The sequence below is a fragment of the Taudactylus pleione genome, unplaced genomic scaffold (assembly GCF_031769625.1).
Source record: "Taudactylus pleione unplaced genomic scaffold, aTauple2 ptg000399l, whole genome shotgun sequence".
Lineage (NCBI taxonomy): Eukaryota > Metazoa > Chordata > Amphibia > Anura > Myobatrachidae > Taudactylus > Taudactylus pleione.
In genome coordinates, this window is record NW_028284801.1 from 4,104,199 (window position 1) to 4,176,287 (window position 72,089).

Below are 72,089 nucleotides of genomic sequence, written 5' to 3' on the forward strand. Positions count from 1 at the left end.
TTGAATAAAAAAAACATGAAATTAGTGGTTAATAAATGACCACATAATTAAAACAAAATCGTCAATCTATCCCTACAAATTCTTACATCAACCAACTGAAAATATGTGGAGTCATATAAGTCACAGTAATTCAAAGGCAGTAGTCACATGAGCGGCCTGGCAGTGGTCTGGATAATCAGAAGATTTAGCGGCTGGGCGTCGGTGCCGAATGAAGAAAGCTGGGGATCCCACTGACGCATTTCACCCCTATATGCAAGGGGGGCTTTTCAATGAGTACTGATCCCCTCCTCCAGCTATCTTTTAAAGCCATAAAATTGAATTGATTGGTCATTTAATTGAATGATTGATTTAACTCAGGTGTGCTTTGCTTTTCCATTTAACATTGAAATCTACACAAACATGATATCTAAATAATGTTAAAGGATTAATAACATCTAAATATACATATACTTAAATAGAATGTAGTAACAAATTATACAATTTTATTAAATTACAAATCTTAAAAACATTTGATAGAGTTCTTAGCAGTATTAACTTGGTCATAACTTTAATAAAAATTATTATGAATAACACTAGGATCGAACTCCTGACCATTCGCTCTCTAGGTATTCACTCTAACCTCTACTCTATACCAATTCGACTACGGAAACCCTAATAACTAGATAGTTCATTTATATATATATATATATATATATACACACACATATATATGAACTAATTGTATCTACTTTAAAAAGCATTTGTCCATATAAGAAAAGAAGAGAAAAAGAGATCATTTTCAGAATGATGTAAATTAGTGAAGACAAGCCAATAACACTGAACAACAAATTAATGCGTTTGATTTGTTTCCTTTCTAAAAATAGTCATAGTCATTACTAATTTGAGGTCAAGAAAAACTAAAATGATTTCAGAATATTTTTACTAGCTCTATTTTTTGAGCTACACTACTTGCACTATACTGTATGTACATTAGTAATATAGTCATAGTGAAAAGCTATTTTTAAATAATCTGATATTTTCTTGATAGAAAATAAATAACAGTTGTTTTAATTCAATCAATCACAAATAAGAACACAAAACGAAACAAACACACAGCATACGAAAGTACTATCTAATATAGTGGCCTATTCATGGGGGTGCCTTCTCTTTGCTTGTCAATTGTGCTCCTCTTCTGGGGCATCTCTTGTCACTGTCCAACAGCAGTGATTCACCTACCCTGATATCTTTGTTCCATTGCTGAAATGTCTTGGTGGAATCGCTCACTATGCTTGTCACTCAATGCACCACAGTTATCTTGTGTGGGTAATCCCGTGAATCGCATATATTTGAATAGGGGAGGGGACAAATAACTGATTCATTTAATTGGGTCATTAGGCCCCATCCCCTCTGCTCAGAACGCAGATTGCTGGTAAGATTCTCTCCATTCTGCCCACTTCACTAGGAATACCCCTACATCGTCATAAATAGGCTATATCTCGGAACTCAAAGCTAATAGAGTTTTAAATGTCATATTCATTCTTTCCATGCTGAAATCAATTAGAAGTAACTATTTTCACATCAGAACATTTTCATTGTTGTGCAGTGTAATAGAACGTTCACCTGATTCTAGTTGTAAAAACTGGTCATACATAGATAAAAAAAACATATTTAATTGGGTGACTCTAGAATCGAACCCTTGACCCTATATTCCCTAGGTTCCCACTCTTACGTATACTATATAGCAGTTCACCTTAGGGAAGCCTAGACAATAGGGTGATATACAAGTCTAATAACTAATTACAATTAACCATGAACTAATCCATTATGAAGGAAACAAAAATAAAATAATAATTTAGGTAGGACAATAAATATTTAATAAGATCTCTAATATTGAATTAATCACTTAAAACTCTGGGCATATATCATACTACATAATCTTGTCCATTTGTATAAATTGACGATATCTCCCTAAAATACAGACACTCACTCTTCTTTGTAAATCTTGACTGCAATCACTGTTCTATAGAAGCTTATCCAATACATCATTGAACATCAGATGATGGCAACCTTCTGAACTAAATAATTGACAATACTGGTGTATTCATTTTATAATAAACACATCCCAGCATTGTCAATATTTTTTGGATCTCACTATTTTGGTGGAAGCACACAATATCACTACTGTTAATTATAAGAAAAAAGTTGACACCAATAACTTTTAACATTACTCTAGCGGACATTTTAGGCCATGGCTTGACAACATTCCTCAGAGTCAATTCAACAAAATTAGATGTAACTGCACGACATTAAAGAGCTATGAGAGACTAGCACAAATCATGTCACAGGATTTTTTAAATAGAGGATACCCAGCGTCACTTTTAGATAAAGCTTACACTAAGACCGTGAATATGAATAGAGCTCAAATGCTTATACCGAAAAAACAACAGGAGAGAGATAAAGGGAAAGAAATACATTCTACAAAAACTGGGATATGTTTTGTGTCTAAATTTAATAATAAATCCAATCAGATCAGGAAGATTTTGAATACAAATTTCGACATTCTTAAACAAGATCCGATCCTCAATGAGGTATTTGTTCCCAAACCCAGGTTAGTTTTCAGAAAAAAATAAAAATCTTAAAACACACACTTGGCCCCAAGTGGTTTGAAACAAATTTCAACGAAGATTAAATTGGGTTACCCTGAGAGTTGGTTACAAAGTCCAGTACAAAGATGTTTTAAATGTGGCCGTAATAGATGTCTGACATTTAGTTTTATTAGATATGAAATTACATCAGTTGTGAGTGAAATAAGTCAGGGAAAGTTTTTCATTATTGAATTTATTAATTGCAAGTCCACGTACTGTATTTATTGGACTCCAGTATGTGGGCCGTACAACTTGGTCTTTAAAAATGAGGTGTAGAGAACATTGTTTAAATATTAAAAAATATCAACTACATAGTGTCTCCAGACACTTTAGTATACATCATGATGGGACACCAAAACACATGTCTTTATTGGGGGTTCAGCATATTAAAAAAAACGTGTAGAGGTGACAGATTCAAAAGACTGTGTTCTCAAGAGGCCTTCTGGATCTTTAGGTTATGGACAATGTTTCCTAATGGGTTAAACGAAAGTATCGATTTCGAATCATTCGTTTAAGGATATTGGGTGGATCTCCATTGGGGGATTTAGATGCGGTTCTCTTTAGATTAATGTTGTATTACATTTGGATATCATTGTGAAGAAATTATTTTTCCAAATCATTGTCAACAATCTTCACACTGTTATCCATTAGATATTATTGGGAATCTTGTTTATTTTGAGAGTCACTACACAGTATTTTCCCCCATATGTGGACACTGATTTCCCCCCTCCCGTTTTCTGTTCCTCACTGGGGGCCTAACTGGTATGTACTCCACCCAAGATGTGGAACGCACCAGTCACTCTCCTATTGAATATATGACCACCAACTGTGTATTCTGAGGAAAGTATGTATATTTGCTATTGATGTGAATCGATCTGTGTCAATTTAATAGATTTAGGCAATCAGTGTAAGATAGGTTTGTCAGTTCTAACATTTATTGTCCGTTAAAGCAATATAAAATATTGACAATTCTGGGATGTGTTATTATAAAGTGAATATACCAGTATTGTCAATTATTTAGTTCAGAAGGTTGCTATCATCTGATGTTCAATGATATATTGGATAAGCTTCTATAGAACAGTGATTGCAGTTAAGATTTACAAAGAAGAGTGAGTGTCTGTATTTATACAAATGGACAAGATTATGTAGTATGATATATGCCCAAAGTTTTAAGTGATTAATTCAATATTAGAGATCTTATTAAATATTTATTGTCCTACCTAAATTATTTTCTTTTTGTTTCCTTCATAATTGATTAGTTCATGGTTAATTGTAATTAGTTATTAGACTTGTATATCACCCTATTGTCTAGGCTTCCCTAAGGTGAACTGCTATAAAGTAGAGGTAAGAGTGGGAACCTAGGGAATATAGAGTCTAGGGTTCAATTCTAGAGTCATCCAATTAAATATATATATTTTTTTATCTATGTATGACCAGTTTTTACAACTAGAATCAGGTGAACGTTCTATTATTGGATTGTCTTGACTAATTTACATCATTATAAAAATTCTCTTTTTCTCTTCTTTTCTTATATGGACAAATGCATATTAAAGTGTGTGTATATATATATATATATATTTTGTATGAACTAATTGTTAGGGTTTCCTTAGTCGAATTGGTACAGAGTAGAGGTTACAGTGAATACCTAGGGAGCAAAGGGTCAGGAGTTCGATCCTAGTATTATTCATAATAATTTTTATTAAAGTTATGACCAAGTTAATACTGCTAAGAACTCGATCAAATGTTTTTAAGATTTGTAATTTAATTAAATTTTATTATTTGTTGATACATTCTATTTAAAGTATATGTATATTTAGATGTTATTAATCCTTTAACACTATTTAGATATCATGTTTGTGTAGATTTCAATGTTAAATGTAAAAGCAATAAATCATTAAGTATCATGTGGAATGAAAGAAACAAAGCACAAAAGCACACCTGAGTTAAATCAATCATTCAATTAAATGACCAATCAATTCAATTTTATGGCTTTAAAAGGTAGCTGGAGGAGGGGGATCAGTACTCTTTGAAAAATCCCCCCTTGCATATAGGGGTAAAACGTCCCCAGCTTTCTTCATTTGGCACAGACGCCCAGCCGCTAAGTCTTCTGATTATCCAGAGCACTGCCAAGCCGCTCATGTGACTACTGCCTTTGAATTACTGCGGCATATACATTGTAGCTGTGCCGCACTGTCAGACATTGATCCAGCGGAACATAGGCTGGCGCCGCTTTACACTCCGTAGGCTGTTGCAGGCCTAGTACAGCAGGACATCTTTAGGATTCGGAGTTCACCGGTGGCAAAGTCTAGGCAGTCACTGCTCCATACTTCCAAGGCTCTTGCAGCCAGATTATGGGAAGACGCCGTCAGGAGATATATAAGTGCTCACCCGCTGATTTGGTCTAAGACTTTGCCTTATTTCAAGTTGTCAGCAACTATTGTTTCTACATTCTATTTAAGTATATGTATATTTAGATGTTATTAATCCTTTAACATTATTTAGATATCATGTTTGTGTAGATTTCAATGTTAAATGGAAAAGCAAAGCACACCTGAGTTAAATCAATCATTCAATTAAATGACCAATCAATTCAAATTTTATGGCTTTAAAAGATAGCTGGAGGAGGTGATCGGTACTCTTTGAAAAAGCCCCCCTTGCATATAGGGGCGAAACGCGTCAGTAGGATCCCCAGCTTACTTCATTCGGCACAGACGCCAAGCCGCTAAATCTTCTGATTATCCAGACCACTGCCAGGCCGCTCGTGTGACTACTGCCTTTGAATTACTGCGGCTGATACATTGTAGCTGTGCCGCACTGTCAGACATTGATCCAGCGGAAAATAGGCTGGCGCCGCTTTACACTCCGTAGGCTGTTGCAGCCCTTGTACAGAAAGACATATTTAGAATTGGGAGTTCACCAGCGGCGAAGTCTAGGCAGTCACTGCTTCATACTTCCAAGGCTCTTGCAGCCAGATTACGGCAAGACGCCGTCAGGAGATAGAACAAATCAGCAGGTGAGCACTTATATAAGACTTTGCCTTATTTCATTGCCCTCTAGGGACTTCAACTACTGTATACATTATTCTGAGGAGGACAAAAAAGTTAGACTGATCTACAGGATTATTACGAATTACCTGCAGTATATACTACATATTTGATTGATATTTTCAAAAGATCTGTGGAATACATCAAGATACCTAAACTGGATATGATGATCATTACTAAGGAACTAAGAGACATTCAATTCAATTGATTTATTTGCTATTGTGACTTATATGACTCCACATATTTTCAGTTGGTTGATGCAAGTCCCGTCACCAGGAGACATGCGGCACACTGCTTTAGCGAGCAGTGCTGCTGTGACATCTCCACTTTAGACAGCAGCGTTCGCTCCAGTGCACGCTGCCGGTGGCTGCTTGTTCACTCAGGCAGCTTCCGACACCCGCGCCGGACAGTGACACACGCTCTGTCAGGAGACAGCCTCTCCCCAGCAGATCACACCGTACTCCTAAGCCCCGAGAAGACCATCCCGGGCATCCCATCCAAGAGCTTACAATCACCCCGGCTAGTACCTAATATTTCAGACTACACGCATTTATTTATATCATACATTATCCTGATCCTGGACATTATTACTCCAGCCCACCATTCCATCGGTACTTGATTCCGGTTTTCCCACCAACCAGCCCCCTTTATTCTCATGATGGTGCAACAGACACTAATTACAAATTGCATGTGCAGTTTTTCTGGTTCTTTCTGGCTTAGCACACCTCCAAATAAATACTATTTCTTTTTACCATTATACTATTTGATTTGGAGGAATTTCTGCATGACTGCATAATACATTTACTATTTGACATAGGTTTTTGTATCAATGGTCCGGTATATTCAATTATCAGTATTATACGTTCCATCTTCAGATTTATGTACTGTATCACATATGTGCCTTTCCACTATAGATTATTGCTACCACTGTAATACCTGTTCACAACAGAACATACAATAGCACCAACTGAGTGCAGTATCTTATTTTCTTCTGTTTATGATCTAAGGATATAATCAACTACCCCATGCTGCAGCTATTTTACCACATATGTGCAGTTAAACTATATAACATTGCTACCACTTTATCATCTGTTCACAACTAGAACATATAGTGCGCTCAGCTGAGGGTATTATATCTATTTCTTCTGTTTATGACCTAGGGATAGAGTCAGTAATCCCATACGGCAGCTCGCTTTTTCTCACCACTCCCTTCTGTCTTAGTGCGCTAGTACACATCTGTCCTGCCCTGCAGTATGCAATGGTCTGACATTCCCATGAGCAGTTTTCAAACAGCAACTCTTGCGTTACAGTATGTTACAACAACAAAAATCAAAACCACTCCCATACACAGAAAGTTAAATTGTACAGCCTTTTTGTGGCAACTTGGCCAAATTTATGGTAAAGTACACATAACTGATATCCCTATAAACAATGAAGGTTGCAGAGAAAAATAAACACGGGGGTAGAATATTTGGACTGATTTACTTTAATTGAAAGCTGATAAGGGAAGAACACGCGTGTGGAGGAGGAGGAGGGGGGTAATTTTAACGAATTTCCAAAATTAAGAAAAAGAATCCTTGCATGTTAAAAAAAAAAAAAAAAACTAAATACATTTTGTTACAGTGGATTATAAAATGAAATTTTTATGGTAAAACAGACAAAGCATGACATGGTGTATTTCTACCTGAGGTACAAAACCTGTACACATGTCAGTGAAAAGATTAAATTCAAGTAATTTTTATTATTGATAATGTTTATTAGAAGGGAGTCACAATACTCCTCAGCACCTAGTTGCCTTGCCAAATATACTAAACACAAAGTACTTTCTTGCACTTACCGGTAATATCAACATGACGAATCCTAAAACACCTTCACAGAAACAGAATACCCAACAAGAGAGAAAATGGAGTGCATTAAATCTCAATTTGCTAAAATAAATCCTGTTTTGGTATAGAAACTATCATATTGGGCATTATTCTGTGTAACCACTGTCCTTTGTCAACCTTTTTAGATTTTGAATGTTCTTTAAACAGTTTTCGTATTGAAAAAGGGTTACTCCCCTAAGGACTCACTAATCTCAATTGCATTCTAGTACTGACACCTTTACATATACACAGTGAATATCTGTTTTTCCATACATTGTAACTTGTAGGATTAAGTGGTCCTTTTAAAATGGAATGTCATCTCACAATAGAGCCAAAATCCACACAGCAGTGAGTTCCAAACGTTAAACAAGGCAATCCCTGTGATCACTCAACTTTGTTGCAGTTTACAAACACTCTGCCCACAGTTCACACACCTGGGGTGTGCATTAGTTTTTTTTCTTTAAAAATCCAGCAGGAGTGCAAATGAAGATACACATTCATGCAACAGTGGTTTCGACTTTTGTACGCTTTGGCAGATGGGGCTTCTCCTCAGTGCAACACTCCCTCTTCTCGTTTTGATACTGTGAAGAATCCAGACCTCTGCTGTAGTAGGGAGTAGTCTCAGATTTAATGACCGGCTTACTTGGCTCTATGTTAATTGGAAGGCCAGTCCACACAGGAATCTTTAGATCCAGAAGCTGCATGAGTTTTGTCATAACATCATCTACATATCCGTGAATACGCAAGTCAGCATAACGATCCTAAAAAAGAAACAGAACTTTTTTGTGAAGTAAATATACAAGTAGCAACCTGCTCCCTATCTGAATTGGAAAACTGTATGAATTAAAAGAGTCAAAATTGTACCTACAAGTCTAGAAGCAACCGCTAGAAATCTAGATGCTTAATAAAAAAAAACTAAACACTTAACATCTAAAAAAAACAACAATAGTAAATATTGCAGAACATCAGAGTTGGAAAATTGGTTTGTACGTAAAATGATGACCTACAGAAATCTTATCATTGTATAAGTATAGCTAGTCACATTTTAGTTTATTAGAAATTCATTATAAAGACTTTTAATAAAGGGAATCTTCTACCACTGCGAAAGAAGCTTCAAATGTCAGTATTTAAAATGCAAGCTGTGAATGCAACAGTGCAGAGAGAAACCAGTCCAGCCAGCTAATGCCAGCAGTGTAACACTGTAGCAGATTGCCACCCACCACACCAAGTCACTGCAAGAAATGGCCGACACAATTGTTGCTACTTGAAATCTGCGTAAAACACATGCAAAAGATAAAAATAAAAGTTGTTCCTGAACTTGAATATTCAGTACATGCTAAACTTATTCACCATTTGGGAGCGCCACGAAAAATGCGTCTGGGGGTTCAAATCCCGACGCTGGAGGTCCGGCAATGAAAATCCTGACAGGTAAGTATTTAAATTATTACTACCCTAACCAAATAACCCTAACCCCCCCCCTGCCCAAGTGCCTAACCCCCCCCGTAAGTGCCTAAACCTAACTCCCCTTCCCCGCAACCTAAACCTAAGTCTCCCGGGGGGTGCCTAACCATAACCTCCCCCCAGGGGTTCCTAACCCTAACCCTTCCAGGGGGGTGCCTAGCCCCATGTCCCCCCTGGGAGCCCCTAACATAACCTCCCCGCCCCCCTGCGGCTGTCTGCGCCCGGATTATCTTCGATCGGTATGCCGGGCGTCGGGCTCCCGGCGTAGGTAAAATGACAGGCGTCGCGATTTCGACACCTGTCATTAGACCCCTGCCGGGATTATACAGTCAGGAAGCCGGCGGTCGACATTGACTGCATCCCCACCAGTTCTACTGTCAGCTAGTAGGACCCATCTTTCATTTTAGTCTAGTCTAGAACAAGAACAGGTAATGACAGCCATATTATTTCCCATTTAAATGTGCAGCAGAAGTAGTAGGATACAAGAAAAGTGATTTGAAGCATGTTCATCTACCTAGATAAATGAAGCCTGAGAACGAGAGGGAGACAATGCAGCTCATTTGTCTAAGACAGCCATAGATAAACCATTCTTTAATGTGGGCAAGGAATACCAACTAAATAAATGTATACCATAAATGGCTAGACTAATGCTTGCCCTCAAAATCTAGACACTAGCAATGTTGCAATAGCAGCACAGATTTTATTGCCACTGCCTAGAGAAGAAAATGCCATACAGAAATTTACCACTAGAAAAATAAGGGAATAAATTAAAGACCCCGGTAAATACCTATCTGCACATTTTCCCATTGTAAAAGGGATCTAGATGTGCACAAGCAGGGACTTCTAAACCTGAATGCTTAGAAACTCACATGTTTGGTTGCCTGCAGGTTTATTATGACCAGTTTTCCTCCTTTGCGTTTTGTCAGAAGAGGAAGATTCCCGCTGGGTTTAATCTGAAGGGACGTTCCAAGCGTGATGGACAGATCTGCTTTTCTACAAAGAGAGTAAACTAAAAACCTGAAGTAATGTACATATGGGATGCTGAAAACAAGATCACCAGGTACCTGCTGGCTTCATCAGCTAGATTCAAGTCTCTATCAGGTAGAGAGTCCTCCCAATCCAGTATGGTGTCTTTCAGTTTCCCCCTGAAACATTTATTAAGTCTTACTTTTACCATCTCAGAAGCACAAAGGTAGGTGTTTGTAAGCTATAAATATATTAGTACAAGGTTTTCTTAATGATTTTCATTTCTCTTCTAAGTGTTTGAAATAACTCCAGACTAGATTTGTGGCATTTACAGCAGAGGAATAAATAGTTTGCATTCAGATCACAAAAGCACAGATTCTCTTTTTACCTGCATGCTCGTAAGCCCCTTAGTTTGGGAACATCACAGAGTCTGCCAGTAGGTTTCAGTCCCATTGTTCCCACAACGAAATCTCTAACATATTGTCTGTGAGACCACAACAAAATTTAAAATGAACATAACTGTCAAACAAAGTCTGGTAATAAAACAGAAAGTGTGTCCTATTCCACCAGATAGAAACACATTATGGGATACTCACTTGCCACATTTGCTACATTCTTCAACAAACATGTTTCCATGTAGCTCTGAAAGATGTTCCCTGCAAAAGAAAATAAAAATGTAAATCAGTAGGGTCTGAGAAGTGGGTGACCCATCAGCTCTGGTCACAAACAACCACAATCAATGGGGTCAATAGAATCTATCCCACCAGTAAAAGCATGAATGTTAAGGCTAGTGGGTAACCACCCTATAGAAGAGAGATTAAGTAAAAAGTATTAGTAACATACCTGGGAAATCCAGATCTTACATGTAACCCATCCACATTTTGACTTATCAAAAACTTCAAAATGCCCACATTCTGCAGCTGTAGGAGTGCCATGTGGGTTGCGGAAGGACAAGCAGTTTCAAACGTAGTATCAAATTTGGGATTTAGACCCCTTTCCTCCAATGTCCATACACCATTAGGACCCCTGAATCAAAACAAATACAATTAGCATGCAACGTGTGTGTGTGTGTGTGTGTGTGTGTGTGGAGGGGGGGGGGGGGGGTGTTGCTCCTACCTCAACAAAGCAAATGATGTATGACCTTTGGCTGCACGTTTTAGTTTTGCTAGACCCCTCAACAATGAAATTTCAGACTCGGTATTTCAATATGAGATGTGGGTATGGGTTGTGGGCACTAAGTGGGATTTTGGGACTGAATGAGATATGTGAGATGTGGTCATTTAATTAGATGGCTGTAGACATGAAGTGCAATGGTTTGGAGAAATGGGGACTGAATAAAATACATGTTAGAAGTGGACACTGGAAGTGATCAACATGGGTTAAGTTTCTGCAGTGGACATGGGAATCTGTATGTATATATCATATGATGATTAAGGACAAAGGCTTAAGGCGCTTTATTGGACAATACGTTTTGAGGCAAATTGGAATGATAAGTCTTTCACATTGCATAATGTATACTCTTAATTGCGCGTTTACGCATCTTCATGTCCGGCACACTGTACGTCAGATGGGAAGAGGTCATGAATTATGTGGTGCACATCGTGCAGTGCGTATGCGCAACCAGAAGCCAGGAAGATGTACTGGTCCAAGCCTTTCTCTGACGGCATCACCTGAACTGCCAGTGATCTACACAGTGATTGCATAGTGTCTACAGAAGAAAAGATTACTTGGACACAATGCTCCAACATGATATATCATGCTGCCGATCAGAAGATTGCATAGTGTGTACGCTCTATATCGTGTGTTCTGGGATGAAGTGAAATTGGAACAACCATCGCATCTTTTGTATGTTGTTCTGATGTGTACCTACCCTTAGGCACTAGTGGCTTTTCCAGCTGTTATGGAAAATCAAGTATATCAGCATCAACACTTTCACATATGTCACAGATGGGTCAGTACCTTGTTGACTGTATAATGTACAATTGCAAAAGGTAAGCACAAACCTAAAATCAGGGATCCCGCAGGAAGTGCTGATTCCAGCTCCCGTATGAAACACAACATATGAGGCTTTCCGGACCATGTCAGCAAGTTCCTCCACCTTCCGATGTAACTCATCTGGTGAATCATAGACCTAGAAAATAGGAAAGTTTTAAAAACACATAAGAAAGGAATGAATAAAGTGAAGATGCCACTTTCTGACAAGCCTGTCATTATGCAACTGGCCCCTACGTAAGAGAACAGGGGGTGTGAAGGTCTCACAAGGCCTGTACCATTACCTGCAGCTGTATGCAGAGTTCTTGTTTGCTGCTCTTCTGATTAGGACTAGACCAATTGAGCCCTCCTAAGTGGCGAGTTGCTTGCCTCTGTGCAATCTAGGAGGCTTATAAACTTTGTCCCTCCATTTCTAACACTGAGAGACAAGTACATTAAGAGAGGGAGGGCTGACCAAATATGGATAATCCCTTTACCAGCAACATTATCAATTAATTTGGATTTACAGGTACTGTAACCCATAGCAACCCACCAGGTTTGAATATATTCTAAAAAACAATCATTAACAAATTGAATTGTCTACTGTAACATGACATGAGGAACAGTTTATATAAGTGTCCCCACTGTATGTAGGTTTTTGTTTTAATAACTTAATATGTAGTAAATGAAATGTGTATGTAGTGTCTCGGGTTTGGGAATGAACAGTGCTATGGGGCTGATGAAGAGGTAGGAGCAAAGCAAAAAAAAGTATCTTTGCACCTGGACAAACCATTTGGCAAAGCAGTAAGGGGCACAAACCATTTATTGTCTTTGCATACAGGGCAAATAGTGGCTGCATTTGCATATAGCCCACAAATACTAGGCAGCTTTATTTTTACGCTGTGATTTAGATTTGTGTTCGGACATGCCCCTCTCTGATCTAAATCTCTCACATTCTAGATCTAATTTTTAAAGAGTGTGCGATGTTAACTTGCTTTTTTTTGTTTTGCTCCCAAACTCAGAATTCCCCCTTATGTATGTTCCCATGTATGTTATGCCCTACACCTGCAGCAAGCTTGGCCATGTATATTGTAATGTTGTCTATATTATTGGGTGGTGGCGATGGAGGAATCACCCAATAATATAGACATTACAATATATATGACCAAACTGGCTGCAGGTGTGGGGCTCCAACAACTACCAAAAATGGCTAATACATTTTCATATTCTTCACATTACAAAAGGTTTCTGGGTGAAATGTGTATGGTCAGTTAGGGATATTTTGGAATTTTTCTTATTACGGTTTGGTCGGTTATTAAGAGTAACCCCAGTTTTCTTCTTTTAGAACTAGGTCATAAATGTCCAGATTGCTCTCCCACCACTTAAAAGAGAAGTTTCATAAACCCAAGTTCTACACTCTCATCATCATATTAAAACCAGCTGCTGGGTACACCTCCAGGGACCACCAACCAATAACCCAAATATAAAGAATGAATCCATTAAAGGGAAAATAGGGCACTCACTGAAATTAATTAAAATTCAAATGCTTTAATATTCAAGGTTCATACAAGAAACCAATAGTCAAAAGTCGCAGAATCTTTGTCAAGGCCACAAAAAAGCAGCATAACAGCAAAATGACAGTACACGCAGAGATTACAGCAATGTATCACAGGCCTTTCTATTTATAGTACCAAACAATCTGTGTTTCAGCCTGGAACGCATTGATCAAGCAGGATAGTGTTCATTCTAGCACCCTGCCCCTGTCAAAAACTATGCAGCTCCTCTTTCCTGTCTAGGATGTGTCTCTCTGCTGTGATGCTTCTAAGCACTCAGCTGATGCAACAAACTGCTGAGATACAGACCAGAGGGGGAGATGTATAGCGGCACTTATCGTCCCAGCATCACAAAGTAATAAAATAACCTCATATATAGGAATATTTAAATATGATGTGGACACAGGCAGAGGTATAACACTCCATTCATAAACTACAAACAGCACATATATAGTAGGCTTGAATGGTGCGCTCGGGCGATGCGTCAAACCGCAAATCAGGAACTGTGCGCTCACACTGTGATGTCCACGCTGGTACACAAACCAGAAATCTGGAACTGGTTCCAGCTATGAAATGCAAAAAAAAGCACTGTTCACACAGCTACAAATATGCCCTGGCGCATAGCTTGAGGATCTACAGTAGTCACATAATAAATGGTGCAGAATAATACACCGTATCCACAGGATTGTAAATCAGACCTGGTACCACAGAAAAGTCACCAATCTCATAGTACAGTCAATGCACACACCAGCGGCGGGAACCCTATCAGGCAGCCAATAACTTAACTTGTAGTAAACTCTGCAACGCTCAAGCCAGTGCATGTACCCAGAAACAGATATTAATAACTTTAGTGTCACAACAATAATTATACTGCAGAATACCTGTTAGGGAGTAGGGTGAATCAGCCAGTGAATGAACATTTTCAGATTTAATATAGTAATCTTACATTTTAGTACACAATTTTAAGTTAGTGTAAAGGGGCCTATCCATTTAACGACATGAAAGTCTAAACGTCCAGCGTTCAGACTTTCATTTCGCTGAGGTGCGGGCACTGCACTGAAAGACATTCACTAAACGTCTTCAGTGCAGGAGCCCAACCTCCCTATCTATTAACATGTGGAACATGACGAGCATGTTCGATAGATAGTCGGGGTCGGCAAGGACCCAGCGTGCACCCGCATTGCTGGTCCTTGCCGGCTATCCACTTGCAGACTTTCTGCATGATCCGACCAAAACCTCCTGGTTTTGGTCGCATCATGCAGAAAGTAGGCAAATGAATAGGCCCCTTAAGTCATTAATTTACTGGACTTGTCTGTTCATTTGCTAGCATTGTGTCTCACTGGTAATTTCTACACTGCTCCTGTTTTTTAGATTTAAAATACGAAATACTCATTCAATCGTTAAACCAAAAATTTATTTAAAAAAGTATACATCGTAATAAATGATGGCAGGTCTCAAAATAGCTGTAATGTTGTATATTCTACATACATCATCCCTTTTAAATATGAGAATTTCCCCAATTGTTCATTCACTGGACGATTCACCCTAAATAGAAATACCTGGAACATTACAAACCTAACACTATTATAACAATACTTATCACCACCTAAAAAGAACAAAGAATATATAAACAAACTATTCTGTAATTCATCATTATTTACTCTGTGTTTTTATGTCTCAATATTCACTACTAAGGTGACCTAGAGCCAGTTTCTTAAGTGAAATTAAGAAACACAGGACATGATGTACGTTTGTACAAAAATGCAATCGCAATCTCTCATGGATCGCAACTGCGAAAATATGCTGATGACTACCCGTCATCCAGTGCATAGAGACGCCGACTGAAAGCATCTCATATCCGCCGCACATGCACATAAACGGAAACATTGAATGCAGATCAGGCTGCCATCAGCCTTGCTGAGTAGGTCAGACCTGTCGCAGATACAGTGGGTCTTCAAACACGCATTGGTCTCTCCTGCTGAGAACAAGAACGCAGTATCTAATTTATGCACACCCAGAAAACAGTGTTTAAACGGTCCAGATACGCCTGCGTTTCTCTAGCCATTCCCCATTACCTCCCCCAAATGCTGACTACCTATATATCCACCTGTTCTCACACATTTTAACAAAGCATGATCACCACTTTGCATCAGATGGTGGCACCCAGTCAATTAAACATTTCAGAGAGAGTATGGAATGACCACCTGCATATGCCTAGGCTAACCAAAGCAAAAGAAAAAAAAAGAAAAAAAAAAAAAAAAAGGTTTTTCGCCATTGCATCAGCAAAATCAAAAAACAAGACAAAAAAAAAAAAAAAGAAATCAAAAACAAGCTAAGAAGTAGCGTAATGAGGCAGCTAAAAAGAGGAAACTAGAAAAAATAGAGAAGGTAAAACTATGGTCAGAGATAAACTCAAGCAGCCATGTGAACACATCTATTAGTGTTCCCGTTAGACTGTTTAACCGGGTCGCCGCGCACTGCCCGATTTTTAAGCGGCAAAATGTGTCCTGCCCTTTTAGTGGCACCCCACTAAAACAGCCTGCCCTGTGCCTTCCCCACCTGCATGTCGCAGTGTCCTGCAGGTGAGAAAAGTTGTGGTGACAAAATCTCCGCCGGGAGAATAGACGCAGCATGCATACGCACGGCATCTATTCATCCCGAGGGGAGAGCTTGGAGGAAGCACAGCACCTCCGTAAGTGCTGGACACACCCCCAAGTGTGACAAATTGGGGGAGTGTCACAAGAACATGCCCCCTCACTGGGCGGCCACACCCCCTTTTCAGGACTCCATACCCATGGTCTAGTGGGAACACTATCTAAAGCTGTGTACACGCGATTATTTGGACAATTTCTAATTTAATTGGAGTGCCAATACTAAAAAGCTAAATACAACTCATAGTTTTTGTACAAATAAATTTAATATCCATTAATAATTATATAACATGTAGAATATAAAGGTTAAAAAAGCCTTCAATCAAAAGGACAAATATGGACATTATATTTTTCAGCAATAACTGTGCAAAATCAACTCACACGGATGAATATCCAATTTAATATGGTTAATTAGAGCAGCTGACTTGATGTAAATGTATCACTAGAAAAAATATTCCAGCAAACCTACAAATGTCACTGGTACTTGCGTTGGCCCAGAACGTGTAAATGGGAGCTTGGGAAGATGTATAATGACTTGCTGATGTGCTCCTGGTCACATAGGACAGAAGAAATGACCTGACTGCAGCTCCACTTCGTAATGTCCGTCCGTAATGCCCTCAGCTCTGTGTAAACTTACATTCCCCGCACTCGTCAGTGCTAAAGGGTACTCACATAAGTCCAGAGACGTGCCACTTGCGGCTGGCCGCCGTAAGATACAATTAGGGCAGCTGTTCCGTCACTGCTGTATCTTGGTTGTGAGCAAAATAAGATGCAGTAGCCAGCAAAGTTCTTTTTCACCTGCTCCAAAGCAGATGCACAATTTGGCCACCTCAGCCTTGATGTGGAGTGCAAAGGCCGGCAAAATAATATATCAGCTGCTCCAAATGCAAATGCACAGTATAGCCACCTCAGCCTTGCATTGGTGCTCCAATTAAATTAGATGTTGTGTTTGTAGCTGTAAATTTCTCTTGGGAGCAGCCTCAACCATAATTGGCGTACTACATTATTTATTACTCTGTATTTTAACAATTTGCCCGATTCCGATGGATCTGAACAACAAATCGTTCAAATTGTCAAGTGTGTACGCGACGTCGTCCCTCGCACCTTCATGTCGTCCCTACATGCAGCTCAACCTGACAATCTCGTCAACAACTTACAGCAAATCGTGTAGTGTTTATGCTTTACCAAACGACAAGTAATATGTTGTTCCAACCTAGCCAATGTGGACGTCACCTAAGAGGCAATCCCTGGACACGCCCCTCCTCCATTTTCTGCCAGGATCGTCGGAGCGATATGAATCAGCATCAGCTGAGTGATCTGAATCAGCATCATGGGATATTCTATCAGGATCCAATCTATGCACCGGTATGTAATGTCCATGCCAGCACCCCTCTATTCTTTGTGTACTGCTGCTGACCACCAATGTAGTGATGTGCATATGTTTATTGCTACCCCTATTCTACCATACACTGCTGACCACCAATGTTATGCTGCAGTCAACCAATGACGCTGCTGACCACCAACGTTGCGCTACGCCAGGGGTGGCCAACCAGTCAGAGGCAAAAAATATCTGTAGTTAAGGGCAAGAGCCTATAACATGCACGCGCCGTAGGAGCGCATGCAAAAATGGGTAGTGGCCTAGCTGTCACAAGACCACATCCCATTTTTGTGCGCACGCCTTTGGTATGACATTCGCAAGAGCATGACCTTGTGTCACATCCCCGTTTTTAGTCACGCTGGGGGAGAGCCCAGCACATTGAAAAAACAATTTACATAAACTTCCCAATATAATTTGCATGCACCCCTAATCAACCTTACAGACATTCAGTACATACGGACGAGGTTATCCATCAAGCAAGTATTCATCTATATTTCCAAACATACATACAATAGGAGTAAGAACAGCTTGTGGGACTCCTGTAGAGGAGATAACTCTTTTGTCCCAGAATTACATAATCCAAGGGCATTCCCAAAGCAAATGCCAAAAGGTGGCAAAGGGGGCATTGCAAATAGGGCAATATGAATCTGAATGCCCCCCAAACTTGAACAGGTGGTCAGGGGTTAGATAAATATGGTATAACAGAAATAACTGAATTTGTTGGAAGCGAATTCAAGTGGTAGCTAATCGTAGATATCCCAATGCATCCTGCCATGATTCATCCTGTAGTACGCCTAAATTGACCTCCCATTTAGCTCTGAGAGCAGGCAGATCATCATGATGGTGGGCCTGCATTATAAAGGAGTAGGCATAAAAACCAAAACGACAAGATCCGCCTATAGACATACATTTTTTGACAGGGGAATCCTGATTTAAGCACACCTTAATGGTACATGCAGATCCCAATATCGTTTCTTTTCTGCAGATCTGCAAAGACAAATGTCTCCGCTGCTCTATATAGAGCTCAGTTTAGGGAAGACAAAAAAAAAAAAAAAAAAAATAGTGTGATACATTTAATACATCATAGGAATAGATTTAATACATCAGCACACTTACAATAGACAAAAAATATATCAGCATATAGAACTACTCCAATTAGGTGATGCGAGTTCAGAAGGAATAATCACCGCGGTCCCAAATTTAAATGTGGGCAGGCTGGGTCTGGTCTCCAGATACAAGATCCACCACATAGGTCCTTCTGTTAGCAATTCCCCTGGAATGTCAAATGAACGTGAGCTACGCTTAAGGAGTTTCCGACCTTAATGGGTACTTCATCAGAAGCGGGTTGTGCTCACATAATTCTCCCTTTATTAACCCCTCACATTCAGATGCCGACATTTGCTGCTAATCAGCATCTTCCAATCAATGCGGCATGTACAGGGGAGTCTAGAGCAGGAAGTGACACGGCCACCTGTACTTAACAAAAAACGGAAGTGGCCGTGTTTCCTCCAAATCCGCTCCCACACAACAACTATACATTTAAAATATGAACAACCAAAGTGACGCAACCATTTGCGTTCCACTCAAACCTGGAAGTAGCTGCATGGGGATGTAGTCAGGAAGCCGACAGTCTAAATGCAGACCGCCGGCTTCCCGACTATCTAATCCCGGCAAGGTACTAATGACAGGCGTCGAAATCCTACGCTGGGAGCCCGACATACCGAACAAAGGGGGGGGGGGGGATTAGGTTTTAGGGCTCCCGGGGGGACTTAGGGTTAGGCACCCCCCCCGGGAGACTTAGGTTTAGGCTGCGGGGATGGGGGTTTAGGTACTAGGGGGGAAGGTTAGGGTTAGGCACCCCTAAGGGAGGGTTAGGGTAGGGAATTAGGTAAGCGGTACTTACCTTAATTAGCGATCTGGATCTTCACCCCTGCTGGGCTTCCGCTGTCGGGGTTTGAACCGCCGGCCTGGTGTCCTGGTAGCGTTTTACTGATGATGTGCTTTTTATTTGGAGAGGAAGCGAAGAGTCTCCTAGTATTTTGTGAGAGCCTCAATTTTAATGTCTTTTCAATGAAATTTATTTTTTTCTTTCAGTAGAAATGAGGTATCATTTTTAGATTTAAATATTTATATAAACAAAGGAGAGGTTCATACCAAAACTTTTAGAAAACCTACGGACTCAAATAATTTTATTGATTTTTCTAGTGAACACCATGCCAATTGGCTTGAGGGAATTCCTTTTGGCCAATTTTCTAGGATTAAGAGAAATTGTGCAGAAAACGATATTTGCGAGAAACAATTGGAAGAAGTCTCAAATCGTTTTCTTGTGAAAGGTTATAAAAAGGAGACTTTAAAAAGAGCAAAAATATGAGATATGGTAAGAACTTACCTTTGTTATCTCTATTTCTACGAAGTCCATAGGGTTCCACAGGATACCTTGGGGTATAGGCGATGGCGGCAGACATCCAGGCACCACAAAGTTAAAAACTTCTCCACCCTCCCAGGATGCACTGGGGTCCCTCTCCTATACCCCGCCCCCGAGGATCAGGCACTCAGTTTCGTCACAAGCCATAGGCCGGAGGATAAAGAGAGAGAAGTCTGGAACACACAAGAATCACATTCTCACCAGAGGGAGACGGAAAAACCGGTGACCAGAACCACGGCCCATCTGCAGTACAGGTGCGACAGGGTGGGAGTCCTGTGGAACCCTATGGACTTCGTAGAAATAGAGATAACAAAAGGTAAGTTCTTACCATATCTCATTTTCTACATCAGGGTCCATAGGGTATCCACAGGATACCTTGGGGATGTCCCAAAGCAGTATCCTTCAAGGGTGGGGACACTCCTGTGCTGAGAGGAGAATCCGTCGCCCGAAGGAAGCATCCTGAGAGTCGTAGGTATCAAAAGCATAATACCGTACGAAAGTATGGACAGATGACCACGTGGCTGCCTTGCAAAGCTGAACAGCTGAGGCGCCACATCGAGGTGCCCTCAAAGGACCCACAGACCTAGTGGAATGAGCCTTAACAGAAGATGGAACAGGAAGGCCCTCGTGAGCAAAAGCTTCAGAGATAGCCAGTCGAATCCATCCTGCCAATGTTTGTTTAGTGGCAGGCCAACCTCTTTTATGGAAGCCATAAAGGACAAACAAAGAGTCTTACTTCCTATAGACAGAAGTGCGGTCCACATAGATTTTCAAAGCCCGCACCACAGCCAAGGTGGCTTCACCAACCGAAAGGTCCAGTGAAGTAAACTATGGTACAATAATTTCCTCGTTGATATGGAAACTAGATACCACCTTTGGAAGAAACCCAGGACGAGTACGCAGCACAGCCCTGTGTCTATGAAAAATTAGAAATGGAGGTCTGCATGAGAGAGCTCCCAATTCTGAAACCCTTCTGGCCGAAGCAATAGGCAGAAGGAATACAGTCTGAATGGGTAGCCATTTCAAATCCACTGAGCCCAGTGGTTCAAATGACGGTCCTTGTAGAGTCTTCAAGACCACAGCCAGATGCCATGGTGCCACAGGTGGAACAAAGGGAGGCTGAATAAGAAGCACCCCTTGCATAAAGGTGCGGACATCAGGAAGCATAACAATCCTACGATGAAACCACTCTAAAACTGCAGACTCCTGTACCTTCAGGGAAGCTAGGCGAAGACCCTGGTCTAAACTAGGGATGTGCAGTCTCAGATAGGTTCGAGTTTGCACGTTGAGTTCGGATTTTTCCCTCCAAAAAAACGGAACTCAGAAAGAGGCAAAACGTCATCTTACATGGACGAACATCATCATTCCTGGACTTTTGTTGGCAGATGAAGGCTTCCAAGCTCTCAGCATGGTGTTGACCACAGAGCTGGAGAAGCTTCTGGACCTCAAGAGGGCAGTCTCAATAGCCCCGCTGTCAAAGACAGCCGACTCAGGTCCGGATGAAGGCAACGACCCTGAGACAGCAGGTCCTGACGTTGAGGCAACAACAGCGGAGTGTCCACTGAGAGACCCTGAAGATCCGTGTACCAGTGCCGCCTGGGCCACGCTGGATCAATCAGCAGTAGCATGCCGCCTTCTTGCATGAATTTGGGTATCACTCGAGGAAGAAGGGAGAACGGAGGGAAGAGGTATGCATACTGGAAGGTCCACTTGACCACCAGAGCAGCCACTAGACAAGCCTTTGCATCTCTTGTTCTTGACCCGAACATCGTCAGTTTGTTGTCGTGTTGTGAGGCCATGGAGATCTATCTCTGGAAGGCCTCACCAGTAGTTGACACACTTCCTGGTGAATAGACCAATCTCCTGGATGCACGTCTTGACTAGCGTTCCCGCTAGGTTGTTTTAGCGGGGCGCGGCGCCCTACCCTCCTTCTGGAGGGCAAAAAACACCCTGCCCTCCAGGAGGAGGGCAAAAAGTGCCCTGCACTAACAGCCTGCGGGAGCCGTTCTCACCCGCGGGACGCAGTGTCCCGCGGGTGGACAAACATGCGGTGACCTGGTCACCGCCAGAGAATAGACGCCGGGCGCATGCGCCCGGCATCTATTCTCCCTTTCTGCAGCGCTTGGGGGCTGCCCGGCATGTCCGTAAGCGCCGGGCACGCCCCCTAGTATGACGAAAAGGGGACGCATCTTATAGACACGCCCCTTTTCATAACCACGCCCCCTTTTCGGGCGCGTGCGCACAAGATTGCCCTCTCTAGCTCCGGCGCCCTGCCTGAAGCCGGAGCTAGAGGGAACACTACTTGACTGCTGAGAAAGTCTGCTTCCCAGTGGAGAACTCCTGGTAAGAACACTGCTGATATTGCGGTGAGATGCTTTTCCGCCCATACTAGAATGCGGGACACCTCTGTCAGAGCCGCCTGAATGAGAGTCCCTCCTTGGCGGTTTATGTATGCCACCGTGGTGGCGTTGTCCGACTGTACCTATTAAAATGGCCACCGAGGAGCAGAGGGAGGGCTGGTCCGGGGGCGGAGCGCATGCAGATGCCTAACCACCTTGTGGAGAGGCCGTGTGCAGCGGGGGAGGCGCAGGCTGCTTAGCAGGGAAAGCGCGCTCCCCTGGAATGCATTTAACCCCTGGGATGCTGGACATTTACTGTTTCTGTCCAGTCCTCAGTCCCAGGGGGTAGCGGAAAGTGCAGGGATCAGTAGCCTGGTTCCACACTGCAGCCAGTCCCCAGGGAGCCCCCTGCCTGGGGACTAAGGACTGTGCTATTCGGCTGGGACCCACCACGGGACCTTGCCACTTACCTGAAACCCCGTAAATCATGCCACAGTCTGGGCAACCGGGGCCACCGCTAGCTGTGACCCCAGTCACCCACCAGCATCCCCGGATCAGTACCGGCGTTCTGGTACCAGCGGGGTGTAGAAGCGACGACATGGACGTCAGTACAGACTGTCCATGTTGTCTGCTCGTTAGATGTGCAGCCACAGCTGCATTGAAGAACTTCAGGGGCCTGCAGACCCCCACTCTGTACGGTGCATCCGACTTCGGCCAGGCACAGAAAAAAATGAGTGCCTGAGGCTCGGGGGCAGGGTATAGGAGAGGGACCTCAGTGCATCCTGGGAGGATGGAGAAGTTTTTAACTCTGTGGCGCCTGGATGTCTGCCGCCATCGCCTATACCCCAAGGTATCCTGTGGATACCCTATGGACCCTGATGTAGAAAGTGAAAATTCACTCAATTGAAAGAAGTGAGTTATTGAAAACTAAAAGTAATTAAAAGTAATAAAAAAAAAAAATATCGGACAAAAAATTTAGAATGGGCTTTTAGAAGCCAATATAAGTAAATGTTTTAAAGGTATAGAAAAGGTATTCAGAAAGAATTGGAACCTATTGAAACAAGACCCCATAATAGGGGAGTCCATACATGAAAAACCAGTCTTTATATATAGAAGTATATGACTAATGATTCTCGAGTAATATGTACAACACAGTGGGCGTAATACCATGTGACGTAGTGATGTGTCATACACACTATGGACTAGAGATAGTGAAAGTACACAGCATTTAATGTAGTAAAAACCACAACAAAATACAATAGGTTATACTGTTGCTAGTCAAAGTCACAATGGAGGTAACTAAAATATGGGTACAGTAATATGGAAGGTGAATCCCAATGCACGTGATAAGTAAAACTGGTAACGTGGTTAAGCTGATGTAGTAGAGGAAGTCAACAGGTGGCGTCCCAACCTGAGTTGATCCTTTTCAGTCACCTCTTCAACAAGTGAAGCGATGTGTATGTAGAGGATGATCGCACTGTGTGGGGTAACACAAGTGCGGGGGTACCTGTATGTTGGAGTCTCTGTTTCAGGCTGTCTGGATTTCGCCGAGTTTCTCTCCAGGGACGCAACAAGCGGCACACCTGGAGTGTAGCTCCATGGTTGGTAGAGCAGGTTTTGCGGTGTTTCCGGTGGGGGGTGAGCCACGTTACTGCTGTGCCTTCCTCTCCATCTCTCGTCCTGAGTGGAACAGTCTCCTCTGCGCTGCAGCGCTGATCGTCCGGCTCCTATGTTCTTCCGGGTAGAGCGCGCTCTAGGGGCAGGTAGCGGTCACGTGATTTGGAATTCAGGGAAATTTCAGTATCATGCAGGAGATTGAGTATGGGTCCCAACGCGTTTCGGCCCTTTAGGCCTTCCTCTGGGGGGGTGTTAGCTAACTACCTGTGTAGAACACTGAAGTCTGCCACTCGCAAAAGGGTAGACTTCACTGTTGATAAATTCACAAATGGGCTAAGTGCAATTATTAACTGCCACTCTAAAAATGTTATATACTTGGAGTGTGCATGTGGATTATTCTTTGTGGGAAAAACTAGTATATATTTAAAAACTAGACTAGCAGAATATACAGTATATATAATATATGTAAAGGTTTACACACACATACTGTAACAGCCCATTTTAAGTAAAAAAATCATAATTCAAATTAATGCGAATTAAAAATTTGGGGGGGCATTCAATTCTGCCGAAATGGCGTACTAGAAATATCGATAAGAGATCACTGGCAGAGATTAGGTGGATCCACCAATTGAGCACCCTTGTTCTCAGGGGATTAAACAGTGAATTTGAGTTAAAGTGTTTCTTGGTATAGTTCCGTTTCTGTTTTTTTGCACCTATTATATGTACCAGCACCTCTCTTATATATACTCTTTGGAATAATCTTTATCTCTACATTCTTTGCACAAATATTCAAATTTTTGCACAGATGTTTGCAACACAAATTCACAAAACAATGTTTGCAGTTTTGCACAAATATTTGTAATTTTTCATATGTATGTTTTTATTGATACTGTTTTTATATTTTACTTTTTATGCTCTTCATTTTATTATGGACTTTCCTTTGAACCTATTTGGGACATTTATGCTAAACTGGAGACTAAATTCATGGACAAAAATGTGGACATAAAAATATAAAAAGAAGAACACAGAATAGTGAACTTTTTTGAGATTGTTTATCTGTTATGACTATTGTTATTTATATTTTACTTAATTTATATTATGGGAAAACAGTGATTGAATACATGCAACTACTTCCAGGTCTGAATGGAACGCAAATGGTTGCATCACTCCCGGAATTTTGGTTGTTCGTTTTTTAAATGTATAGTTTTTGTGTGGGAGCGGATTTGGAGGATACACGGCCACTTCCGGTTTTTGTATCCTGCTTCCCTGTACATGCCGCATTGATTGGAAGATGCCGATTAGCAGCAAATGTCGGCAGCTGAATTTGAGGGTTAATAAAGGGAGAATGTGAGCACAACACGCTTCTGATGAAAGACCCATTAAGGTCGGAAAGAACCTATGTGGTGGATCTTGTATCTGGAGACCAGACCCAGCCTGCCCACATTTAAATCTGGGACTGCGGTGATTATTCCTTCTGAACTCGAATCACCTAATTGGAGTATTTCTATATGCCGATATATTTTTTGTCTATTGTAAGTGTGCTGATGTATGAAATCTATTCCTTTTAAAAAAAAAAAAGGTATCACACTATATTTATTTTTTTGTGTGTCTTCCCTAAACTGACCTCTATATAGAGCAGGGGAGACATTTGTCTTTGCAGATCTGCAGAAAAGAAACGATATTGAGATCTGTATGTACCAAACAATTATGAACTATCGGTGAATATTGTTTATTTATTTTTTATTATCCCACTGAGGTGATGTGGTAACCACTGAGCGCCTGCTTGTTGTAAAAAATCTTTTCTATCGTATAATTTCAGTGAATATGTACACCTATTTCACAACACCTGTGCTGCGTGGTGGTTTAATTGCGCACTGTTTCAGAATTCTGTTTAACCTGCATCTGTATACACCAGACAGCCCGCAAGGGGGCGTTAGAATGTGCGAGACAACCAAATAACAAGAGATATGGTAAGAACTTACCTTTGTTATCTCTGTTTCTACGAAGTCCATAGGGTCCACAGGGTTGACCTTGGGGGTATAGCTGGATCTGGATCCATGGGCACCACGCAGTTAAAGCTTTGCTGCTCCCAGGATGCACTTGGGTCCGTCCTCCTCTATACCCCGCCCCCGGCCACAGGCACCTCAGCTGGTAAGCAGCTAAGGCCGGAGGAGGAGACTAAACAGAGAGAAGGAAGACTGGAACACACAAGAAACCATACTCACAGAAATGGGAGACGGAAAACCGGTGACCAGCCACACAGCCCATTTGAAGCCAGGTGCGTCAGGGCGGGCACCCTGTGGACCCTATGGAATTCGTAGAAACAGCGATAACAAAGGTAAGTTCTTACCATATCTCTTGTTTTCTACTTCAGGGTCCATAGGGGGTCCACAGGGTTGACCTTGGGGATGTCCCAAAGCAGTTCAACTAAGGGCGGGGACGCTCCTGTGCTGAAAGGAGTACCCGGCGCCCAAAGGATGCATCCTGAGAGGCGAAGGTGTCAAACGCATAGAACCTCAAAAACGTTTGAATTGAAGACCAAGTGGCCGCCTTACACAGCTGAACAGCGGAGGCGCCACGTCTAGCAGCCCAAGAGGGACCCACAGAATGAGTGGAATGAGCCTTAACAGAGGCTGGCACAGGTAAACCCTCCTGTGCATAAGCCTCACAAATAACGGAACGAAGCCAACGGGCTAACGTTTGCTTGTTGGCAGGCCAACCCCTCTTGTGAAAACCGAAGAGGACAAACAAAGAATCCGACTTCCTAACCGAAGCAGTCCGATCCACATAGATTCTAAGTGCCCGGACTACATCTAAGGAAGCCTCACCAGCTGAAAGATCAGGTGACTGAAAAGCTGGCACAACAAGTTCCTGATTAATGTGGAACTTCGAGACCACTTTGGGCAAAAACTCCGGACGAGTGCGGAGCACCGCTCTGTCCTGATGAAAAATCAGAAAAGGGGGGCGACAGGAAAGCACCCCCAACTCTGACACCCTCCTGGCAGAAGCAATTGCTAGGAGAAAAACGGTCTTGAACGTCAGCCACTTGAGGTCCACCACCTCATCTTCAAAAGGATGACCCTGCAAGACCCTTAGCACCACCGCCAAGTCCCAAGGAGCCACAGGAGGCACGAAGGGAGGCTGTATCCTGAGAACACCCTGGAAAATGGTGTGAACATCTGGTAGTGTAGCAATCCGTCGCTGAAACCACACGGACAAAGCAGACACATGAACCTTCAGAGAGGCCAGGCGTAAGCCGAGGTCCAAACCTGATTGAAGGAACTCCAAGATTCTGGAAACCCGGAACACCTGAGGATCATAGTTTCTGGATTCACACCACTGAAAGTAAGTGCGCCACACCCTGTGGTAAATCCGTGCGGAGGCAGGCTTGCGTGCCCTAAGCATAGTACCAATGACTGAACTGGAGAAACCCCTAGACCTCAAGACGGCTGTCTCAAGAGCCACGCCGTCAAAGACAGCCGACCCAGATCCGGGTAAAGGCAGGGCCCTTGAGACAACAGGTCCCGACGCTGAGGAAGAAGGTACGGAGCGTCGATGGAGAGACACCTCAGATCGGAGTACCAAGGACGTCTCGGCCACGCCGGAGCAACCAGCACGAGCGTGCCGCCGTCCTGCTTGAAATTTCCGCAGAACCCGAGGAAGTAAGGATATCGGAGGAAACAGATACACCAGGTAAAACGTCCATTTCACCGACAGCGCGTCTACCAGACTGGCGCCTGCGTCTCTTGTCCTTGACCCGTAAACGGGCAACTTGTGATTGTGACGGGAGGCCATCAAGTCCAGCTCCGGCAGCCCCCACCTGTCCACGAGTAGCTGAAACACCTCTGGGTGAAGCGACCATTCCCCGGGATGCACGTCGTGACGGCTGAGGAAGTCCGCCTCCCAATTGAGGACTCCGGGAATGAAGACTGCCGAGATCGCTGGAATGTGACACTCCGCCCAAGCAAGGATGCGAGACACCTCCGACATTGCTGCCCGACTTCGAGTTCCTCCTTGGTGGTTGATATACGCCACCGTGGTGGCATTGTCGGACTGCACCTGAACCGCCCGTCCGTAAAGAGCGGGTCCGGACGATTGCAGGGCCCGATAAACCGCCCGCAGTTCCAGAATGTTGATGGGAAGAAGAGCTTCTTCCGCAGACCAAAGACCCTGAAGTGACAACGAGCCGGTCACTGCCCCCCAACCCCGAAGACTGGCATCCGTCGTGAGCAGGACCTAGTCCGGGATCCAAAAGGGGCGCCCCTCGACCAGATGAGCTGTCTGAAGCCACCAAGCCAAAGACTGCCGAACCTCCGGGGACAACACCAGCAACTGAGAGCGGATCCGGTGAGGTAACCCGTTCCATTCAGATAGAATCAGCCCCTGCAGAGGCCGGGAATGGAACTGGGCAAATTCCACCATGTCGAATGTTGACACCATGGAGCCCAAAACCCTCATAGCCGAATGGACCGACAGGCGTCAACTGCTCAGGCAACTGTGTATCCTCAGCTGCAGGGAGTAGACCTTCTCCGGGGTCAGGAAGATCCTTTGCTGACGAGAATCCAGCAGGGCTCCCAAATGAACCATCCGCTGAGATGGAATCAGGGAGGACTTTTTCCAATTTATCAGCCACCCGTGCGCTTGCAGGCAAGCGACCGTCAAGTGGAGATGATGAAGCAGTACCTCCGGGGAACTCGCCAGCAACAGGAGGTCGTCCAGATACGGTAGTAGCCGTACATTCTGGTTCCGAAGATGTGCGGCCATGACCGCCATAATCTTCGTGAACACCCTCGGTGCCGTGGAGAGACCAAAGGGTAGCGCCCGGAACTGGTAATGGTGTTGAAGGATAGCGAACCTCAAATACCGCTGGTGCGAAGGTGCTATCGGAACATGGAGGTAGGCGTCCTGGATATCCAGGGACACCATGTAATCCCCTGGTTCCATCGCCAGAATGATGGAACGTAACGTTTCCATCCTGAACTTGGGAACTCTGAGGAATTTGTTCAGAGACTTCAAGTTGAGGATAGGGCGATGAGAACCATTGGGTTTCCGCACCAGAAACAGAGAAGAATAGAACCCCGTCCCTCGTTGTAATTGAGGAACGGGAACAATGACCCCTGCTGTCAGCAAGGACTCTATAGCTTCCTGAATCTGTAAAGTCTTGGTCGTATCCTGAGAAGGACTCGTGCAGAAAAACTGGTGGGGCGGTCTGTGCCGAAAAGACAGGGCGTACCCCTGGGAGACCACTTCTCGAACCAAGGCATCCGTGGTGGTATTGTGCCAGCCATGGGCAAATAGAAGAAGTCGGCCTCCCACTCTGGGGTCCCCCAGAGGGAGGCCCGTCCCATCAGGCAGAAGGTTTATCTTCCTGTTTGGAAGAAGGGTGCCTGGCACTCCAGGGCCGCTTCTTGGGCTTAGAAGCGGCCTTGGTCGTCGACTGCCTCGGGAAGGACTGACCTTTTGCCTTGCCCTGAACCCGAAAGGACCGAAAAGCAGAGCTCCGTACCTTGGTAGGAGCAGAAGCCGAAGGGAGGAAGGCTGATTTAGACTTAGCCAGAGTGTCCACAATTTTGTCCAAGTCTGGACCAAAAAGCAACTCCCCATTAAAAGGTAAGGCCTCCAGTCCCTTTTTAAGAGTCAGCGTCAGCTCTCCAAGACCTCAGCCACAAGGACCGACGCGCCGACACAGCTGCAGCCGACACCCGAGAGGTTAGCAGGCTTGCGTCTAACGATGCTTCCATAATGTAGGAAGCCGCATCCCTCATTTGACCTATCAACGCTCTCTGGATCTCCGGAGCATCTTCCGGAAAGGTATCCTCCAAAGCATTGGCCCAGCTCTCGATGGCCTTAGCCACCCAAGAGATGGCCATGGACGGACGGGCCACCGCCCCCGAGAGAGAGTAGATAGACTTCAATCAAGTCTCCACCTTCCTGTCCGTGGGATCCTTCAGGGAGGAGATCGACGGCAAAGGCAGCGTAGCGCTTTTAATTAAGCGGGTAACGTGGGAATCCACCGCTGGAGGAGTTTCCCACTTCCTGCAATGAGCCTCCGGAAACGGATAGTTCGAAGCCAACCGCTTCTGCGGTTAGAACCTCTTGCTGGGCAACTGCCAGGCCCCTGCCATATGATCCGTCAATTGATCGGACAGGGGAAAAACCGTCGAAGCTACCTTGGCCTTTTTAAAATTTGGGTATTTTGACCTGGGGGCGGGCACATCCTCCTCAATGTGAAGGATGGCCCGCACCGCCCTAACCAATGCCGGCACATTAATGTAAGACTTAGCCTCCATCTCCTGGGCCCCGGCATCCGAGTCAGAGTCTTCATGGATCTCTCCGTCATCCGAAGACATGTCCGTGTCCGTGAACTGAGCCGCCAGTGAAGCCAGAACGGAACGCTTGGACGCCCGTGGGGGCAAATCACTGCGCAACATATGTTGAAAAGCCGGTGACGAAGCCGCCAGACTCTGAACAGAGCTGGAGAGGACGTCCACCCAAGGCGGGGGTACTGCCTGAGGATACCCCTGAAAAGGTACCATCGACTGCCGCGGCACCGTGGGGGATTGCACGTATACCGGCAAACCCGCATAAGGACCCACAGTCTGAGACCCGGGAGGAGACTGCACCAGACTAGTCACACCCGGGGAACGGGGCACGGTAGGCTGGGGCAACGCCCTAGAAGGGGCCGCAGTCGGGACCGCAAGTCGGTCCGCGATTGACGCCAGCACTTGCGTAAACATTGCCCACAGAGGATCCTGCGCCACCGGGGGTTTAGAGGGTCCAGGTACCAACTGGCACCGCCCGCACAGACCGTCCGGAGACAAATCTGCCCCATCAACCCCTGCCGAACAGCGTCGGCAGGATAACAACACAGGAGCCTCGGAACGCTCATTCCCCTCATCAGACATGACACGAACTTTTTTGCAAAAAAAAAGTGGCTCACCGAAACGAGGTAAGTCGTATAACACCCACGCACTCCCAAGTATGCAACCCAAACAGCCCACAATATGGTACTGAGGAGCACAGCGCAATATGTGACGGCCCTCACAAATATGTAGATTTATATAAGTGAGGTACACAGAAAGAACACCCCTCCCCCACGCACCTGCGGGCCGTAGGAGAAGGAAAGGGATAGGTAAAAAGCTGACAGTAAGTAGAAAATAAGCACAGACAGCAGCACTAGCAAAAAGTCACATACCATGCAGAGAAGTATTACTCACTGCACCTTCCGCTACAATCAACCTCCCAGATTCAGTGTCTGGGAGGGCTATAGCGCTGCAAACACTGTCCTTTGCAGGGGGAGAGGTACGCAGGGGGACTGGTCCACTGGAAGCCTGCCTGGGAGCTCTGCGATGCTGCCTGAGGAAGATGGCCGCCGGAGAGCTCTGAGGAGGAGTGGCCAGGAGATAACAGCCCAGCGACGCCAGCACACATGAGAGAAGGCGCGCTGGGCTGAGGGGAGGAGCACTGAAGCAGGGAAGGCTGCCTCCCCTGCTAGTACTAAACCCCCGGGGAAGCAGGTTCCCCGCCGGTACTTATACCCCGGGGGCCAGCGGACACGCGGGGTATTCCTGAAGAGGGGGAGCCCGCCGCCGCTACTAGCGCCGCTGGTCTGTCCCCAGAGACCGGCGGCATGAAGACTGCATTTTCCCCGCGTGCAGCGCTGCACGTGGCTTACCTGGCCCCTTCAGTCCGGCAGCAGTCCTTGGGTGGTCCCGGAGCCACGCTAGTACTGACTCCGGGGTCCCGCTGCGATCCCCGGATCAGTACCGGCGTCGCAGCGCCAGCGGGGCTGTTGGAGCGGCAGCGTAGACGTCCAGATGGACAGTAAAAATAAAATAAAATCTTTTTTTTTTTTTTTTAAATAAAGAATAAAGCTTAGGAGCTGCTTATGCAGCCCCACTGCGCAGGGTGACCCGACTCCGGCCGGGCACCAACTAAAACTGAGGTGCCTGTGGCCGGGGGCGGGGTATAGAGGAGGACGGACCCAAGTGCATCCTGGGAGCAGCAAAGCTTTAACTGCGTGGTGCCCATGGATCCAGATCCAGCTATAACCCCCAAGGTCAACCCTGTGGACCCCCTATGGACCCTGAAGTAGAAACATAGGATAAATAGACAACTGTATATGCATGAGAAAGAGAAGTGACTCGAAGCATATGAAACAAATCTGGCATCACAATAAAGACATCCATTAACAGAAACAAAAAGAAAAAAAGAAAATCCCAACACCCGTTTATCTAACCCCAACTTTGGCATACCTAAATCCTGAACCATTAAACCTAATAACTATTCCAACACATATAAAATGCGGAGCAAAGAATTGAAATAACCCCTAGACATAAGGGAGCTCCCCAGCTGAGGATACCCTCTGTGTCCCTGTAAGAGCACCAGGGGAAGGTGTACAATATAAAGGTAGCATAAACTTATATATTACATACAGAGCATAATGCAGTAAACCAAGAAATATATATTAATTAGTGATCGCAACTATTATCGAATATGAAAACAGTGGTCTCATAACACTAACAGGATATCTGACAAAGCAAACAATTAGTAACAGAGATCACAACAAAAAAAATAAAGAGAGCACCCATCATATGGGAGTTCAGCAGTCTGTAACCAGAATTAAAACATAGTTACGCGAGTCCAGAACAGATTAAGACTGTCGGGCCTAGTGTGGTCAAGCCATAGGGCAGCATCTTTCGGAGATGTAAAGAACTTGGTTTTTGTCAGCAATGACTCTTAGCTTGGATGGAAATAATGCGTAGGGGAGATTTAATTCAGACAGGCGCCTCTTATTTGGCAGAAATTGAGCACTGTCCTTCTGCACATCAATAGAGAAATCATGAAATACTGAGACGTGGTAGCCATTCCTCTCCATAGGGTCTTTGGCACGAACTAGAACTGCGACGCAATCTTGGGAAAGTAAGAATTTGGTTATAAACGTACGGGGAGGTGCTCTGGGTGCAGGTGCCCTAGTAGGGATGCGATGAGCCCTTTCCAACGCGAAGAGTAATAAAAGCATCACGACTGATAATTTATAGTTAGATTATTTATTTCATGCAGCCCACTTAACTAGTTTTATGAAACTCAATAACTGTCCTGCTCTATGATATATGGTGCTCTTTCCAATCAGTTGGGTAATGTTAAACACGTCATAATGCCAAATGTAGCACCATATATTGATATATGGTGCTACTTTTGGCATTATGACGTGTTCCTGCTAGGCTGTTTTAGCAGGGCGCCGAGACCTGCCAGATTTCAAAAAGGCAGAATACGCCCTGCCCTTTTCACTGCGCCCTGTTAAAACATGGCAGGTGGGAAAAATTGCGGGGCAGTTATCACCACTGGTGAATAGATTATGGGCGCATGGGGGAGTTTGACTGGGGGCTGTACACCTGTCAAACCGTAACACAGGTGTCCTAAGGCGTGCTTCTGGGAGGATGCCCGCATGCGCCTGGCATCTATTCAGAGACAGGAGAGCTTGGGGGCAGCTAGGCATGTCCATAAGTGTCAGACACGCCCCCAAGTTTGATGAAAAGGGGGCACGTCTTAATGCCCCCTTTTCTCATGAGCACTCTCCCTTTTCGGGCACGCACCTAAGTGCAGCCTGGCATGTCCGAAAGTGCTGGGCACAGCCCCAAGAGTTATGAAAAGGGGGCGCATCTTAAACACACACCACCTTTTTCTCGTGACCACACCCACTTTTCGGGTGCGCGCAAAAGTGCTTCTTTCTAGGTTTGGTGCCCTGCTCGGCGCCGGACCTAGCATGAACACTAATAGTCCATGCAAGGTTATTGGCTACACAAGTTTATTCTGGTTGATATAGAATATTTTTAATTTTGTAATATTTATTTGAAAAATGTTTTACTATTGAAAAAGCTTATTTTATTTTTTTTTAAAAAGTGCCTTCTTCATACATGGTGCAATTTTTTTTATTTTATTTTTTAAATATATTTTCTTGCCAAAGAAATAAAAAAGTGGTGTTTTTTCTTACCTTAAAAGTACTGCTGCGTCAGGATAGTATAGCTTTGCAGGTCTCTGGGATGATGAGGCCCAAAGCTTGAGGGGAGATGAGAGCGCCAACTTCAGGTCAGCAAGGGATCTTCCTGTAGCCAGGAACCTCAGGGCAGTAATCAGCCTCTCCTCAGCAGAAATGGCCCTCCACAACTTGGTTTTCTGCCTCCAGTTTGTATGGAGTCACCAGACGCAGCAACTCCTGGAAGGTGGCATCATCCATGCACAGGAAATTGTGGTAGTCATCAGGATTGTTCTCCCAAATCTCTGTAAGCAGTGGCATGAGAGAAAGACTCCCTCTGCAGCAGCTACTGCTTTGTCCAGCATGATCTCAGCCTTCTCCTATTCTGGGCCCTGTCCCTATAAGCTAACACCACAGCCACAGCATATAATGCCGTCACTCGATAGCGAAAATGATCCATCACAAGAGAATGCAATATGACACTTTGTTAAGGGAAGCAAAACAAAGCAGAGCAGTAATGCAATGTACAGCATTCAGCAGGTATACACCAAGGGGTAAATTTACTAAAGTGAGTTTTTAGAAGGAGATGTTGCCCATAGCAACCAGATTCTAGCTAATATCTTCTAGAAGGTGCTAGTTAAAAGTTAAGTAGAATCTGATTGGTTGCTATGGGCAACATCTCCACTTTCTAAAAACTCTCAGTTTAGTAGATATACCCCCAAGCCTCACTAGTCACAGAGCAGAGCTGCACAGAGCTAAAATGGCGCCTGCTTTATATACGCTATAGAAAGTAGAGCCCCCTATTTAAATTTGAGCAGAAATCTAAGATGGTCGTCAGGTGTTTAGAAAGCAAACAATACATTTCGTTAACGATCTAACGATTTGTAAGTCCCAAACGACGAATGACATATAATTTTTTAGATTGCACAGTGTGTAGGTACTATATAATTTGTCCGGGAGTTCAAGGGAAATCTGGACTGACTAGTAAATTTTCACTTGCTGAGTCAAGTGGTGACACTCGGAATTCAAGAAAGAACTCCAAAGAAGAGGACACAGATGGATGCCAGCACATGGTCAAAACTTTATATATTAACAACTATGTTATTGTAGACCTAGGGGCATATTCAATTGGGAGCAAGGTTTAACTAGGTAAAAAAACTTGCGCCCAATTTTGGATTACTGTGGGTATGCGTGCTCCCTATACCTGCGGTATCTAATTTAAAAAAGTGGACACTGGGTTTTCCGCTCTGAAAACCCCACATTTCGTTAAAAAAAAAAAAAAGACACTTACCTCCTCGGGGGTCTCCGTGGCTCCCGGTGGCCTCCCCTTCATCTTGTTACTGGGGAGGGGGCTGTTTGGAGGTTCCAGAGGCTTCTGGGAGGTTCAAGGGATAATGGGAGATGTATATCTCCCAGCACCCATTAAAGGGGGGCATACATTAAACTGGGGGGTCACAAACTCACTCATACACACTGACATACTCACCGCAGCTGCAGGAGACCGGGTCTCGACGCTGGATGCAGAAGACACCGCTTTAGAAGATAATTAAGGACTAATTAAGCTAATTGGAAACTTCCAATTGCTTAATTGGTCCTCAGGGGGGGTGCCACTAGGGTCCCAGAGCACGTACCACTAATTTTTTCAAAAAATTTTAGAAAAAATCAGACTTGCTCTGGAGGTGCTCAAATAAAAAAGAAGAAACCTCCGGGCACTCAAAATAGAAAAAACCCAGCACATTATTGAATAGCAAAAATCCCGCACCTGCAGGAAAAACCTTGCAGGTCCGGGATTTTTGAGGTTCTAGTCCCCAATTGAATATGCCCCTATGAGGGAGAGTTTTATCTAGGAATAGTGAAAGATACATAACCTAGTTGAAGTAAGCACCATGACCATGTCAGATCTAACTTCTTGGAAATGGCCTGTGAAAAAAGACTGGATATGGTACGAAAAAAACATGGTAAAGGAAAAAGTTGCTCCAAGTATATCTGGTTCAATGGGCTATGGAGTACACAGTGTTCCAGAAATAAATATAGGCAAAAAGATGCTTAATTGTATTTAAACATCAAATTATCTTTTTCTTCAATTATTAATAATTTACAGTGCTTCCGGAAAGTAATCACAGCACTTCACTTTTTCCACATTTTATGTTACAGCCTTATTCCAAAATGGAATAAATTCATTTTTGTCCTCAAAATTCTACACGCAATACCCCATAATGACAACGTGTAAAAAGTTTGAGATTTTTCCAAATTTAATAAAAAATAAAAATATATAAGCAACCACATGTACATAAGTATTCACAGCCTTTGCTCAATAGTTTGTTGATGCACCTTTGGCAGCAATTACAGCCTCAAGTCTTTTTGAATATGATGCCACAAGCTTGGCACACCTATCTTTGGGCAGTTTCACCCATTCCTCTTTGCAGCACCTCTCAAGCTCCATCAGGTTGGATGGGAAGTGTCGGTGCACAGAGCCATTTTCAGATCTCTACAGAGATGTTCAATCGGATTCAAGTCTGGGCTCTGGCTGGGCCACTCAAGGACATTCACAGAGTTGTCCTGAAGCCACTCCTTTGATATCTTGGCTGTGTGCTTAGGGTCGTTGTCCTGCTGAAAGATGAACCTTCGCCCCAGTCTGAGGTCAAGAGCGCTCTGGAGCAGGTTTTCATCCAGGATATCTCTGTAAATTGCTGCATTTATCTTTCCCTCAATCCTGACTAGTCTCCCAGTTCCTGCCGCTGAAAAACATCCCCACAGCATGATGCTGCCACCACCATACTTCACTGTAGAGATGGTATTGGCCTGGTGATGAGAGATGCCTGGTTTCCTCCAAACAAAGCCTAGCATTCACGCCAAAGAGTTCAATCTTTGTCTCATCAGACCAGAGATTTTTTTTCCCATGGTCAGAGTCCAGACGGGCTGCCATGTGCTTTTTACTAAGGAGTGGCTTCCGTCTGGCCACTCTACCATACAGGCCTGATTGGTGGATTGCTGCAGAGATAGTTGTCCTTCTGGAAGGTTCTCCTCTCTCCACAGAGGAATGCAGTAGCTCTAATAGTGACCATCGGGTTCTTGGTCACCTCCCTGACTAGGGCCCTTCTCCCCCGATCGCTCAGTTTAGACGGCTGGCCAACTCTAGGAAGAGTCCTGGTGGTTCCGAACTTCTTCCATTTATGAATGATGGAGGCCATTGTGCTCATTGGGACCTTCAACGCAGCAGATATTTTTCTGTACCCTTCCCCAGATTTGTGCCTCGAGACAATCCTGTCTCGGAGGTCTACAGACAATTCATGCTTGATTTGTGCTTTGACATGCACTGTCAAGTGTGGGACCTTTATAGAGACAGGTGTATGCCTTTCAAAATTATGTCCAATCAACTGATTTTACCACAGGTGGACTCCAATTAAGCTGTAGGAACATCTCAAGGATGATCAGTGGAAACAGGATGCACCTGAGCTCAATTTTGAGCTTCATGGCAAAGGCTGTGAATACTTATGTACATGTGATTTCTTAGTTTTTTTTATTAAATTTGCAAAAATTTCAAAAAAACTTTACACCATTGTCAATATGTAGTATTGGGGGAAGATGTACTATAGCGGCACTTAATGTGCCGCTATAACGCTTCTCACTTCACCTCTTTACCGAGGCGAAGCAGGAAGCACTACCGATGAGATGTATGAACATCTCATCAGCCAGAGAGGGGGAGCATTAACTCCCCCCTCCGACGCTACCCGCTAGAGACCACAGCGCTTCAGCCTAGTGCTCACAAAATATGCCCTATAGGCAGTTGGGGACCCAATTTTAAAACCTAAGCAGGTCCTGTAGGATGCGCTGGCGCTGTGTGTGACTTTGCTAACGCCATAGCAGCCAATCGCCGCTGCCGGCAACTATTCAACCAATAGCCGGCAGCGACGTGTGCCTAACCAGTCCCCACTAGGCGGTGTCTCCTCACCCAATCACTAGGCAGCTTCTAGACAGACACCGGCCAGCCCACCACACTCCGTCTCGGGACCGCCAGCCCCTGCCCACTGCCCAGGAGCAGAAGCAGTACCTCCCCCCCGCTACCCAGCCGGACCCAGTGACATCTGCACGCAGCTACTCACCGTTGGAACAGGCGAGATCCGGGAGTGAAGTGCAGCACCCGGGAGCAGAAACGGCGCCTCCCCCCTCCCCGGCCGGACCCAGAGCGAACCTGGAACAGGTGAGAGCCGGGAGCAGAAGCAGTACCTTGACACCCAACCTGCCCACACTCCCCGGCCGGACAATGAACGAAGTCTGTACGCGGTCACTCACTGTTGAAACAAGTGAGTCTACACGGACTACGGCTGACACCACCTACACCGATCGGAGGCAGCACAAGAGCCCAGGCGAGGTGAAGAGGGAACACATCTGGAAAATCATCAACACCTTCTGCGAAGATGTGATGAGGGAACGTCTGCCAGCAGGACAATGTTCTGGTGCCCAGTTTGACACAGTCAAAGGTGCTTTGTACAAGCCTGTCCAGGTAAGGAGCTGAGCGCCCCCTCCTGGAAGAATAGAGATTGTAATTAAGTGTGGAGTTAAAGTTAAAGCAGAAAACCTGAATTCTTTCCACACAGCAGAACAGGTTTTCAGTATCTCCTAACATGATACATGTCACCTGATCAGTAAATTATTGACAGTGATGATGAGTTGTGACAGCTTTTATACTCTTCACTCTCTGGTTTGGTTTGAATATAAAGTTCAATTATATATATTCCTGAAGATAGTACTTAATGTACTGAAGCATTGATTTATACGTCACAGTTGTCTTTATTTTGGAGAGTGCCGCACCTTGGACTGCGGTACTTCTGATACATGAGGGCACCTCCGCAAGTTGAATGGAGTTTTTTGGAGTGCCGGACCTTGTGAATGATGTACTATATGTACATAAACGGCACTCCACCAGTTGTTATATATATACATATATATACACACATACATACACACACACACACACACACACACACACACATATACATATATATATATATCTCTCTCCAATAGGGTGGCACTCCAATATCAAATAGACAGAAAGATCCCCATTGCCCTCCGTTTAGGGTCTCTGCTGAGGTCCCAATAGTATACAACGTGGACGGCGGCACTCGGGTCAAAGATTGCAAACTCAGGCATGTATGTTATGCCAACGTTTCAGTGTACTTTATTCCTCTGTTGTCAAGGTACAATAAATCACAATACATAAAAACACTTACTTTATATCACCCGCACCACACCACATGTAACGCGGCTACAGGTTTCCGGCAGCATTCATACCGAAGGCGCTCCCAAACAGCGTCATCAGTCTGAGACCGTAACTATGGCCACCGCTAATCGTAAACATTAACGTAGTGTATACATATTCAGGAAATCGACATATATAAATAAGATTCTACATGGATCGTATTATCATTAAACAAAAGTACATATTACATTGTATTTAAAATGATCAAAGATTATACAATGCGTAATGCACCAGTGCACTCCGCTAGATTTTTTCTTTAGTAGATTCAATACAATAAATATATCATAGATATCATGTGTTCTTATTTCAACCCAACTGTAGTACTCACAAGGGAAGTATATGGTTCCAGCATTTTATAGCAATCAAAATGTGCCTGCTCCGCCAGTTACTGAACAATCAACCATTAACGTATCAAACCCACTGATATATCCTTAGCATATAGGAGTACCTCAAATTATGCCAACATCCTGACATAGTTTTTAATTCATTTTACAAAAAGCAATGTAGACCCAAGGTCTCATTCAGACCCCTTGGCGCCATAGTGCCCAATCGATGAATCCACCTTGTTTCACACTGTAGCAGTCTCAAAGACCTGTCTCCCCCTCTTGTTAGTTTAGGTATATGGTCAATGATAATATACTTCATGGTTGCTACACTGTGTCCAGCTTGTACAAAGTGGCGCGCCACCGGTTGGTCGCTCCTGCCAGAAGAAAGGGCAGCACGTATGGCCAACCGGTGTAACACCATACATTCCCTAAGTGTCCTATCCGTCTTGCCCACATAGACTATAAATGTAGTGGTACATGTGACTGTCGAATGAAATTTTTTTTACCACTAAATGGGTGATGGAAGCTGTCAGTAGCAGTTAGGTAACGGCACGTAAGACAGTTCAGGCATTTGAAACATCCATTCTTAGATCACAAGAAATGGCTACTTGTATTTGTCCCAAGACCTGTAATATCCGTCCTGACAAGCCAACCCCTAATGTTACATCCACGTTTAAAACTTAACAAAATCCTACTATTTTGTCAATTTAAATCTTGATCGGATTTAATGATGGACCAATGTTTTTTTAGTTGCTCTTTCAATGTCCCTACTTTGTGTGTTAAAGTGTTTAACCCATGGCAATCTCGTTGCCTGGGTCTCACTAACTGAACTCAGCTCTTTAGATCTTAATAACTGGTCTCGTGTTTTGGACAGTGCTTTTGTCAGGGCTGCTTCCAATACAACAGAGTCATAACCTCGTGCCAAAAATTTGCACTTCATATTTTCCATATGCATTTTAGCTGTATTATTGTCACTACAAATTCTATGTGCCCTGATAAATTGGGAATAAGGCAATCCCATTTTAGTCGATTTAGGATGAAAACTGTTACAGTGTAGGATTGAGTTTCTGTCAGTCGGTTTACTAAATAAGGTAGTTGAAACTATTCCATTCAGTACACTAATCTCCACATCCAAGTAATTAACCCTTTCTGCACTGGCACAAAATTAAAATTTGACAGGACTACTTGTCTGGTTATGTGATTCAATGAATTTAACCAATTCATCCATAGTTCCCCTCCAAATTAGGAAAATGTCATCTATGTATCTGACATAGAAAAGAATCCTGTCAGACACAGACATCCGCAAAGAAAATGTCTTCCTCTACCATAAACATATACGCGTTGGACCCCATCGCACAACTGACGAGCTGAAGATAAAGTTTACCATCATACATAAAGAAGTTATGAGTGAGGATCATCTCCAGTAAATCATGAATCAATTCCACATCTGGCCTAAAAATCTGGGGTGTCCCATCACACAAGGTTGTAGGATGGCATCAAGATACACTGAAGTAGCCTGGGACAATGACCCCCTAGCCGAAATAATCGGCCTACCTGGGGGATTGTCCAGGCTCTTGTGTATCTTGGGAACCGTGTATAGTATCGGTGTGATGGGATGCTCTGGTATTAATGCCTCACACATTTCCCTGATTCCCTGATCAGCTGCCATAGTTAATCTATCCCTAAATTCCGGTTTGAAAATAAGCATAGGGTCAACATGCAATGCTCTATATACCTCATTGTCAGATAATTGCCTGACTATTTCAGCCTTGTACTGTGAAAGATTCTGTACCACCACAGCACCTCCCTTATCCGCCGGGCGGATCACAATTTCAGGATGAGCTGCCAAATCCTTAAGTGCTTTCCATTCACCAGCGTATAGGTTGCTGAGGGGTTTAGCTAATTTATCACCTTTACTCACACATTGTTTTACATCATAATCTGTCATGCGTAAAAAGGTCTTAATGGTTGCGATGTTAGAACTTGGATCAAACCGAAATCGTCATTATTTTACGTATTGTATAGGTATATCCGATGCCCGATTTTTAATAGATGAAAGAGGTGCCTTAGGACCGTGGAAATATTCATGGATCTTCAGTTGGCGTTTAAATTGATATTTTTCAATATCCCACCTAAGTTCATCAAATCTAGCTGTGGGTACATAAGTTAATCCTCGCCTCAATACAAACATTTCAAGGTCAGATAGCAGGTAAGCTGATAAATTGAAGACTATTTCCTCCTTGTTGTCGTTGGTCGTCCTGCTTTTCTGTGACCGCGTACATTGGTCTGGTGTATTTCCTGCACGATCTGGCACCAAGTTGCCGTGGCTTACTCCTAAAGGGATCCCATCACGTTTGTCCCTATGTTGAGCACTGTCAGAGTCACTGGTGGAATAATTGTATGGTGACATCTCCCAATTGTCCCTGGGTGTTCTATTTCCACGTTGATTAGGGCGTTGATATTCATTGCGTCCCTCATGTATCCAATTATAGACTCGATTGTGCTCATAGTCGGCCGTTACCTTTGTCATCTTCAATTTTTTAAGTTGAATTAAATCATGCTTATATATTGAGATTTGTTTACTTATTTTATCCAACCAGCCATTATTGGTATCGACTTCAAATATGGGTTTGTTAGTGTTTTCAAACACCTCAATTTGATCACGTACAGTGGCTTGCAAAAGTATTCACCCCCTTTACTTACCTTTTTTGTTACATTACACTCTGTAATTATTATTTTTTATCTGAATTTTATGTGATGGATCTGCACAAAATAGACTAATTTGGTGAAGTGAAATTAGAAAAATATATATAAAAGGATCATTATAAATACATTTTTCTAAAAATTGGCATGTGCATATGTAATCACCCCCTTTGCTATGAAGCCCCTCAAAAGTTCTGGTGACCTTCAGAAGTCACATAATTAGTGAAATGAAGTCCACCTGTGTGAAATCTAAGTGTCACATGATCTGTCAGTATAAACACACCTTTCCTGAAAGGCCCCAGAGGCTGCAACACCACTAAGCAAGAGGCATCACACCATGAAGACCAAGGAGCTCTCCAAACAAGTCAGGGACAAAGTTGTTGAGAAGCACAATTCTGGGTTAGGTTATAAAAAATATCCAAATCTTTGATGATCCCCCGGAGCACCAGAACATGGTACCACAACAAACCTGCCAAGAGAGGGCCACCCACCAAAACTCACAGACCGCACAAGGAGGGCATTAATCAGTGAGGCAGCACAGAGACCAAAGGTAAACCTGAAGGAGCTGCAGAGTTCCACAGCAGAGACTGGTGTATCTGTGCATATGACCACAATAAGCCGTACACTCCATAGAGCTGGGCTTTATGGAAGAGTGTCCAGTTATAAGCCATTACTTAGTGATAAAAAGAAGAAGACACGATTTGAGTTTGCCAAAAGGCATGTGGGCGACTCCCCAAATGCAAGGAGGAAGGTGCTCTGGTCAGATGAGACTAACATTTTACTTTTCAGCCACCAAGGAAAACGCTATGTCTGGCGCAATCCCAACACATCCCATCACCCAAAGAACACCATCCCCACAGTGAAACATGGTGGTGGCAGCATCATGCTATGGGGATGTTTTTCAGCAGCAGGGACTGGGAAACTGATTTGAGTCAAGGGAAAGATGGATGGTGCTAAATACAGGGATATTCTTAAGCAAAACCTGTTTTAGTCTGCCTGTGATTTGAGACTGGGACGGAGGTTCACCTTCCAGCAGGACAATGACCTGAAGCATACTGCTAAAGCAACACTCGAGTGGTTTAAAGGGGAAACATTTAAATGTGTTGGAATGGCCTAGTCAAAGCCCAGATCTCAATCCAATTGAGAATCTGTGGTCAGACGTGAAGATTGCTGTTCACAAGCGGAAACTATCCAACATGAAGGAGCTGGAGCAGTTTTGCCTTGAGGAATGGGCAAAAATCCCAGGGGCAAGATGTGGAAAGCTCAAAGAGACTTATCCAAAGCGACTTGCAGCTGTAATTGCCGCAAAAGGTGGCTAAACACAGTACTGACTTTAGGGGGGTGAATAGTTATGCACGCTGAAGTTTTCTGTTATGTTGTCCTAAATGTTGTTTGATTCACAATATAAAATACAATATAAAAAAAACAAAAACAAACAACTTCACAGTTGTAGGCATGCGAATGAAATGATGCACACCTTCAAACAATCCATTTTAATTCCAGGTTGTGAGGCAATAAAACATGAAAAGTGCAAATGGGCGTTTAATACTTTTGCAAGGCTCTGTATATTCGTTAATGCACGCGTGGCTACTTCGATGACAAGCAGCATGAGATCGTAACTGCACTTGTTAGGAATTAATATGCATTTTTTACAAAAATCCAAGCTGTATCTCCCTATAGTGGGACAGTTCCTAATTCTGAAGCCTCTTGGTATACGTTTTTGTTTGTAACAATCACTCAAGGTGACTCCGTGATAGTAAAAATTAATCTCCCGTTGTTTAAGTTTGAGCCACCCCCGGGAAGGCTTTGTAATGACTTGGTGGCATTATCGTCACTAAATTGATATTTAAAAAGAATGGATTCTGCTTCAGAGTCTGAAAACATAAGTGTACTCCCTTGTGTTAGGATTGCAATATTAATTGCTTCAAATGCCTTATCCAGGCTGTCATCATCTTTTCCTTCAGCCATTGTATGCACCAGCACACAATGCTTCACCCAAGTAACTTGGTTAAAATCAACACTTATGTAAAAAAGTGGTACTCCTTGTCAAATATGCTGTACTGCTGGTAATAACCACAACTTTAAAATGGGTACCGCTACCTAAAAGTGGTTCACTCCTGCATGGTGAACTAACCTCCAATATGTATCCAATAGGGTGGCACTCCAATAATCAAATAGACAGAACGATCCCCGTTGCCCTCCGTTTAGGGTCTCTGCTGAGGTCCCAATAGTATACAACGTGGACGGCAGCATAAGGGTCAAAGATTGCAAACTCAGGCCCTGATTCAGAGCTGGAAGCTCTGACAGAGCGCTCGCTCTGAATCAGGGCCGTCCTTCTGAATTTTTAGAGCGGCCTCCTGGCCGCTCGTATAGCTGTGGGTGACCACCCACAGCTATAGCGAGCGGCCAGGAAGATGGTTGCGATGGTCGCAACCATCGGGCTTGAGACGAGACCCTTGTGGTAGGGTCTCGTTGCCGCAAACCCTGGAGTGCTTTCGGCTCTATCAGAGCCGAAAGCACTCCTACTGACATTACTTGGGATGTCAGTGGGGCCGGCCCCAGACGGTAGGCGTTCCCATGGGAACGCCTCCGTCTGGCCAGCCACGCCCCTGGCACGCCCACCAAAGGGGGCGTGCTGTCACTCACCATCGACAGCACGCCCCCTTTGGTACGAGACCCATAGCGACGGAGCAGGGTCCGTCGTGCGCATGCGCACTGGGCCAACATCGACCCGCTTGCGGGCGAGTCTGAATTAGGCCCTCAGGCAGGTATGTTATGCCAACGTTTCGGAGTACTTTATTCCTCCGTTGTCAAGGTACAATAAATCACAATACATAAAATGATTTATTGTACCTTGACAACGGAGGAATAAAGTACTCCGGAACGTTGGCATAACATACCTGTCTGAGTTTGCAATCTTTGACCCAAGTGCCGCCGTCCACGTTGTGTGTGTGTTTGTGTACCTTGAGGACCGAGATTGGGAAACACTGCTCTACTGTAAAGCACGATATTAGAAGACAGGATTCTTTCGTCATATGCATTTATAGAAGTGAAAGAACTTTGATATCTAACTTACATTTTATGGCAAATAGTGAATACAAGTACCGTAGTTTTGAAAAATAAATATTTACATTTTTCTATAACTATACTGCTAAAATAATCTTTCAAACTGATATCCTTTGCGATAGAGCATTGCACAGAAAAGCAGCAGGTGAAGCGGTTAGCCGGCCGTGCCCAGCAGGGAGGTGCTAGGCTGGAGAGGTGCCGCTGCTACCTTCTCCATTTGCCGGGCACCCACTAAAGGTGCATACACACACACAACGATTTTTGAACGATTATCGATAATGATATCGTTCATCGTTCAATCGTTGTAAAAATCGTTCACTTTCTGAGTTAAAACGATGAACGATTATCGTTCATGTGCGTTCACGTTTGTAGTTCAGTTAGACTGACCAACTCAACGATTTTCATTAAAGGAATATGCAAAAATCGTTTGTATTTAAAAAAAAAAACGTTCATTACATTCAGTAAATGAACGATTTTAGTAAACGATTTTCGTTCATTTTTCCCTTGAAAATATTAACGAAAATAGTTTACTAAAATCGTTCATTTACTAAATCGTTGTGTGTGTATGCACCTTAAGATTTTACCACCAGCTGGCGCCCTGTGGCTCTTTCCCTGCAGCCAGAGCTCATTCTGCCTTCCGGCTCCCGCAGTGTGTGTAGGGAGAGACATAGTGATGTCTCTCCCATAGTGCTGAGCGCGAAGAGCTGTTGGGAGAAGGGCTCCTGGATAAGTACAGTGCTGTGTGTCATTATGAGTAAGGGGCACAACTACCGTGGGCATTATGTGTATAAGGGGCACAACTACTGTGGGCATTATGTGTAAGTAAGGGGCACTACAGCAATGGCCAAAAGTTTTGAGAAAGTATTGGTTTTCACAAAGTTTGCGGATTCAGTGTTTTTAGACCTTTTTGTCAGATGTTACTATGGTATACTGAAGTAAAGTTACAAGCATTTCATAAGTGTCAAAGGCTTTTACTGACAATTACATTAAGTTTATGCAGAGAGTCAATATTTGCAGTGTTGACCCTTCTTTTTCAAGACGTCTGCAATTCGCCCTGGCATGAGGTCAATCAACATCTGGGCAACATACTGACTGATGGCTGTCCATTCTTGCCTAATCAATGCTTAGAGTTTGTCAGAATTTATGGGCGGTTTTTTGACCACCCACCTCTTGAGGATTGACCACAAGTTCTCAATGGGATTAAGGTCTGGGGAGTTTCCTGGCCATGGACCCAAAATTTCCATGTTTTGTTCCCCGAGCCACTTAGTTATCCCTTTTGCCTTATGGCAAGGTGTTCCATCATGCTGGGAAAGGCATTGTTCATCACCAAACTGTTCTTGGATGGTTGGGAGAAGTTGCTCTTGGAGAATGTTTTGGACCATTCTTTATTCATGGCTGTGTTCTTAGGCAAAATTGTGAGTGAGCCCACTCCCTTGGCTGAGAAGCAACCACACACACGAATGGTCTCAGGATGCTTTACTGTTGGCATGACACAGGACTGATGGTAGCACTCACCTTTCCTTCTCCGGACAAGCGTTTTTCCAGATGATCCAAACAATCTGAAAGGGGATTCATCAGAGAAAATAACACTACCCCAGTCCTCAGCAGTCCAATCCCTGTACCTTTTGCAGAATATCAGTCTGTCCCTGATGTTTTCCCTGGAGAGAAGTGGCTTCTTTGATGCCCTTCTTGACACCAGGCCATCCTCCAAAAGTCTTCACCTCACTGTGCGTGAAGATGCACTCACACCTGCTTACTGCTATTCCTGAGCAAGGTCTGCACTGGTAGTGCCCCGATCCAGGAGCTGAATCAACTTTAGGAGACAGCCCTGGCGCTTGCTGGATGTTCTTGGGTGCCCTGAAGCCTTCTTCACAACTATTGTACCAGTCTCCTTGAAGTTCTTGATGATCCGATAAATGGTCGATTTAGGTGCAATCTTACTAGCAGCAGTATCCTTGCCTGTGAAGCCCTTTTTGTGCAAAGCAATGATGACTGCATGTGTTTCCTTGCAGGTGACAATGGTTAACAGAGGAAGAACAATGATTTCAAGCGCCACCCTCCTTTTAAAGCTTCCAGTCTGTTATTCTAATGCTTAGTACACACGGTACGATGGCAACGATCAGTTAACGATCAGATGATCATTGTCTGATCGTCCTGCATGTGTTGGATGTTCATCCAACACATGCAGTAACCCCTTAACGACCCTATAGTAAGCAGGCTAACCTGGTCGATATCGACCAGGTCTGCCTGCTTGCACAGACTATGGCAGTTGGTCGATAACGACCATACGTGGCCGCGCATCGACCATCGTATGGTCGTTTGCAGGGGCCAGAAACTGTCAGATTTTAACAATAATGATATGACCGTTAAAATCTGACAGCTTATCATACCGTGTGTACGCAGCATAACTCAATCAGCATGACAGACTCCAGCCTTGTCCTCATCAACACTCTCACCTGTGGTAACGGGAGAATCACCGACATGATGTCAGCTGGTCCTTTTGTGGCAGGGCTGAAATGCAGTGAAAGTGTTGTTTTTGGGATTAAGTTCATTGTCATGGCAAAGAGGGACTTTGCAATTAATTGTAATTCATCTGATAGCTCTTCATGACATTCTGGAGTTATGCAAATTGGCATAAAAAAAAATGAAGCAGCAAACTTTGTGAAAACCAATACTTGTGTCATTCTCAAAACTGTTGGCCATGGCTGTACTACTGCCGACATGTGTATAAGGGGGCACTACTGTGTCATAACGTAAATAAGGGCCACAGCTATGTTGTGTGATGTGAACTAGGGGCACTCCGTGCAGTCTAATGTGAATAATAATGCGCGACTGGCGTAATTTGAATTGGGGGTACTATTGTGTGGCCAGGCCCCTTTTTTTGTGGCACACGTTGTCCCTTTATAAAATAAATGAACTGAATTACCCAGCATTGCCCGGGTAATCTACAAGTTATTAAGTTTTATTATATGATGTCGTCCAAATCCATCCAGTGGAAGGCCCAGAAAAGGCTCCCTGGGTCAAAGTTCTGCCCAGCGTACACCAACGGTAGGTCTGACCGGGAGCCTAACACCCCTAAAACCTGGCCAGGTTTCAGCTGCACCACTTTGAGTTTGTTTCATCCCAATCATTGCAGGGGGTGTCTGAATACATAAACGGACAAACAGACCAATGAATTTTATATATAAGATGGGAGGGCGCCGAACACCCTAGCACCAGCCCTGAGGTGAAGGTATCTCGGCACTTGCTCTTTAACCCTTTGGTCACCACCCTAATGACTATTTAAGCAAATGGAAGTTTCCAATTATCTTAATTAGACCTTAATTACTCAGAGACTACAGGTACACCTGTACCGGGCCCCGAGTTCCCGAGGGGCCCCATGATTCAGAGGGCTCAGGAGCACAAACGGTACCAGTCACTGGTCCCCAGGGGCTTACATGCAAAACATGCCAGGCGCGGCCGACAGGGGAAGAGCGGTCAATTTATTTTTACTTCCCCCGGCTATAAGTAAAAATAAATTGACCGCTCTTCCCCCATCGGCCGTGCCTGGAATGTTTTGCATGTAAGCCCAAACCCCCAAAGTTAAATCAGGCGGCCCCGTCACAGGGTCTATAGCTAGCGCGTGACGCTGCGCCACCCCTTGCCTCTGTCCCTGGACTGCGGCTGCGTAAGCTCTATGCACCAAGGAGCAGCGGCCATCAACGCCGGGCACAAAGACAGCACACACTACTTCAAGCTGTGCTGTGACTGTGAGCTCACTGTGCTGCAGCTCTGCAACTCCAGTATCCTAATGGCTACTTGTGGGGGTAAGTGTAACATCCATGACAGGGTGTTTCACTTTATTTAGAATTGATATTGGATATAGTTCCAGCTTATTTTATATATAAATATATATTACATACCGGTATAGGTCCAGCCTCCGGCTAAATATGTTCAATATGTGCATAAGTGGAGAGTTTTATTAGAGATAGATAGATAGATATACAGTCAGGTGCATCAATATTGGGACATTGACAGAATTTTCAGATTTTGGCCTCTATTCACCACCACAATGGCTTTGAAATGAAACAAACAAGATGTGCTTTAACTGCAGACTTTCAGATTTAATTTGAGGGTAATTACATCCAAATCAGTTGAACGGTGTAGGAATTACAACAGTTTCTATATGTGCCTCCCACTTTTTAAGGGGCCAAAAGTAATGGGACAAACTAAACAATCCTAAATCTTTCACTTTTTAATACTTGGTTGCAAATCCTTTGCAGACAATTACAGCCTGAAGTCTGGAACGCATAGACATCAACAGACGCTGGGTTTCATCCCTGGTGATGCTCTGCCAGGCCTCTACTGCAAATGTCTTCAGTTCCTGCTTGTTCTTGGGGCATTTTCCCTTCAGTATTGTCTTCATCAAGTGAAATGCATGCTCCATCGGATTCAGGTCAGGGGATTGACTTGGCCATTGCATAACATTCCACTTTTTAGCTTTAAAAACCTCTTTGGTTGCTTTTGCAGTATGCTTCGGGTCATTGTCCATCTGCACTGTGAAGCGCTGTCCAATGAGTTCTGAAGCATTTGACTTAATATGAGCATATAATATTGCCCGAAACACTTCAGAATTCATTCTGCTGCTTTTGTCAGCAGTCACATCATCAATAAATACAAGGGAACCAGTTCCATTGGCAGTCATACATGCCATGACACTACCACCACCATGCTTCACTGATGAGGTGGTATCTTTTGGGTAATGAGCAGTTCCTTTCCTTCTCCATACTCTTCTCTTCCCATCACTCTGGTACAAGTTGATCTTTGTCTCATCTGTCCATAGGATGTTGTTCCAGAACTGTAATGGCTTTTTTAGATGTTGTTTGGCAAACTCTAATCTGGTCTTCCTGTTTTTGTGGCTCACCAATGGTTTACATCTATATTCACTCTTGTGAAGTTTTCTCTTGATTGTTGACTTTGACACATATACACCTACCTCCTGGAGAGTGTTCTTGATTTGGCCAACTGTTGTGAAGGGGTGTTTCTTCACCAGGGAAATAATTCTTCTTTCATCCACCACAGTTGTTTTCCGTGGTCTTACGGTCTTTTGGTGTTGATGAGCTCTCCGGTGCGTTCTTTCTTTTTAAGAATGTTCCAAACAGTTGATTTGGCAACACCTAATGTTTTTCCTATCTCTGATGGGTTTGTTTTGATTGTTCAGCCTAATTATGGCTTGCTTCACTGATAGTGACAGCTCTTTGGATCTCATATTGAGAGTCGACAGCAACTGATTCCAAATGCAAATGTCACACCTAGAATCAACTCCAGACCTTTTACCTGCTTAATTGATAATGAAATAATGAGGGAATAGCCACACCTGTCCATGAAATAGCTTTTGAATTGATAGTCCCATTACTTTTAGCCCCTTAAAAAGTGGGAGGCACATATAGAAACCGTTGTAATTCCTACACCATTCACCTGATTTGGATATAATTACCCTCAAATTAAATCTGAAAGTCTGCAGTTAAAGCACATCTTGTTTGTTTCATTTCAAAGGCAATGTGGTGGTGAATAGAGGCCAAAATATGAAAATTCTGTCAATGTCCCAATATTTATGCACCTGACTGTGTGTGTGTGCATATTATATATATATATATATATATATATATATATATATATATATATATATATATATATATATCCCGTCACTCTCCTATCTATATTTGTTGTGCTCTGGTGCCCTCTGGACTCAAAGTTTAAATCAGCAGTATACACAAACAGCGCCACTCAGAGTCTTGTAATGAAAATAAGTGGTATATTCACATGTAGTAAAAAAACAGTACCAACGTTTCTGGGCATTTGTCAAGGTCTAACCTTGACAAAAGGGCAGTTGTGCCCCAAAACGTTGGTACTGTTTTTTTTTTACCACAGGTGAATATATCATTTATTTTCATTACGAGACTCTGAGTGACGCTGTTTGTGTATACTGCTGAGAAATAGATAGAGAAATAGATAGAGAAATAGATTGATTGATAGATATATATATATATATATATATATATATATCAATCTCTATGTTGATTACATGCATCTAGATATAATTACATGTAGGACGGATGTGTGGAGGAGGGATCGAGGAGGGGCCCCCAGAGATATCCTTGTAACGGGCCCCAAGACTTCTGTTGCCGGCCCTGTCCTTCAGCCTGCACCTGCTCCCCACACACACTCAACTACTGCCGCTAAAACTGCACCAGCTCCATCACACACTACACTCCACCGCTGACCTGCACCCATTACACTACACTACTACTAATAATAAAAAAAAAAAAAAAAAACTGCCAGTTAGGGCAGCATTTTAAAGACGTGTTCTAAGGAAGTGGATAGATCCCCTTCAGTGTTTGTATCCTGACGTCATCAGTTACTGTCCAATGTCACTCCCTACTATCCACGTGGACATAGAGCGGGAATATAAACCTGTAGCTTGCGAAGCAAGCCATCGTGCCCGAAGCATGGCGAGCAGCCAAATTTCCTTCTTTTGGTGGCCTTTATGAGCATGGAACCGCACTTCTTCCCTCACTGCACATCACTTCCAGGTACAAATACTGAAGTACCTTTCCAGTGTTATACTCAGACAGCACTGCATAACACCAGACCCTCCACCATGACACGATAGACATACCTCCTAACTGTCCCGCATTCAGCGGGACAGTCCCGTTTTTTTGGGACTGTCCCGCGGTGGGGGGGGAACATACCATGCAGAGCAGCGGGTATGCAGAGCGAGAATAGATGCTCGGAACCCCGGATGAGACCAGCATCTCGGAGATGCTGGGCGCGCCCCATTAGTGATATAAACGGAGGCGTGCCATCAGACCATGACCCATTTCCGATCAGGCCACGGCCCCTTCTCGGCTTTGGGCGAAGAAGGCCCTGACTCTGGGACTCCGAATGTTGGGAGGTATGCGTTACATTAGGTACAATATGCTCTGCACCTTGACTGCCTTCTTAATTTAGGATTACAGCCATTTGTGCTGAAACCACTGGTGTCACAAGGGGGGGTGTGGGCCGCACCTTGGTGACACCAAAGTGCTGGCTCCCCCTCAATGACAGGAGCCGGGTGCTGCATTACGTGGAACACTCGGCTCCTACCACAGTGAGGGAGCCGGCACTTCACACAGGCTGGTCCACGGGGGCATCCTGCACCTCCAGTGTGACAAAGAACGGGTGTTGGGTGTGTGAGGCCAAGCCCCCACCCACGAAGTCACACCCCTTATTTTCCAACCCGCGGCATCACCACATGCAGTTCGACAAGCTGCCCACAATGGGTGCCGATGGCTGAAAAACAGTTGTCTCATCAATTAATTCGTTCAGCACAGGTTACTGCAATCATAAAATAGGTGTGAAGTCCAGGAGCAGAGCATTTTGTACTTAATGGAACGGGTCATGTTGGAGGGTAGGTAACATGCATTGCATCGCCATCTTGTGGTCAAGGTAAACATTGCCATAGATCATCCATCTCCCTGGTAACTCGTTTCAGCCCCATTAATACTAGACATTTTAAACTGTTATTTTTTTTTTAAGAAAACCTATCATTACAATGCGGCAATCCTAACGTATACATGTATTCATCATTTTAACATAACGAAAAATGGCTCACAACACCCTCCCTGTAGTGGTCAGGTAAGAGATTAGTGTAACTGTAAGATGTCCCGGCCCCACGTCCTTACCTCCGGCAGCCCGCAGCGCCCTTTATCAGAGTACGGTGACAGACCGGCCGCATAGTTTACCGACATCTCCCAGACTGCTCTGGAAACAATAAGAAGAATGTCCCCTTAGCTCCACGGCCGCCGTCGCACACATGTGACGTAGAAGGAAACGCCGCCATCTTGCTGCACCCGGATGCGACATTGATCGTTGTTGCGTAGGTCATGTGTGTGGCTTTGAGCCTATGATAAAGCACATCTCGTATAGTGTGCTATGCAGAGTATATTCTCTATTTTCCTAACGATATAATTATTGCGTTACATAAAGCCCCTCCTCCCCTGGTCCTCAAAGTTGTTCGAGCTGTAACTTCTTTATCTTGCTGCGCTATGTAAATGCGGGCAGGTACTGAAGTGGCATGCTGTACATGAGGTGAAGAGGCTTGTGCTACGTTTTATTTTGCCGTTAGTGATTAGAATGGAATAATACAGAGGTACCAAAACGCAAGGCTCCCCATCAGTTCAGATTTTATAGTGCGTAAACACGTAGCGATCAGCCAGCGTTACGATACCGCTGGCTGATCGTCCTGCACCCTCCCTGGTGTGCTGAATGTTCGATATCGAACATCCAGCACACCACCAACACACCGACGACTATAGGGGTCCCTATATTAACCAACTCGATATCGAGCAAGTTGACCGGCATCCACGGACAATATTGCTATCATCCATACGAGCCCACGCATCGCTGGCCGATTGTGAGTTGGTAGGGTCCATTTAAATGAACAATAACGTCGTTCAAGTCGCTCACTTAAATCGCTACATGCAGTGCCAGATTAAGATCCACATGGGCCTGGAGCTGACATTTAAGAAGGGCCTATATAGTGCTGCCACATAGAATGTTACCCACGATGTGGTGCAGAGGCAGAGCCGGCCCTAGCCAATTTGGAGCCCTAGGCAAATTTTTGACTGGTGCCCCCTAGCAGATAATTCCACCACCAAACTAAATTTTTCCGCGGACGCCAAATATAACACATTGGTTTAAAACCAGTCTTTGCCCCCAGCCCCAGTCATGGGTGCCCACCTCTCTCCCAGCTAGCCAGCTACACATTCATTTTTTTAACACACCTAACATACCCAGAGTTGGAGTGAGAAAGCAAAAAAATTGTCATTAGCCATGGTATAGCGGTGTGTGTTATTGAAAGTATCTGGAGCACTATATATATATATATACAAATGTATGTGTATATATAAATGTATACACACATATATATATGTGTGTGTGTATATATATATCTATATACACATACATATATACATACATGTATGCACATTAACACATATATATATTTATATATATATGTGTGTGTGTATATATATATATATATATATGTATATACAGGTTGAGTTTCCCATATCCAAAATGCTTGGGACCAGGGGTATTTTGGATATCGGAATATTCCGTATTTTGGAATAATTGCATATTATAATTAAATGTCTTGGAAATGGGACCCAGATATACACACAGAATGCATTTATGTGTTATATACACCTTATACACACAGCCTGCAGGTCATTTTAGACAATATTTTTTATAATTTTGTGCATCAAAAAAAGTTTGTGTACATACATGAAATTCATTTATGTTTCATATACACCTTATGCACATAGCCTGAAGGTTATTTTATACAATCTTTTTAATACTTTGTGCCTTAAACAAAGTTTATGTACATTAAACCATCAAAAATCAAAGGTTTCATTATCTCAGTCATGCTGAAAATATTCCGTATTTCGGAATATTCCGTATTTCGGAATATTTGGATATGGGAGACTCAACCTGTATATATTATATAAATATATTATATACATATATGTGTACATATATATATATATATACACACATATAAATGTATGCATATATAATATACACACATATATACACACACATATATATAGATGTATGCATATATAAATATATACACACCTATCTATATCTATATATAATATATATATATATACACACACACATATATATTATATATGTGTGTATATATATATAATATATATACAGTATATAACATACATGTGAGATTACACCACCTCCTCTCATAGTCAGTCACTGTCAGACGCAGCACTGACAAAACCACTCTAATATAGCCAGAGTCGGAGTGAGAGAGTGAGAAATGCTGCCTTTTTTGATTATGCTGCTGGCGCTGTGGCGCAGCACAGCTAAATTTAATGATGCTGTGCTGTGTGTTGTTATTACGGTGTCTTACCTGTGGCCTGCAGTGATTCTTCGCAATGGCTGGCTGGGGGCCTAGGCGTCTATTAGATGGAGGCGGAGCCGCCATGTTGTTACTCATGGCTCTGCTCCACAAATGCCTATGGGAGGTGTGGCAGCGGCAGGGCATGTGCAGCATGCCCTCCCGTGGCCATCTTGGTTTCTCCTGTAGACAGAATGAGCTTCTATGCAGAAGCTCATTCTGACAGAGGGCCGGGCAGATGCGGATCCTGGTCACAAGTCACATGACCGCCCTGCCATCCGCTGCGCTGCCCGATCGGAGAGCTCCGATCGTGGCAGCATGCTGGGAGGGAGCGCGGGTGCTGGGAGAGAGCGCGGGTGTGGGTAGCAGCGCCAGCATCGCTGTACAGGTGGGAGGCTGGGAGCAGCGGCTAGCAGCAGGCGGCGGGGGGAGGCAGACAGACAGAGGCAGAGCCCTGCCCCTAGCATTCTGAGTCACCCCTAGGCATTTGCTTATAATGCCTATGCCTAGGGCCGGCTCTGTGGAGAGGTGTGACTAGAGATGGGGGACATGACCAGTGCAGAGGCATGCTTTTTTTGCAATTAAATAAGATATAACTGATCATATATATAAATATATGTGTGTGTGTGTGTGTGTGTGTATATATATACAGTCAGGTCCATAAATATTGGGACATTGACAGAATTTTCAGATTTTGGCCTCTATTCACCACCACAATGGTTTTGAAATGAAACAAATAAGATGTGATTTAACTGCAGACTTTCAGATTTAATTTGAGGGTAATTACATCCAAATCGGGTGAACGGTGTAGGAATTACAACAGTTTCAATATGTGCCTCCCACTTTTTAAGAGGCCAAAAGTAATGGGACAAACTAAACAATCCTAAATCTAACTTTCACTTTTTAATACTTTGTTGCAAATCCTTTGCAGGCAATTACAGCCTGAAGTCTGGAATGCATAGACATCACCAGACGCTGGGTTTCACCCCTGGTGATGCTCTGCCAGGCCTCTACTGCAAATGGCTTCAGTTCCTGCTTGTTCTTGGGGCGGATCAGAATGGCACCAAACATGGTCTGCTTATCATGTACTAAACCATAGATATCATATAGCATGCACTTCACAACATTGCTGATATAAATAAAACCCTGAATATTAACCTAAAAGACTGCGGAACCTTTTAATGTAATTGTGTGTATATTTGCACGCATTGTGAATACACATGCGGCTGTCTATGTGCATGCATGTATTTATCATGAATTAATATATATATATATTTCTCTATGCTTTACTTCACATATTTTGGTATTACTTGTCTGGACTACAACAATGACAGGCAATGTGTTTACACGCGATCAAAAGATGCTTGATGAGATCACATAGGTAAGGCTAATTTGTTTAAGCATTAGACTTAAAGACAATGATTTATTTAGAATACAATTAAATTCTTCTTAACCACATCAACATTAGCTACCAGGCCTACAATGGCTAACGATAGCTTAAACGTCTAACAATTGTTCCCGAATCCACTCCTTCTGAGTATATCAGTGTCTGTATTATACTTCAGTTTTCATAGGCATACTGTTCTGTATGCAGAGCAAACGCTCACCATATCTTTGTGTATTCTTTAATTATTCGTCACAGACAAATCAACAAAACCTGTCTTGTCATCACTGAATATTTAATGTAAGGACTTTTAGTTGTAGCTAAAATGGCGTTTTGCGATCAGTTGCAAAATGGCGTCTTGTTTGCCATTCGCAAGATGGTGTTGTGCAGATTCCGATTCTAACAGATTCTGTCTTAGCCAATTATCTGGCTTCGACAGTCCTCCCTTTGATAGCCAATCAAATGCTATCATAACCTATGTTGAATCTGTTTAGCCATGCATGAGAATATACCGTTTAATGTTATTTTGGTATGACACAGGTTGGTCATTTGAACCATTTAGATAATGCGTCTCAAGGAGGGTATAACAACCCTTATATGCCATCTGCGGATCCTTAAAATCATTGGCAGGATGTGGGAATTCATCTAACCTATAAAGGAAGTTTTGAGGGGGAATTGGGACAGTATTACTTAGGATGTTTTAAAATAACATTATCAATATATATATTCTTATATATTCAAACAAAATCTGGATCACATCATAGGGTACATTCCAATTCAGGGTTGTAATACAACTCTTCCTTAACCTTGGTATCCATATCTCCATCGCTTACCACCACCATCTTGATCCCTCGGTTCACCATTGTACGTTTCCTGCACTTCAACACATTGGGAACACATCTGACACATAAGCCAATTACTAAGATGACACTGATTATGAGGTTCAGAAGTTTACCCACTGTAGCAAACAATGTCTGTGTCACGGCCAGGGTATTTCAGCATGGCGCTAGGCGAGTGTTACCTGTGAGGTCATTGTGGCGCGGGCTGTCTGGTGGCGGAGCTGGTGTCTGGCGGGGGGCTTTGGCTGCGCGCGTTGTTGTGCGGGCCTGTTGTCACTCTGCGCTGGTAAGGCCTGGTGGCGTCTCCATTCCGTTTGGCATGGGCGCCGCCATCTTGCCTTCTGGCCATGTGATATGGCTGGCCAATCCTGGTGAGTCACATGTTCCCTCCGGCCAGTAACAGCACGGCATGGGGTATTTCGGAAGGGTCAGTGCCTTCCTTCTTTGCCAGTGCAACGTGTATCTCAGCCTAGCTGAGAGGGAGTTCTCTGTGCTTACCTGTTCCTGTGAATTCGCTGTCTGCCAGTCTGCCTGTCAGCTCCTAGCTCCCACTGGACTACTCCGCTTCCTCCATCACCCTTGCCCATACCTGAGTGCCTGAGCCTGCTGACATCCTGCGCTTCTGTTCACTACCTGCAAACCTGGCTTGATTATTTTCAGTTCACTACCTGCAAACCTGGCTTGATTATTTTCAGTTTCACTACCTGCACACCTGGACAGCTCTAATTATTTCTACTTGGACATTAACCCTTCTACTCCCACCACAGAACTCTTGTGCACATTTATATATTCCTGGACTTTTATTTACTGCCATTATATGTCTACTCAAGCACTTATTAAAAATCCTAGTTTTATTTTCAAATCTGCTTCTGTGTTCGCTCCTGCTACCACCCCGGGTCCACAAACAACCCAGAACATCACAGTCTGGACCCACTCTCCTAGACCGGAGAACCATTTCACAGGGTTCAACCATGTGAACCACTCCTCTACCTGTTCCTCAACTTCAGTCAATGAAGCATTATGGTTCTTTCGGAATTCCCATTTTAACTGCAGAATTTCGTCCATCTTCCGGTCTATCACCTCCTTGGGATCACTGGTGTTATTTGTAACGTACGTGCAACACTTTACACCAAACTGGGTGGCCAATGTTACACAGTACCCTCCTGTGACAGCTGTTAAGTAATTTAACACTAGTCTATGTTGCACAAGTTCTTTGTAACTCTTTACCTGTATACCTAAATGAGTCATCATACAGCTCGGTGATATTATCTATTAATTTTGCAAGATCTTGGCTATATCTAAAATTTAAAGTAACACGAGAGATCCTGGTGGGATCTAGCGCTACCAACACTTGGAAGCCAGTTGTCTCACTAATCAACTGTGTAACTTCATGTATGTCACCAGGTATCATGTTTCTTTTGCCACAATGTTCATAATGTGTATGAAGATATGGAGATGGGTTGTTTTTGTGGATACCAAGAATTTCACCATGTGTAAGGGTCATAATTTCTGGAAGTATTCTTCCCAAATAACATAAACCTTCTGAACTTGGGGAGAGCCACTTATATGCTTTTCTTCAACATATAAAATATACATCGTCGGGGAGAACATAAGGGGTTGAAAACATCATAGTCATTAAACACATTTCTCTTGCATATAACCCTACTTCAGGTTCTCCCGTCTGGTCAAGACATGTCTCTGGTTGTTAAATCTTGGCACAATACCCTTCTGGTACCCTACCAACCATTTCTTTAGTGTCACTAAGTGTATACCGATACCTAAAGTGTCTCCCGTTTGATCTAATTGTGCGGAACAGTTCATAATCCATTGGCTCATTATCAGCTCAGCATTTTCCCTTTTTGCAATTCTAAAACTTCTGAAACATTCAATGGAAATGGCACCAACCCTACATTATGCTGTCCCTGAGGCACGTGTGAGCACACCCAACAATCAGTTTGGTTTAAAACTTTGCCTACTATGTTATGATAATCCTCTAAAGGATACCCACCCCAATACGGGTTATATTTAGGCTGGCACCGTTGGATACATTTTTCATCAACTAGGGACCCGCAAAGTTCACAAATACAGAAATCTTCAGACGATAAACCTTCCCACTGTCCCAGAGTTTCAGGTATCACAGATCTCCTAACAATTACTGTACTAAGATTGGTCAGACACTCCCCTGATTGACATAGCACTCCTTCTCTTGACTCCACTCCATCAATATTGCCATCAGCTCCCATCTCCTTTATCTGTCCTCCGTCACAGAACCCTGAAATCCGTGAACAAACCAGGATGATGGAAACTCTGGAAGAGAATAAAAGAATGAACACAGCAGATCAGTCCATTGCTGTAATACGGATCTACAAATTTCTTTTAGCTCAGATATCTAACTGCAACCTTTTAATCCTCCCGGAACAAGCTCGCGATCAACAGGTCCACGTTATCGGCCTCGTCTCCGCCTTGTATCTCCACTGGTTGGTTGACCTTCATGCAGTGAGTGGAATGGACCCAGGTATTTCTCTCGGCCACCATCAAGGATGTGGTACTCGTCAACAACACCTGGTACGGACCTTCCCACCAATCATTCAGACAACCTGGACGCAAGAAATTTCTGATTCTCCAGGTTTGACATCATGACATTTTGCATCAGACATGTTAGATAATAACACTTTCAATTTCTGTTGTTCTTACTCATCTTCGTGAGACACTGCACAGTAACCTCATTATCATATTTTCACATGAGGCTGCCTGTCAAACAGTATCTCAAAGGGGGACAGATAAAAAGACGGTCTGGGGTGATCTTGATAATATTAATACCCACAAACTTACACATGTTTTTTTGTAAAAGACATCACCTGTGAAATGAGTATCCCTATACTCTAGTGAACCCATATCTGTATACAACCCTCTGTACAATTAAACCCTGTTATTAATAGCTACTGCTCTAGGTAGTGTCTTAGCCCCTGGGTTTGGACAGTATCCCAAGTACTTGACCTTAGCTTGGCATAGCTGCAATTTGTGCTTAGCAACCTTGTGTCCTGTGTGTGAAAGATGAAGCACAACAGTTTAGTATCATTTAAACCTGGCATAAATGAATCAGGCACAACAATAAATCGTCCACATATTGAATCAGATCCATTGGCAGGTTGAAAAGATTGTAAACAGTCATATAAGGCCTGGGAGAAGATACTGGGGTTGTCTATGAAACCATGGGGCACTCGTGTCCATGTGTAGTGTACACCTCCCCCTATCTGAAAGCAAAGAGGTACTGACAGTCAGGGTGTTAGGGAACAGGGAAGAAAGCAGAACAGAGATTGGGTATCAGTTGCATCAATTACCATTACCGGTTCTTCCCTAGTATCCACAATTAACCTGGCTGGCTGTAGACTACAGGTGTGAACTAACCCCTAGAGCTGACTGTCTTCTTCTAAGACAGCATTCATGGTCATGGTGTTAGCAGGTGACTGTTGTGGGTGTCCTTCCTGTTGGTACCTAGGGATTCCCTGACCTACTTTACAAAACCTACTTATGTGACCCTCCCTGTTACATCTAAAACACCTCCATATGTGACGTGTGTTGAAAGGTTGTTGTTGTGTGGGGGAAGAAGTTGAAAATATTGAGGTTGAAAAGATTGTAGTTGAGTATGAGGATATGAGTTTGGAGGTTGTGTGGGGTGTGTGTATTTTGGCCGTGTGTGGTAGAAGCGTTGCGGTGGTTATTGTATTACTTCTAGAGCTTGAATACCAACGGCCATTAGTTTCTCGCTCTGCAGTTCTCTCTTCTTAAGGATGTTTTTGTCATGCTCAATTGCAGCTTCCCTGAGAGCGTCCACAATAATTCCCCTCCACCCAGGAAGTGAGGTCTGAACCCTGCTCTTAAGGACGTCTTTAAGACCGTCCATAAGTACTGTGACTGTCATTTCCCTGTAATGGGTGTTATCTTTAATATCTTTTATGCCTGGATATTGGGTAATAGTCTGCAGGGCTCAGTTAAAATAGTCTCCTGCAGACTTACTCTCCTTCTGTTTAATTGTAAAAATTTGACTCCAATTAACTACTACAGGGAAAAATATGGGCAGTTGATCTACAATATGAGTTATATTATTTTGGTTGCCTTCATCAGTTATGGGAACATCTCCATCCAATACACAGGCCGTGATAAACTTTTTCCCATCGGTATTGTGTGGAAGACATGCCCGTAATACTACTCGCCAATCCTTGTTGGTTGGCTCATGAGCATTACCCAAATCCTTTACAAATTTTTGGCAACTTGTTAAATCCTTCCTATGGACTGGGAATTCTACCATTATGGAATGTAACTCCACCCTCGTCCATGGACAATGCATTGCTACATCCCTTGTGACCACTACACCTTGTGCGTCTGGATTCCCATTGGGAACAGTTATTGTCCAGACGGGGTGAATGCCTAATTCACTACTACCTGTGATTTTATTACGTTGTGTAGGGTTCAGCCTCTGACTACTACATATGGAATTAGCAGTTTCTGTAGCTGCGGGAGTTACAACATGGGAAAGAGCAGACATTACAACAGGTTTGTTATCTGCATCATCAACATGTTCCTTATAGTTACTCAGAAGAGGGTACAAATTGCTTGTTACATTTTTATGATTTTTGTGATCGACTGTACCTACACCACTGTCCACATAGGGCAGCGGTGGTGCATGTGCGTTAACAGTACCTTTGGCAACGCTACTTTGCAGTGCGTGCTCGTTCCCTGGAGTCACTTGCACAACGCTGTTTTGCATTGTGCCAGCACTCCCTTGCGTCATGCACGCGGCGCTGATTTGCGTTGCATGCACTCCGCTTTGCCACATATTCCCTTCATGCTGCCACAACTTCAAACAATCATTGAACTTTACCCTTTTGTTTAGAGACCTCACCAAGCAAATACTGTCTGTAACATTGTTCAAGACTTCCACATCAAAGCTACCTATCTTGGGAAAAGACTTTCTACATTTCTTATTCATTTTGACCCATATGTTACAATACGCCGTAGCATAAGCACCATACTTTTTAAACATTACATACCTTGCCAACCCCTGCGGCCCTTCCAAAAGCAGCACTTCATCGATCATTACTAGAGATTGCTTAGCACCCATATTAAGATCAATGCTACGCAATTTCTGGAAAATGTCGACCTGTGAACGATTTTCAAAGAGCTACGTTCACGCACTCCCTCCCGTTATGTACAGCCAACCCTTCTAAATTTCACAGTCGGCTTTGCACAACGAGGAGCAGAATAAACACCTATTGTACTTACCCTACTTACGGCTGTATTACCAAGCTTCAACTGCTCGCTTCTGCAAGCTTATACACCGGTTTCCCCCCCCTTAGGGATCGTTTGTATAGCCAAAACGTGAGCAAAGAAGACAACTTACTTTGTGAGTTATTTCTTTTTCCTCGTGGTAAATCACCTCAAGCTTAACCACACCGCTTCCTACTTCGAGTTTACTCCCGTTGGTAGCATTTAGAAATTCCAATAACCCCTAACCTTGCCAACAGTTTCACTCCCACGACACCCACTTCACAGTCACAGTTTACACAAACTGTGGTTCGATCGCTCTGCCCAAGGAACCTAACCGTTCAATGAACTTTGCGATTAATGTGTGTTTGGACCGGGAAAACCTTGTTTCCCGAAACCACAATGTACCTGCTTTGTACACTGGCCCAGTAGTTTGCTCGGCCTCGTCAGGCACCTACTGAGTTTACACTTTGAGGTTTGACCAGACAGTAACCTCCGCTAGGCTTAATTAGACAGTAGCCTTAGCTTTTTGGGCTTAACTAGACAGTAGCCCCCACACACATATACACTTCAATCACATACCCTACTTCTGCGCAGAACAATAAAACCTTTTCCCAAAACACAGTAGTACAATTCAGAAGTTTGAACAGGTAATCACACTACAAAACACAATGACCTTTTTGAACATGCGGCAGCAATACAGAAAAAATGCAGACGCTAATGTGCGACTTACCTCCTAACACACTGTTTTAACACCGAACCTTCGTCCCTGGTTCTAATCAGCGCTTCTTGATCTTACACGGTGATGGTAACGCTCTCTCAGCAACCAAGTGGTAGCAGGTTTTCGAAGGCAAAGCGTTCTTTCCCGCTTATGGCGCCTTTCCACCCTTTTGATGAGAGATCGCTAACCGTGTGTTACCGTGTAAGTGGTAGCATGATTTCACACTGAGCCCCCAACTATGTAATCCTATTTAAACCTCTATAGAATCCTGCCTATAACATCTAAACCTTAGATGATGCTAAATAGTGTTATGAATAGTCGCACACAGCAATAAACACTTTCAGACTTTGGTTGTGGTTCCAACGCACAAAAAGTTATTATTCAGCATAAAAGAAAAAGGTACTTAAAAGCACACGATCTAGACAATACGTTCAAAGGTTACATTCAATATAGATACACTCGATACATACGCAGGCGCTCTGGATCCAGATCCCGCCATCAAAGATGAAGCCTCCGTCAAGAGAAGAAAATGACTGACTAGCCGAGCCTGACTATATACCTGAACAGAGATAAACAATACAATGGACATGAGCTGGCATAATTTCATTGGTTCTTCTTCTTGAATCTTCTGTTACGATAGTTCATTGGTCTGTTTGTACTTGAGTAGTTCAGCCTCCCAACGGCTCTTTGTGTCCTGTAAACAAATCTAATCTAGCTATTTCATTACAGCATTTCAATGGCTATCTCTCTATATTTCATAATTCGCAGATGCATGTAGCGATCTCCCCACCGATAGAACCGGAGATCTGCAAATAAACAGCGGATCAGAATGGCACCAAAAATGGTCTGCTTATCATGTACTAAACCATAGATATCATATAGCATGCACTTCACAACATTGCTGATATAAATAAAACCCTGAATATTAACCTAAAAGACTGCGGAACCTTTTAATGTATGCTTTACGTGACATATTTTGGTATTACTTGTCTGGACTACAACAATGACAGGCAATGTGATCAAAAGATGCTTGATGAGATCACATAGGTAAGGCTAATTTGTTTAAGCTTCAGACTTAAAGACAATGGCCCTCATTCAGAGCCGCTCGTTAGCGGCAGTACGCTCGTTCCGAGCGATGTTTGCACATCTGCGCATGCGTACGGTTTTTAGTACGCATGCGCGAACCAGTCAGTGCGGCCAAAAATCGTTGGTACGCAATATAGCGAGTGCCTGCTATTTTGAATGACAGAATGAGGCGTATGTGGGTGGTAACAGGGGAAGGTGCTTGAAAATGGGGAGTGGAGATCCGAACGCAGGCGTGCTTAAAGGTCAAAACGGGCGTTTTATGGGTGTGTATATTTAAAACAGCAGCGTCATTGTTCACGTCACTGGGTTTTTTATAGCCAGAACTGCTCGCAAATTTGTGGTAGCAAACACCAACCACAAGAATAGCGAGCAGTTCATACGCTGGTCGATGTACTCGATTAATCTAATAAATAGCGGACATGACGTAGGATGCGAGCGGCCAGGGGGCGTTTTTAACAAATAAACGAGCGTATGTTTTGCACGCTCGTTCAGACTTAGAGGTGTGAACAGACTGCAATGTGCGTACGGATCATTTGAATAGCCACCCCTTGTTTTTAAACGAACGACCGCAAATAGCGAACGGCTCTGAATGAGGGCCAATGGTTTATTTAGAGTACAGTTAATTTCTTCTTAACCACATCAACATTAGCTACCAGGCCCACAATGCCTAACGATAGCTTAAACGTCTAACAATTGTTCCCGAATCCACTCCTTCTGAGTATATCAGTGTCTGTATTATACTTCAATTTTCATAGGCATACTGTTCTGTATGCAGAGCAAACGCTAACTATATCTTTGTGTATTCTTTAATTATTCGTCGCAGACAACTCAACGAAACCTGTCTTGTCATCACTGAATATTTAATGTAACGACTTTTAGTTGTAGCTAAAATGGCGTTTTGCAATCAGTTGCAAAATGGCGTCTTGTTTGCCATTCGCAAGATGGCGTCGTGCAGATTCCGATTCTAACAGATTCTGGTTCCCATGGGAACGCCTACCGTCTGGGGCCGGCCCCACTGACATCAGTAGTGATGTCAGTGGGAGTGCTTTTGGCTCTGATAGAGCCAAAAGCCCTCCGGCCTTGCAGCAGACGAGACTCTACCGCAAGGGTCTCGTCGCAAGCCCGATGGTCTTGACCATCGCGACCATCTTTTTGGCCGCTCGCATAAGCTGTGGGTGGTCACCCACAGCTATGCGAGCGGCCAAGAGGCCGCTCCAATAATAGGTAGGATGGCCCTGATTCAGAGCGAGCGCTCTTGTCAGAGCGTCCGACTCTGAATCAGGCCCACTGTCTTCGCCAATTATCCGGCTTCGACAATCTCTAAAACCTGAACTGTTGGGGAGCCTTGAGAACCATGTTTGGTAACCTCTGGAGTAATATAAATGATGTCATAACAGTATAGCCTCCAATGTGACCCCTTCTACCAAGTACAACATTTTCTGCTCCTGAACTTCACTCTTAATTTATGAATGTAGTCACCTGTGCTGAAACTCCCTTCTCATCAAGTAATCATTTCAACACAGATGACTACAATCATTAATTAAGAGGGAAGTCCAGGAGCGGGAAGCAATCGGGAAGCCAACTGCCTATATACCGGCAGCCGGCTTCCCGACTGTCTTATCCCGGCAAGGGTGAAATGCGGGGCGTCTAGATGTAGACGCCCTATCGTAGTGATGCCGGGCGCCGCGGGGGGTGGGGGGTTAGGTTTAGGGCTCCCGGGGGGGACTTAGGGTTAGGCACCCCCCCGGGAGGGTTAGGGTTAGGCTAGGGGGAGGGAGGGTTAGGCACCCCCGGGGGGGACTTAGGGTTAGGCACCCCCCCGGGGGACTTAGGTTTAGGTAGCGGGGAAGGGGGTGGTTAGGTACTTAGAGGGGGGATTAGGGTTAGGCATTTGGGGGGGAAGTTAGGGTTAGGCACCCCTAAGGAGGGTTAGGGGGGTTAGGTTAGTGGATACTTACCTATCCACGATCGGGATTTCCAGCGCTGTCGGGCTTACACTGCGTCACACTCTGCTCCTGTCGGGCTGCCGCTGACGGGAATCGAACCGCTGGCCATGTGGCCGGCGGTATTTCATACCCATTCCCCAGGAGCAGAGCATTTTGTAATTGGTGGAGGGGTCATGTTGGTGGGTATATAACAGCAGTGTACATAATATGCTAAACTCAGCATAATGCGCGACATGTTTGTATGTATTGGTTTAAAGTTGATATTCCCCCATTGTTTACACTCAAGGCTATTACTATATAATAGCACATTATATATATATAATGTGTCAACATTTTCTGCAACATCCTCGCTGGGTTTGAACTTTGGGCCTGATTCAGACCCGGACGCTATTGGCGGACGGTCGTTCTTAAAAAAGGGGTGGATATTTAAATTGAGCGCTCGCTCTTTGCGGTGTGTTGACGCCTCTATGTCTGAGCGAGCATCCGAAAAATGCGCTCGCTATTTTGTAAAGACACCCTTTTGCCATTCGCATCACACGTCATCTCCGTTATTTATTAGATTAATCGGGAACATCGAAAGGCATCTGAACTGCTCGCAGTGCTTGTGGTAGGATTTACTTCCCGCTATCACTGCAAGCAGTTCAGGCTAAAAGACAACCAAGTGACGTGGTCAATGACGCTCCTTTACTAATTATGCACTCCCATTAAACACCGTTTTGACTGTTAGGCACGCCTGGGTTCGGATCTCCACTCCCCCATTTTCAAGCACCTTCCCCTGTTACCACCCACAAACGGTACATTCTGTCAATCAAATTAGCAGCCCCTCGTTGTTTTACGAGCGCACGATTTCTGACCGCAATGACTGGTTTGCGCATGCTCATTGCGAACCATACGCATTGCTCAGTGCGAACAAGCAGCCGCTTACGAGCGACTCTGAATCAGGCCCTTTTCGCGCTGATGCCACAACATTTTCTGTATCCGATGTTTATTTGAAATACAGACACTTTTTGAATGTGAGTGCTGGTCCTGTGCTTTGTCTAGAGCAGACAAGGTGAGTGTTCTACCCCTGAGCAGAGACATTGGTACTGGGCACCTGCCTAAGGAGCTACAGTAGATCCATAAAGGTGAGAGTGGAAGATGAAGATTAGTCAGTGTAGGTGGTGAAGCCATGTGCAAGACCCAGGCTTGAGCTTCTCATAATGTTAATCATATTAATAAAACCATAGTTAAGGGCCAACTAAACCTAAGTACTATTCAGTAGCCTATCACAAGTGGAAAAAATTGATATATTTGGAGCAGGTAGTTTTCCTATGCAAAGCAGTTTTACTGTTTGTAAACTTATCAATTGACATTGCAGTAATTCACTTATAGAATGGGATTTGCTGATAAATAAGAATAATTTACCCTCAGCTACATAGCAAGAGAAAAATCAATTACATATATATTTGTGAGTGTTAACGTTGACTCTTTGGGATGAAGGCAGATCTTAGACAATCAAAATTTAGACACCAAAATGTTGGCTGTTATAATTTCGACAGGGTCAAAGGGTTTACAACAAAAAGGTTGACAGGGACAAAAGGTCAACAGTCTAATGTTGACAGTCAAAGGGTCGACAATTGTCAAAATGTCAACAGACAAAATATAGACACAGTTAAAATGTAAACAAATCAAAAGGTTGATAAATCAAAATATAGACACAGTTAAAATGTCCTATAAAAAGATGTTAAATGGATGCACCAAGGCTGCTCTGGTTGAACCTCTCTGGAGTGAGGTCTCTTACTCCCCCATGTCACAGTGCGCCGGATGCCGGCACACACTTAACGGGTCTGGTGGCACTGGTCTGTGAGGGGACAGCGGGCGGGGTGTTCCCGGTATCTGCTGCTGGTCCCCGTCGCTCCTCTCTCTCCCTGATGCAGGCGGGCGCGGCACCTTATGTGAGTGCTCGCGCGCCGACCTGTTAAAGATTTAAAGGACCATACATGCCCCTTTAGTGAGGTCACAGGAAGTGACTAGGATAGCCCTGCATATATAAGGGAGACTCTGGGAACACTCCAGTGCCAGAGTATAGGCTCCATTACCATACTCCAGCGTTCTAGTGCAATTCCAGTTATCGTGATTCTGACCTTGGCTTGTTTGTGACTCTGATCTCGTCTAATCCCCTGGTACTGCATCTGATATCTGGTTCTGACTTCGGCTATCCCTATGACCCATTTATGTCTGCTCCCTGGTACCATCTCGCCTGTTGATATTGACCCAGCCTGTTGACAACGTTTATTCTTCTGCACTTCATTCAGTGTACACCAGCACCTGTATTGGGAAACCTAACCTGAGGGTCGCATCCTGTGTGTTGGACGTAGCTAAGTCCATACCTTCTTGCGAGGGTCCCTGGTGAATACCGCCAGCACATTAGACTCAGGCATAGTTCCAGCCAATTCCCTAAATACGGGTCGCATCCATAATCTGTCCAAGAGTTTGTGACACCCCAAACTTAAATATGAACAAAACAATGTTAGAAGGGTCACACCTGAGCGTCCTTTATTCTATCAGAAGTTATAAAGAAATGGTACTTATCTTTATAACAGACAAATTTTTCTTCTCTTTTTCTATCCACAGCTAATAAGGAAATTATAAAAAAACTCACAAAATACAGTATAAGGAGATCAAAAATAGAAATAATCTAGTGCAGATGATAACATTTGGTTGTCTTACAGATTAAAAATTTCCCACAATCAGGGGATAAAGTTGGCCGGATCTGGGCGGAACTAGGCCTTACTCTACCAGTCAGCACGGCGCTGCGCGGAGGTTCCATTTGTCGGACGCCTGCTGTGATTTTGTTACCAGCGGGTGCCCAGCTCCTTCCCCGCAGCGGCAGCCAGGGGCTGGAGCTCACTCCTGAGCTCTGGCTTCTGGCTCCTCCCCCCTGGGCACTATGGGAAAGACATCAAGACGCCTCTCCCGTAGTTCTGAGGAGTGGTCAGACCAGATGGCAGCGGAAGCAGGAGCGGGACTTAAGGTATTGTGTTTGTATTTTTAATTGTATTTTTTTGTCTAAGGGGCACTACGACTGTGGGCATTACTACAGGGGGCACTACTACTGGGAGCAATACTACTGGGGGCACTGCATAAGGGGCACTACATTGTGGGCACTACATAAAGGGGGGAGTTCCACCATGTCTCTGGGACCACTTTAAGCACTGCCCACAATGATTTCCTTTCACACAGATAGAGACTTCACATAAAGTCAAAATAGTGCAAATATATATATTTTTTTAAAGGAATGTTTATTAATCAGATCACTGTAATATACATCAATCAATTAGCAGAAATAGTGGAATAACAAAATATAAACATATACAAGTACATACGTATATAGACATACAGATACAACTGCTATAAAAACCAGATGATTTGTGAATGATCTAGTTTTACATAAAAAAATCAGAGAGGGGGGGTGTGGCCTGGATGCTGAGAGAGGTGGACGTGTGCTGCAGGAGCTCCACTGCAAACCCTGTTAAAACGGGTCTTTTTCGATCCCCACCTCTTCCTAGCTGCCTGTCCTATGTCTCCCTGGCTGAAGTGAGTTCACGACACTGATCGGGAGCTCCCTGGGTTATGTTCAAGCATGGGGCTTTCTTCACGCCCAAAAACCATGGACTAAATTTCTGGCCCGGAGCCGCTGCAATCGCGGACAACCGCGGCGGTTGCCGCACTCTTGCTAAAACAACACCGCTCGGTGTAGTGGTCCCTCTGCAGATGCAGACAAGGCCCCCTCTGGTGTTGCCTGGGACCGCCACGTGCTCTGAGGCCGTGGCCTCCATTACTGGGTGGATTTTCATTGAGCTCCTGGAGACAGTCAGGGACCTGCTACCAAACACCCAGAAGAACTCCCTCTTTCTACTGCCCTCAGATCCCCTCCAGCAAGATGCAGACAGCTGGTTTGGTGAGTCCTCCTAAACCACTACACAGCCCCTCACCCTCTAGCCTGACAGGCCATTACTCACCCTGTGATAATGACTGCAGCACTCCAAATATACCCTAGAGGCTGATGTCCCTTGAGACAGCAGTCTTGTAAGTAATCCCTTTCCTTTCACACAGAACTTATAAATATTAAAATCATCTGCTATGACCTAGCCTACAAACAAGACAGATGCAGCTGTGTGGAATTCTCCCCCTGTGGGCTCTTTACCTACCCCATCAGACCATCACCACCGTCACCGGTATCCAACCTGAGACCCTCAAACTCCCGCTACAACCCAGGTCCACTGCCTGGCCCCTGGGACCATCCCGAACTCCAGAACCGGTTACAGCTTACCTACCTTAGAAAACGTGGCCTTGAATTGGAGATGCCCACGGCAAGATCACAAAGTCGCAGTCACCACCGTTACATCCGCAAACCACTGTTACCATCTTCGTGTAGTCCCGCTGACTCATCCATTTTGTGGAACTGATCACTGATAGCAGTGCCTCTTTTATGTGAATCATATTGAAGATCCCGAAATGGTAGGAGGGTGGTAGATACTAACATCAGGGAAACTAAGGCACCACTCTATAATTCTTCTGGTGAGCAGACCCAATCTAGTGGCTGCATTTTAAAAGAGCTCCCCACTCCCACCCTCGTGAGAGACAAATATCTGGGGATCAGTCCTGGCAAAGTGCAAATATATACACGGGTTTCCAGCTACTTTACACACCGGTACCCGTGCTAACAGCTGAAAAACGGACGACCATCTGAGAGGACTACAGAACAATACTGCCCTCTGTGGGTACCACGCTGGCCGCTGCTCACAATCTGGGAAAATGCAGACAAAGGGTGAAGGGAAATACTACCCCCTCATCCATATACATGCTCAGTCTTTTGCCCTCTCTAAGGTAACCAACAATTCCCTACTCCAAGGCTGCTAACACTAACACTATGCTCTCCATCCGCCCTGCCATTTTGGGTGTATTATACCACAATTCGGTGTCTATATCTACAACTGGTAGCAACGTCTAATTAACATATCACATTTCTATTATATTATCTCTATTTCTCATTGACTGATTTTTAGTATCCATATACGAAACCATGAAGAAACATGTTACGAGAACGCCTCGTGGTCCTAAAGGTTCTCAGCTCCAAGTCCAAAGCTGGAGATAGAGATACAGCTACAACTTCTGACTCATCTCTATCCCCAACTTCTCCCAAGGGAGATGACTCGATAGACGCGTTATTTGACACTACCAAATATAGCTCGCTGTCTGTGCAAAGGGCCAAAGAAATATCTGAAATAATCTCCCCTCTTCTTGATATTAAACTAGTGCCTCTAACAGAGGCAATCAATTCTGCCACCATGCAGATTTCACAACACACTAAACGGATAACTAAGAATGAAGACCCTGGAAGATGATTTACATGAGGCCAAATCACAACTGCAATCTCAAGACTCAAACCTAGCCACTGTAAATGAAAAAATGTAAGATTTGGAAAATCGCAACAGAAGAAACAATCTTCGCCTCATTGGTCTCCCGGAAACGGTGCGACTCAAAGATTTTCTTTCCTTGGTCTCTAACTGGCTACCTGAGACCCTGGGAGTCACATCAGCACCGTCATTATGCATGGTAGAACGGGCACACCGTATCGGACCAGAACGCCAGTACTCGCAACAATGACCCAGACCAGTCATCTTTAAGCTACTAAGCTACC

General features: G+C 44.0%; 1 protein-coding gene across 1 annotated transcript; it reads right to left on the minus strand.

The window, feature by feature from the left end:
* Positions 1 to 7,147: 7,147 nt before the first annotated feature.
* On the minus strand, positions 7,148 to 53,103 carry SIRT6 (sirtuin 6). The gene is made up of 8 exons (XM_088446467.1): positions 52,929 to 53,103; positions 11,964 to 12,091; positions 10,804 to 10,986; positions 10,557 to 10,616; positions 10,349 to 10,444; positions 10,059 to 10,139; positions 9,864 to 9,987; positions 7,148 to 8,294 (listed from the first exon to the last, which is right to left on the minus strand). The coding sequence occupies exons 1-8, from the start codon at positions 52,992 to 52,994 to the stop codon at positions 8,031 to 8,033; spliced, it is 1,002 nt and encodes a 333-aa protein (XP_088302593.1). The 5' UTR covers positions 52,995 to 53,103; the 3' UTR covers positions 7,148 to 8,030.
* Between the last annotated feature and the right edge of the window lie 18,986 nt (positions 53,104 to 72,089).

Excerpts from the sequence above, each read along its gene's own strand:
- SIRT6 (XM_088446467.1), bottom strand. The coding sequence starts at position 52,994 with ATGTCGGTAAACTATGCGGCCGGTCTGTCACCGTACTCTGATAAAGGG. Across the intron at positions 10,617-10,803 it reads GTAAGATCTGGATTTCCCAG|GGAACATCTTTCAGAGCTAC; the intron begins GTATGTTACTAA and ends TTTCTTTTGCAG. Across the intron at positions 10,140-10,348 it reads AGGGGCTTACGAGCATGCAG|GGGGAAACTGAAAGACACCA; the intron begins GTAAAAAGAGAA and ends TAAATGTTTCAG.